This window comes from Lathyrus oleraceus, chromosome 7, assembly GCF_024323335.1.
Source record: "Lathyrus oleraceus cultivar Zhongwan6 chromosome 7, CAAS_Psat_ZW6_1.0, whole genome shotgun sequence".
Taxonomy (NCBI): domain Eukaryota; kingdom Viridiplantae; phylum Streptophyta; class Magnoliopsida; order Fabales; family Fabaceae; genus Lathyrus; species Lathyrus oleraceus.
In genome coordinates this window covers 99507403-99579491 of record NC_066585.1, presented here as the reverse complement: position 1 = coordinate 99579491, position 72089 = coordinate 99507403, and the positions used below count along the sequence as shown (strand labels likewise).

At 38.2% G+C, this 72089-nt stretch overlaps 2 protein-coding genes across 2 annotated transcripts; both read right to left on the bottom strand.

Annotated features, from left to right (window-relative positions):
• Positions 1–56713: 56713 nt before the first annotated feature.
• LOC127107576 (uncharacterized) lies at positions 56714–57326 on the bottom strand. Its single transcript, XM_051044869.1, has one exon. It carries the CDS (start codon positions 57324–57326, stop codon positions 56763–56765), a length of 564 nt encoding a protein of 187 aa, XP_050900826.1. The 3' UTR covers positions 56714–56762.
• A 3464-nt stretch (positions 57327–60790) lies between these two features.
• On the bottom strand, positions 60791–61354 carry LOC127107573 (uncharacterized). The gene has a single exon (XM_051044867.1). It carries the CDS (start codon positions 61352–61354, stop codon positions 60791–60793), a length of 564 nt encoding a protein of 187 aa, XP_050900824.1.
• Positions 61355–72089: the final 10735 nt, after the last annotated feature.

Sequence of the window (72089 nt, the reverse complement as noted above, 5' to 3'; positions counted from 1 at the left end):
GGTAATGAATAATATATCTCATGCACTCTTCAGTCGAAGCCTTCTGTGTTTCCCCAGTCGAGTAAGATTCGTTATTTCCCTTTGTGGAGTCGAATATTCCTGTTGTTGGATAATTGCCAGATGCTTGCAATTTATCCTTTGAGTTGTCTTTCGTTTACCCGTATGCTTGGTATCGATTGTCTCTCTCTTTTTGGTTGGTCACCTATTATATACCCAGTAACCGGTATCTCTGGTGTCTTTTCCGTTCGAGTGTATTATTCACGGTCTGCCGGTAATGAATAATATATCTCATGCGCTCTTTAGTTGGAATCCTTTGTTGATTTTCCCCAACTGAGCAAGATTCGTATTCTTTGTAGAATCGAATAGCCATCCTTTAACCAGTTGGTGTTTTGGATGATGAGTGTTTTGGAAGTGAAATCCAATTCACGTTTTCGGTAGATCACCTATTATATACCCAGTAACCGGTATCTCTGGTGTTTCTTACCATGCGAGTTTATTATCTACGTTCTGACGGTAATAGATAATATATCTCATGCGAGTATCTTATCCACGGTCTGCCGGTAATGGATATTATATCTCATGCACTCTTTGGGTTTGTGTCCCCATTTGAGTAAGATTCGTTTTCCCGTTGTGGATTCGAATGCCCATCCTTTAAGTTGTTTTGCTTTTTCAAGCCCTCCTTTTGGATGATGAGTGTTTTGGAAGTGAAAACCAATTCACGTCTTCGGATTTTATCCTATAAACAACCCAGTAACCGGTTCAGGATAATTTTCCTTTCGAGTATATTATTCACGGTCTGCCGGTAATGAATAATATGTCTCATCTGAGTATTCTATCCACGTTCTGACGGTAATGGATATTATATCTCGTTCGCTCTTGAGTCAATCTTTTGATTGTTTTCCCCTCAGAGTAAGATTCATTGTCCTTGTGGAATTGAATGTCCATCCTATAAACAAGTTTGCTTTTCTAGCTCTCTTCAGGATGATGAGTGTTTTGGAAGTGAAATCCAATTCACGCTTTGGTCGGTCACCTTTTATATACCCAGTAACCGGTATCCTTGGTGTTCCCTCCTTTCTGCTCCCTATTATGACCTCGGTCCCCCTGTGGAGTCAGATTTTCTTGAGTTTGTTACCCGTATGCCTGGTAACCTCTCATTTCTTTGTTACTTCCCCAGTGAAGTTTTCTGTTGTTTCTCCTCCAGGAGTCAGCTTGTGTCTCTCCAATAGATTTATTTTCCATTTGGAATTCTCTTCCCAGTGAGTTCTCCAGTCTGTTCTCTGTATTTCCTAATCAGAGTCGTGTTTTGTTCACGTTATGTCAGTTTTGTTTTCCCCAGTTTGGAGTCGTGTATTGTTCACACGTTTCTTTTTCTTTTATTATCCCCATAGAGTCTTATTAGAGTCTCTGTTCCTGGTGAGTGTACTACTCCGATGGATCGTCTTTTCTTCTGTGTGAAGTATATTCCCCACAGAATTTGTGTCTTTTGCATACATACATCTGCATCATGAGGTCTCTTAGGGACCAAAATTTGTCTCATTACTGTTATTTAAGCCCATTCTACCGCGTCGAGATGAAGATTTCTAAACTTCACTTCTCCGGCTAGAATGACCTTAAATAGGGGCATCTGTAAGACCCCAATTTTGGGCCCTAAGATCCCTCATGGCCCATATCATTCATACCATAACCTCAAGGATCAATGCATGCCTTTGCTTTCCTCCTAGTGGGTTGGTTTGCCTTGTGGGTTTGTTTCTTGATCACCAAGCATACTTTGCATTTGTATATCTTTGCTTTCATATGTTTATCATTCAAAAAGTACAAAAATATTGTCAGTCTAACCTTATTGCTTGCAGTTGAAGCAACCATCAGAAATTAGGTCAAAGATGGTCAACAGTCAGTCAAAGCAATGGATGATGGCCATTCTTGTGGAATTTGGACATCATGATCAATAATCAAAAGTTCATACAACTTGAGACATCATTTGAAGTCAAGTTCTCAAGGAATTAGGGTTTGGAATTCATCAGAAGAGGTTCAATCAGTCCAAAACCCTAGAAAAGTCAACAGACAGTCAAACTTGGTCAACGATTGATTTAATCAAGATTTGATGGATAGAATTGATTTGAAGGAGTTCATTCATGCTTGTATAAGTCTCATCTATCATGTTCAACCTCATCATGGAAGAAAATCAAGTCAATCAGAAAATTTTCCAGAAATAGAAAGTGGACCTGTAATTTCAACTGCCAAAAATGGAAACTTCTTGATCTTAAACTTACATCATGATACAAGCTCCAAATGAATTTTTGCCCAACATGAAAGTTGAAGATCTTGTCTTCCCATTTTCAAAAAGTCCAAGAACATCAAAATCCCATGTGTGGTTGTCAAGATATGATCAAATCATTTTCACCAAATTTTGAACTTCAACAAGCCATAACTCTCAAACCATAAGGCCAAATTTGGTGGGGTTTTTTCCTACACACCACATTTTTCATCCTCTTTCCAAAAATATAAATTTCATGACCTAAAACCTTGCCAATCAAAATGGCATTTTTGGACCTTTTGCATTTAAATTCAAAGTTTGACCAAACTTTGACTTTTTGAGTTTTTGACTTTTTCTTGATTTGGTCAATTGGGAAATGCTTTAAACCATATTTGAAACTTGCCTCAAGCCATAAACCATGATCATATCACCATTTTCCCATCATTTTGAATCAAAATGCAAAGTTGGCATTTTTATGCATATTGGTTCAAAAAAGCAAAACCAGTACAGTTTTCATATGTACAATCAAGCAGCAGCAGCAATGTTGGTCTGTCTACAGCCTGGTTATAAGCCCACTCGACCATGAACACACCCTCCATTCCACTTTGTTACAAAATTAGCAAAATTGCAAATCATATCATTTAGCATAAACCAGCTTAACACATCATAAAGGACCAAAAGCAGACCATATTTAAACTTCATTTTCTGCATTTCCAACCCTAGACAGCAGCCACCACACAGAAAATACTCCTACTCTCTCATCTTGCATTTTGCTCGGCTGAGATTTTTCACCCAAAACCATCAAAGCATACGAGTAATCCTTGGTTATTTCTTCACTTGGACAACATATTTAGCTCACCTTCACCATAAAATCACTGCTGTAAAGTCTTCATCATCTTCTGTTTTCCAAAGACCTCTCACATGGCAGCTTGAAGCTAGAATTGATTTAAGCAAAGTTGAGCACAATTCCTTCTGAGATACATCATTTGGGACCATCATCTTCATCTGTTCGAGCTTCAAACCTTCAAATAATCACTGCTCTACACTTTTCTTCAAATCCAAGTAAATTTTCGAAACTCTAATTTCTTAAATCAATGCTATGCCATGTGTAGAGTATGTTCTTATGGTTACATTAAGCTTGAAATTACTAAAAATGATTAAGTATCATGCTAGTTATGTTGAAATGAAATCTGGAATTGGTTTATGTTCTTGCTCGATTTGTGATAATCAGTGAGTTCTAGTGGAAATGGCAGGTAGATTCGTGTTAGTTAGAGCTTGCTGTTTAGTTGCGTGCATTTGATTTTCATGTCTGGAAAATATTGTTGTTAAGCTCGATTGAACATGATGATGATAACACCCTGCAGCTGAAATTCTGTCTTGCCCAAATTTTGCATGAATTTAGTTTTGTTTGTGGCTGTTTGTTGTTTGCACGATTGTTCAGGGCCATGCTTGTTTATGTGGTACTGTTGGAATTCATTTTCCCTTTGTTGATGAGCTTTGATGCTATGCTGTTGTTTTTTTTTGATGAACATTGTTGAATGATGGAGCATGCCATGCTGTTTTGAACCACATGAACATGCCATTCTGCTGCTATGCTAAAACCATGTTGTTGTTGTGTTTTTGCTTGTTTGATGATTTTTTTTTAAACATGATGAGCACATGATAATGATGGTTGTTGCTGTTGATTTAAAACCAATACCCTGCTGTTGTTTCCAAGCTAGGCTGCTAGAACCATGTTGCTGTCCTGAACCTGCTTGCTAAATCCATGTTGTTGTGTGCTGTTGTTCATTTTGGTTGAATGTTGATAGACACCATGAACCATGCTGCTTTTGAATGATACCTTGTTTCGATTTCTGTTTACATGAAGATGATATTGCTTGCTATTATGATGAACTGCCTGTTGTGTTTGGTTTTTGTTGTTACATGATGATGATGAGTATGCCATGCTATTGTTTTGGGTTTGTTCGATCTGTTGATGAAGAATGATGAATGTTGTTGATGCTGTTATGCTATGCTGTTGCTTAATGCTTGTTTATATTGCTAACATGATGATGGTTGTTGCTGTTGTTTTTGAAACCAATACCCTGACAGTTATTTCCATGCCATGTGGTATGCTATTGTTTGTTTGATGTGTAAACATTGCCAATGCCATGTCAGTTGCATGCTGTTGTTTGTTTGATGATGTTTTGACCAATTGCTCGAAAATGGATGCTGAACTTGGATGCTAAAACCTTACTGCAGTTTAGAAAACCATATGAACTGCATTTGAATGCTGTTGTTTGGTTTGTTATTTGGATGATGATGATGAATACCAATGCTGTCAATGCCCTGCTGTTTTGGAAACCTTAAAATCTTGCCAGAATTCTGCATGAATGTGTATGGTTTGTACTGTTTAAGTGTGCATGAGTGTGGTTGCATCATTACCATGTTTGTTCGTGAGCTATGATTTTTGATTGCTGTGATTTTGATTGGAAATGTTGAATGCTCTTGCTTACTTGCTGTTATGATGATTACATGACAGTGATGAATATGCTGCTGCTGTTTTGATTTAGCTCATAAAATCTACATGTTTTTGTGTTAGCTGTATTTGGCCGTGAGTGTTTGATTGTTGCATAGTGATGATGACTGTTTGATTGCATGATGAACATAATACTTTGCTGTTGTTTGAACATAAGCTGTCTACATGATGAATGCTATGCTGTTGGAATTGTTGGTCGAAGTTTTGTGTTGCTGTTGAGATTAGAAATGCCAATGCCATGTTTAGTTGTTGTTGTGCATTTGAGGTGTTTTGAACGATTGTTTGAAGCAAAACCTGTTTTGCTGTTGGCCAAACCCTAGGGTTTATGTTTTAAACCCAGAAATTCATTCCATTGGGCAATTTACTGTTTCATTGGGCAACAGCCAATGAAAACATTTCATTTGCCTTGCCCAAAACGCAGCACTTCAATAAGTGACTGCATATTTACTCAAATGCCATTCTGTTGACTTGTGTTGACCATCTAGCTCATGCTTTTGTTCATGTTTCACCAATTATTTCACTCAACTTCACAAATTATTTTCTAATTCATTTTTCATCCAAAAATTATGATTCTTTTTCCATGATGTTCATGATTGAGTCTATTATTTAATGGTGAATTTTAATTATTTTTCCATTGGTTGGTTTTTTATTGGTAATTATTTTCCCAACATGTATGCCAAAATGATACATTGTGCCATTCCTTTTGTGAAATTGTCATGTTATATCCAATGCCTTTGAAATTTTTTGTGGTGAAACTAGACACATTGATCTTCATTTCCATATAAAGTTTGTGGATTCCTCATTCGTGGTTTGATAGATATGAATTTTTGAATTAGGGTGTGACAATTTGTGTCACACCAATGATATGCAAATGTATGATTTTTGTTCACATGCTTCCCCTTATCCAAATCACTTGAAATTTTGCATGAATGATCCTTTGTATGTCTACTTCATGTATGAATTTTCTTGGAATTAATCTTGCTGTTTTCCATTTGATGGAGAATTTTCTTCCATATGTGGTCATTTGTTGACTTTTTGTGCTATGCCTTGCCAAATCTTTTGTGAAATTCTCAAATCTTATTGTATGACTTTGAAATTTCATATGTGATAACTAGACACCTCAAGCTTTGCATTGGTGTTAATCTCATTCATTTCTTTTCTGTTTTCAAATTGATATGATTTTTTGAAGTTGACCCATGCTTGTTGACTTTCACCATGCTTAATTGAATTTGATTTGAATTCATGAATTTCATTGACTGCCTTCCTCTCATCCAAATGCCATGAAATTTTACATGCTTACCATGTTAGATGTTAGGATTGAGTGTGATTTATTTCATAATTTTTGAGAATGTTTGAGTTGACTTTTGAATGAAGTCTTTGCTGTTGACTTTTGCATGCTTCCTTTGCTATGCTTTGCATTCTTTTGCATATGAAATGACCTTGATGCATGATGTAAGTTTGAATCCAATTGTGTTTGCTTCCTACATGATTGCATTTGACTTTGATTGAATATTGCTTGCTGCCTTGACTTTCTTCTTTCATCTTTGACCCTAGGCTAGTCCTAGTGGTCTTCTAAGCTTATGTTGAGTTCATCTGTTTCAGGTTAAGCACCAATGCTTTGAGGATCATTCTAATGTGCTTGAGTTGAATTGTTTATATTGTGCTAACACTTTGTTTTGTAGGTGACTCATATGCTTGAGTCTTTGTGCCTTGCACAATTGGTCCCTCTGTGTGACCATTGGTTCATTTCCTTTTGATTTTAACTGTTGAGCTGTTTACTAATTAGTTTGACTTTTGCAGGTGCTTTAGTTGCTTAAGTTCTTTGAACTTGCTTGCTTGCTTTGCTTTTTAGCATTTGCTTTGAGGTATAATATTTCTTTTTCATGTAGTCTGGAGACCCGGTCTGTTATTTGACCGGGCAAACTGTCTGAAGTCCTCCTTAAGAGGCAATGCCTGTGTTTGTTTATATTTGTCCTAAGCAGGAAAAGTCCTTCAAGTAAGGCAATTGGTGGAAGGTAGGGATAAGTAATCTATCCCCCACTATTCAGTGTGTCATCTCTTTGCTCCCATTACATGGTTGAAGCAATGAGATAAAAACCCAAGATCTATCGAGTCAATAATGTGGAGAGAGTTCCTACTTTCTGAACTCCCACACTTTCTTTGATGCTCTCTCTGATATGAGATTGAAGCAATGAGGCACACCCCTCATCTCCTTTGCATCTGCTTCACCTGAGCCCCTCAATGGCCAGGTTAAGAGCGATCTTTACCCATTACAGTGGACTTTTAAAGTCAAACCCTCTTGTGTGAGCCCCCATTGTTTGGCTATAGAGTGTGCTGTTTGATATTCATTACTTGATTGATTGCTTCATGTGCACTTGCTTGCCTGTATGCTATGCATTTATCATCATCATCAATTGCCATTAGTGCATGATCATCTCATTTGTTTTGTGATGCTATCATTGTTGTTTGCCCATTGAGGACAATTGTAAGTCCGTTGCTTTGGCATTTGCTCCTGTGATATGGAAGGATAGAGTGTAAGACCTCATTGGTCACTCATATCTTCTGTTTATCTATGTGTATGTGAGGATACAGTTATAAGTCCCTGTAAGTTGGCATCTGTCATCCTGTGATCATAATTTGATCTGTTTGATGTTGTATGTGAGGTTGCAGTTATAAGTCCCTGTAAGTTGGCATCTGCTTTCCTGTGATCATAAGTTTGTTTTCTTTGTTGATGTGAGGTTGCAATTATAAGTCCCTGTAAGTTGGCATTTGCATACCTGTGATCATATTGTTTCTTTTGTTCTTGTATGTGAGGATCCATTATAAGTCCCAGTGATGTGGCATTGGATTTCCTGTGAGCATACTGTGAGGTTAACCTAAGTCCAGATAGATTGGCAGTTGACTTCCATATTTTATCTCTGTTTTTCTTTTGAGGAGATTGGTGTAAGTCCATTGAGTGGCATCCGATATCCATTTCTGTTTTAGGAGACTGGTGTAAATCCATCTATTGGTATCCGGTATCCGCCTTTCATTTCTTTGCCTGTGGAGATTAGTGTAAGTCCATTGAGTGGCATCTGATATCCCTTTCTGTTTTAGGAGATTGGTATAAGACCATTGATTGGCATCCGATATCCGCTTTTGCTTGCTTTGATTGTTTGTTATTATTAATTGCATTCCAAAGGACACACTTGAATCATCTGCTATATGATTTCAAGAAGTGAACCTTCTAAGAAGTTTTACTTTCCATCCTTCATCCATTCATCATTCATTACGTCCTAGACTTTTCACACTTTATCTTTTAAACTTGACATAAGTGTTGTGCAAACATTTTCATGTTTTCTAACTAAAAACCTGGACTCAAGTCCTTGACTCTTTTTCAAAACTCCATTTTCATAATACTTATTTGAATTGATCTTAATCATACTTTGACTTCTATTTTCATAATCATAATCAGTAACTTCACTCATTCACTTGTTTTGGCTTTGTCCATTAATGTTTTCATACATGAGCTATAGGTTTGATTTATCTTAGTGGTTGATGTTAATCTCACCTTCTGTCTTTAGTGATTGAATTGTAAGCCTTCCTCGCCTATTATAGGGTTAACCCCTCCCTGGCCAGTTGAAGCTGTTCTCACATGGTGGACGTTGTTGTTTGTATAAGGTTGAGTTTTCTCCCGTGGATAACGTAAGACCTAGGGTTTGTGTTTAAAATTGAACCTAACCCACTTTTGGAAATCTTTTAGCCGAACTACGGCGTTCTGATCCTTACCTTTGATGGAAGGTACGTAGGCAACGGGTTCATCCGTTCGAACCCAATAACCCAATAATAATAAAAATGTATATTCTTTCCTCACCATCCCAATCATGTTTGCACAATACATATGTCATAACAAATAATAATTTTTGCATAACAAGTGTGAAAAGGGCTCCCTAGGAGTACCTAGGACGTAGTGGGTGCCTAACACCTTCCCATTGCGTAATTTACCCCTTACCCAGACTCTCTGATCTTTTTATTAGTTTTCTACGTGTAAAACTTCTTAGGCTTTTGTTCGCTTTTTAGCCAGTCCTTTGGATAAATAAAAGTGCGGTGGCGACTCGAAAATTTCAATGTATCTCATAGCTTATGATTTAATCGATAGATCATATAGCGACGAATACACCGCTACAGTAAGCAGGTGGTGAGTGAGGGTACTCCTATAGCGGCACCGGCGCCTATTGGGTTGGAAAAAGAACTTGATGATGAAGCCGAGGAGTTTCTAAGGATTATCAAGAAGTCGGAATATAAACTTGTTGATCACCTGCAGCAGACTCCGTCCAAGATTTCAATCTTATCGTTGCTGTTGAGCTCAGAAGGGCATAAAGAGGATTTGTTGAAAATATTGAAGAGAGTCTATGTCCCGCAAGAGATTACGATTAATCAGCTAGAGACAGTGGTGTCAAATGTCAATGCCAGCCATGGGTTGGGTTTCACTGATCTCGATCTTACTGTGGATGGACGTAATCACAATAGGGCATTGCACATTTCTATGGAGTGTAAAGGAGCAGTGCTCTCGCACGTCTTGGTGGATACCGGCTCATCACTCAATGTGTTGCCTAAGAAGGCCCTGGCAAAGTTGGATTGTGAAGGGGTGGTCTTGAGGCCTACAGATTTGGTGGTGAGAGCATTTGATGGCTCCAAAAGGGTTGTGTTTGGGGAAGTTGAGCTCCCTGTGAAGATTGGGCCCGAGGTGTTTAAGTCTGTGTTCCATGTTATGGATATTCAGCCGACCTACAGTTGCTTGTTGGGTCGACCATGGATACACGCTGTCGGGGCAGTGACTTCGACTTTGCACCAAAAATTGAAGTATATCTGTGACGGGCAGGTTGTAACCGTTTGTGGGGAAGAAAATATCTTTGTCAGGCAACTGTCATCGTTCAAGTATGTAGAAATGGACGGTGAAATATTTGAAACACCATGTCAGGCGTTTGAAACCGTCAAGGTGGATAATGCCATTTTTGCTGAGAAAGAGAAAAAGTTGTCCATTTCTTCTTACAAACAGGCCGCAGAGGTAGTGAAGATTGACTGCCCTGATGGAGTCTTTCATGGCCGCCCAAATCTAATCGTCTCCAACGCCTTCAACTCCTCCCCAGAGGACAATCATCTCTGAGATTGCCTCTTCAACAGTGCCTGCTGCCAGCGCCCACTTCGCGCCAACTGCTATGCCAGGTGGGTTTCCCTGGGGGATGCCCGCAAACTTTGTTCTTGAGGGTCTCGCCCCAACGTTTGCTTCTCTGCCGGCATCTAACCCTGTCCTCGCCGTTCCACCTCCGGTCGTGCATACTATGCCAAGAGTAGACGACACCATTTACCATTCTGAACCGTCTGAGGGCCCATATGTGTATGAAAAGATGGATGAAATGAAGGATCAGTTTATTGAGCTCCGTAAGGAGCTGAAAACTCTTAGAGGGAAGGACATGTCGCACCTCAAAAAAATGCGATCCCTCGCGATGGAACGGGGAAAAATATTGTTCGAAACAGAGTCGCCACCGAAATTTATTCATTCCAATGAAGGAATAGGAAAATATCGAGAAAACCTTTAAGAAAATAGAATAATGGTCGTCGCAACCATATTCGGGTTCGGGAGTCGATTACGCAAGGGGAAGGTATTAGCACCCCTCACGTCCGTTGTACTCAACGGGAACCTTTTAGTCTGATTTGCTATTTGACTGTTAGTTGAATGTTATTTGCTTGCTTCGAGTGATTGGAATTGATGATAGATATGGATGAAGACCTCAAGAGGGGGAAATGGGAGGTTTTTTATTAGTGTGCTCGCGAAGATACAGCAATCTCCTGCCTATGTATCCTTATAGTGCAATAAGGAAATCATAGCATTCGTAGTTCGGGCTACTACGAATAATTGGTGTGTTTTGTTTTATGAACGACTGTGTAGGTCGGCGTTCTAACGGCTAAACACTGGCTTGTCTACTCTCGGTGGAGGCTCTAGCACTGGTTTGTTGGGCGCATTAGAAAGGATTGACAGTGTTCTTTTGAAGAGGTTTTGGTCACGCGGGGGTGACAAGTTGAATTGATGTGTTTGGGTGTTTGGTTTCGATCGCTCGGTGGCGAGAAGTTAGTTTGATTTGTTTTGAGATGTTTTTGAAGAACGACGAAAGATTGAGCAATGTGGTGCACACCAATCGTCCAATTCTTTCGAGGAATAATAAGGCGAACGCCTTCTACTCCCTTTTTCGTTCGAATTATTTTGAAAGTTTGTTTGTGGATGTTGAATATGCACGGTAGTGAGGCGTACGCCTCCTACTTGCTTATTCAAAGAATAATGAGGCGAGCGCCACCTATTCCCTTATCCAAGTTTATTTAAAGTATTTTAATCGGAAGTCGATGATTTGTGAAATATGGTGAGTGCCAATTATTAAAATAATCGAGAGATGGCGAGGCGAACGCCTCCCATCTTTTATCATCCGAGGTTTAAATTGTAAAAAGAAATTACCTTAGATGTTGTATTCGATTTGCGAAGGTAGTTTGAATTTTGAATTGGTAGGTTTTGAAAAGTCGATGATTTGAGCAATGTGGCGTACGCCAATTATTCAAATAATCAAGGAATGGTGAGGCGAACGCCTCCCATTCTCAATTGAAGTTTAAGTTAAAGTTTATTTTGAAATTGGGTGTGATATGAAAAGGTGATTTGAATTTATTCGATTGCGTTTTAAATTTGACGACGAGAATTCGATCAATATGGCGTACGCCAATTATTCGAATAATCGTAAGATAGTGAGGCAAACGCCTCCTATCCTTTTATTATCGGAAATTTAGAATTAAATGGTTGTAGAATTTGTATTAATTTTGAAGAAATGATTTGAATATTGTGGTTTAAGTTTTAATTAGACGACGAGAATTCGATCAATATGGCGTACGCCAATTATTCGAATAATCGAAAGATAGTGAGGCGAGCGCCTCCTACCCTCTTTTCCATCTAAGATTTATTTTAAAGTGTCGTAAGGAGTACATTAAAACGATTTGGATTTGAATTCATGGTCTTAAAATAATTTGAATTTAGAACTTATATTTGATTTGGAAAAGTGATTTAAATTAGTATTTGGTTAAAGTTTTAATTAGGTGACAAGAACTCGAGCAATATGGCGTGCGCCAATTATTCAAGTGCTTGAGAAATAGTGAAGCGAACGCTTCCTATATCTTTTTCATCCCAAAATTTATGTTAAGAGAAAATTCCTTTGAAGTTAAATGGTTTGAAAAATGGTTTAAATTTATGCGTTTAAGGTTTTTAAGAAAAAGGTAACATGTTTCGTGTACAAGAAGAGAAGAAACTTGATATTAATCAATAATATTCACATTTAATGAAAAATGGTTTGTAGGACTTGATTTTGATGAAAAGAATTTGAGATTGAAATTGTCTGTACAATTAGTAAATATGTTTGCTTATATGTGAAATAGTGTGGACATAGATTAAATTGATTTAGCACATTGTAAATTGGACCTACGACACATTGTAAATTGGCCCATTAATATTTTGGCATATGGGTGGTGTAGCGACATTGAATCGTCGGTCCACTATTTAAAATTCGATCGTGCAATGTAACAGATTTTATTTACAAAGCTCATTAATACATCTCTGGTAATCAGCACCTATAATGGCCAAGTAAAAATATAATAATAAAAAACAAAAGCAAATGAGTTGCAAGCCTACGAAGCCATGGTTAAGAGGTATTCTAATATGTATTAAACTCATGAAGCAGCAACATGAAAACGGTTGAGCCGCAAGCCAACATGGTTAAACATTACCAGTTCCAATCCAATGAACTGAAACGATATGGAATAGTCAATGAAAAGGAACAAATCTTGCACTTAAATAATTATGAAATCAATATGCAATATACAACCAGTTGGAGTAAATCAAGAGTTTCCTAACCAAATTTAACCAGAAACATTTCAAAACAGCCTTAGCATATTAAATAGCAGCGGTTTCGACAATGTTATGAAACAAATATATACGAGCTTGCTACTTGAAACGATCACATTCAACAATGAAAAGTAAGAAACAAATGCGTAACGACGTAACGACATATGAACGAAAATGAACCTAATTAACATAAGTAAAAATGGAAGTGGAAACCACAGTATATACCCTATACAATCCAATCAACATATGCAATTGACAATGAGTTCTACTACAGGATGGTAATAGCTTAGCAGATGGTTAAACCAGATGGAAACACCATTATTATACAATCGAAAAGACTCGAAATTGTTACCCTAAATGAGGATCTCCACCGCTACACCTTGTCGATGGCGTCTGCCTGCGTTTGCGGTGCTTCTGTTTTGCTGTCAAAGGAATTATCGCAATGTAGACGGGAACGTTATGTGGTTGTTGAACCTTTTTTGTGCTTTGTCTTTCGTCTTCGCGACGAACACTTCAGTAACATATGAACATCGTGGGGGAATTTCTCAAGCTCGCGACCTGCACGGAAAAGAGTCAATAACCCGACGAACTTCTCGATTTCGATTTCATCGAAGTGAAGTTTGAATTGAAGAATGGGTCCACTTGTTATTAGGTGTACAGATCGAGAAAGCTTTAAGTTTATGGAGGTTTAGTGGTTTTTTTGGAAAATTGTGGAGCAGTGGTGTTTGTTGGTTGTGAGGGGGCTCGTCGGAGGGTTTTGATGGGGATGAGTGGAAGAAGGGTTTCACGGACGGCGGAGGTGGAACGGCGGTCAGTGATAATCTAACAGAGATGGGAGAAAAGCAAATGAGTGGGTGAAGGTTTCAACTGTGCTGGTGGAAATGATGATGAGTGTTGGAAGGTGGTTGACGAAGGTGAATCGTGGCGGAGAGGAAGAGAGTTCGTGGTGGTCGTTTATCGGAGTGAAGGAGGATTTGATGGAAGAAGGGTTTGTGCGATTCGCGGCGTTGGTGTTTGGACGGAGGCGCTGTTTTTCGTTTGGGGTGGTGGAGACGGATTAAGTGGTTTTATGGAGTGTGATGGAGAAGGTGGCGGTGAAGCTTTGTCGGTGGAGGTGAAATGGAGATTTGGGGACAGGGTTTGTTGTGAGGAGGAGACGAGTGATGCGCGGTTTCTTCTCTTTCTTTTTCGGTTTTCTTTTTGAATTTGTGAGAAAGGGTGAGAGAGAGTGTGAGGGGTGGTTGTCAATGAGTGAGGGAGACGGATGTAGTGAGGGGAAGAGAGAGTGAATAGTGGAGGTGAGAGAGAAATAGGCAATAGGTTGTTATTAAATGACGAGAGAGCGAGGTGGTGTCCTTATTTATTTCTTTTTCTTTTCTTTTGTTGCCACGCGTTAGAACCAGAGGGAGAGAGTGGTATGTGGTTGTGATATTTTTGAGTGAGTGAGTGAGAGAGAAATGTGAGCGAGGGTAGTAGGTGGTAGAGAGACGTTAGGGAATCTTGAGAGAGATTATGAGTGTGTGAGTTTGTTATGTGAGTGACACGTGTGTAATGAGAGGGTACTTGTTGGGATAAGATTGATGAGCTGTCCATAGAATCCAATGTAAAAATATATTTTCATACAATTAATATTCATTTAAGAAATAAACTCATAAAATTTCTAATTAATATTTAATTTAAATAAATTCTAATTGTTTAAATTAAATAACAAAAAAAACAAAATAGTGACCGATTATAAATAGAAACAGGATAAAAATTTGATCGAAAAAAATAAATCGGGTACACTAAAATGATCAACACAAAATATAATTATTGAAAAAATACAACGTTTCTTTGAATTTTGAAATAAATTTGCACCGATTAAAAGGACCAGGCGGGTCAAAATGCAGTCGAAACAGCCGCTGAAAAATACAACGAGCACACCAGGTTAAACTACATGAACCATAGATTAATAATACTGGCATCTGTGATTTTAATTTTGAAACTTTTTCCCCGCTAATTTTGCACGTTCTTGAGAAACGATGTAACCAATTTGTCTCTATTCTCAATAAATTTATCCTGACTGATATTCTAGGTATTATTCATGATGGAATGTATGTCATGCTATGCATATGATGCAAAAATAAAAATGAAATCAATGCTATGAAAATTTAAATATGCCCGGACAAAATTGGGGTATGATAGCTGCCCCTATTTAATTAACTTGAACCAGAAGGTAAGAATGACAACAGTTTTCATACATTCATGGTGGAAGGTAATTAAATATGAAAAGATCCAAATTTTGTCCTTTGAAATGCAATGGAGAAATGCAAAAAGAAAATGCAATGGATTCTAACAGCACCAAGGTGATGGGGGTAGAATGTCAGATCAATGCCAACCCTCGAGTCGACACTCAAATCTTGCATAGGTTGTTATTGTTGTAAAGACAAATGTGGGACTGGTTTTCTGACACCAAAAGGATGACAGTGGAGTTAGTTGCTATCACCAAAAGGATGATAGAAATTCACCATGATTTCCAGGATCGTCATCACCAAAAGGATGATGGATAATCCGAGCTTCAAAAGTAGTCATCACCAAAAGGATAATGGTTACAGTGGATACAACAAAGATCACCATCACCAAAAGGATGATGGTAAGATCAATCAACAAATCTCGCTATCACCAAAAGGATGAAAGTTAGACACAATCCAAAGATCTCTATCACCAAAAGGATGATTTCCGTCACCAAAAGGATGATGGTTATTTTGATAAATTTTCCCACTACAGAGAGTATAATATCAAGGCTATCACCAAAAGGATGATAGTTGACTCATCAACTTCAAAGATCACCGTCACCAAAAGGATGAAGGTAAGATCCAACAACAAAACTTGTTATCACCAAAAGGATGATAATAAGTCAAATAACTTCAATGATCACCATCACCAAAAGGATGAAGGTGTAGTCACACAACAAACTTGTTATCACCAAAAGGATGATAATAAGTCGAAACTCAATGATCATCATCACCAAAAGGATGAAGGTAAGTTACAAGACAAAACTTGTTACCACCAAAAGGATGATAATAAGTCAAAACAATCACCATCACCAAAAGGATGAAGGTAAGATCAACAACAGAACTTGTTACCACCAAAAGGATGATAATAAGTCAATAATAACCTTAAATGATAACCATCACCAAAAGGATGAAGGTAAGAACAAAACTTTAAAACTTGTTATCACCAAAAGGATGACAATAAGCACACAACTCAAACTATCACCATCACCAAAAGGATGAAGGTCGGATAAAAGACGAAACTTGTTACCACCAAAAGGATGATAATAAGTCAACAACTCAAATGATCACCATCACCAAAAGGACGAAGGTAAGATCAAAACAAAACTTGTTACCACAAAAAGGATGATAATAAGTCAACAACTCAAATGATCACCATCACCAAAAGGATGAAGGTAAGATCAAAAACAAAACTTGTTACCACCAAAAGGATGATAATAAATCAACAATCACCATCACCAAAAGGATGAAGGTATAATTAAAAGACAAAACTTGTTATCACCAAAAGGACGATAATAAGTCAAAATAGACTCAAACGATCACCATCACCAAAAGGATGAAGGTAAGATCAACAATAGAACTTGTTACCACCAAAAGGATGATAATAAGTTAATAACCGTAAATATCACTGACACCAAAAGGATGACAGTAAGATCAAACAAACGGAACTTGTTATCACCAAAAGGATGATAATAAGGACAAAACTTCAAAACTTGTTATCACCAAAAGGATGATAATAAGCCGAAACAAACTTAATGATCGCCATCACCAAAAGGATGAGGGTAAGATCAAACAAAACCCGTTATCACCAAAAGGATGATAATGAGTCCATAACTCAAATGGTCACCGTCACCAAAAGGATGAAGGTAGGATTAAACAACAAAACTCGTTACCACCAAAAGGATGATAATAAGTCGATAACTCTTACAGATCACCGTCACAAAAAGGATGAAGGTAGGATCTAACAACAAAGCTTGTTATCACCAAAAGGATGATAATAAGTCGACAGTCACCATCACCAAAAGGATGAAGGTACTACAAACAAACAAGACTCGTTATCACCAAAAGGATGATAATGAATCAACAATCACCATCACCAAAAGGGATGAAGGTGAAATCATAACTTCGAAACTTGTTACCACCAAAAGGATGATAATAAGTTATAATGACTTCAAATATTGTTGACACCAAAAGGATGACAGTGGATTAAACAACAAAACCGGTTATCACCAAAAGGATGATAATCAAGTCGAACTAGACGTCACCACCAAAAGGATGATGATTGAACCAAAATGACAAGGATCCTTATCACCACAAGGATCGCCGACACCAAAAGGATGACGGTAAGCTGTAATAATTGCAGGGGTCACCATTCACCAAAAGGATGAAGGTTGGACCAAAACTTCAAGGATCTTCAACACCAAAAGGATGATGGTAAGATCACAAATGTCAAGGATTTACCATTACCAAAAGGATAACGGTTACCATAAACAGGACAATGATCAATATTATTCCTCAATGGACTTTCACCAAAAGGATGATAGTGAGAAAAATATTGGAAAAATAAGGTTACTGTCAAAGTTCAGTAAACCTGATTTGCTGGGTAGTGTTGGAACATTACTGGGTAAGACTTGCTTGGGGTATCGACAACAAAAGGTTGCAGAATAAATATTCTCTGGGGAGATGTAGTTTCTATCAACAAAAGGTTACAGGAAACGACTCATTGAGGGATGCTCAATGTGAAACAAGGTAAGTGTTTGGAGAAACATTGTTTGACTAAGCTGAGGATAACATCTTATCAACAAACGGTTGAAAGATGTAACTCAATGGGGAACGCCCGATAGCAGGGTAGGAACTTACTCAGAGAAAAACAATGACTCAACTGAGGGTTGGCCTGGGTGCCTACGACTAAACCTTGGATTTTGATTCGTGCTATATGCATAAATGTCATGTATGCGTTATGTATGAGGTGATGCATGTGATGCATGTTTGAATGCAAAGACTGATTGGCTTGTTTGGGATTGGCCCCCCTTTCAAAGGCGATGTATTTTGTGGAAACCAATGCTGGTTGTATTTGGTTTTTGTGTGTGTGCCAGCAAGGTGGACTTTGGATTTTCTGGTAATTGTCAATGTGGGTTTAACTATTGGTCGATGGAGGGATCTGACTTCCCGACACTCGGTAGTTGATGATGTGATGAACACGCAATATGTATGGGTGCTCTTGGTGCCCCAAGCTTGACTTATTGCTAATATGTTGTGTATTCGTCTTTGAGAAGATCTCGATTTCTTCTTCTGATGCATTTGGCCAGCCTGTAACTGAGCATAGAGACGTAATAAACGCATGATGGTTACGCCTTTGATGTGCCCCTAGGATTCTTGTCAAGATATGACATTGTACTGGTATGAACTCTTAACATTTTGGTTGTGGATTCTGTTGGTGTAAGCCCTAGAGGCCAATACTTTTTGGTACTTGTATCGAATTATTTACTAATAATAAAAGGCATTTTCTTTATTATGGTTGATTAATAAAGTCCCTGGAATAGATAGTCCGTTTAATGTATTAAGTGCGACTTAATCATGAGAGCACATTAAACATAAGGACACTATTCTTAAAGTATCCGTAGTCGAGCTTTAGTGTGAAATGGGATAACATTAAAGCATTAAGACTATTATGTTTGTAGACTGATGATCACATCTCATGGATCATGGATAAAGAGTTATCAAGTCTTAAACATAGGTATGAATATTAAGAGTAATATTTATACCGGATTGACCCGCTATGAGAATACTATATAGAAAGTTATGCAAAGTGTCATAAGTTATTCTCATGGTGATAATAGTGTATTCCACTCTTCGACCTGAAACCACTATGGATCCTAGATGTGGAGTCGAGTGCTTTATTGCTGATCCAACGTTGTCCGTAACTGGATAACCATAAAGACAGTTGATGGATACTCCACGAAGCATGCTGAGGGACATAAGTGACCTAGATGGAATTTGCCCATCCTGCATAACAGGATAAATGTCTATGGGCCCAATATTGAACTGGACAAGGATGACACGGTCTATGCCTTGTGTTCAATATAGACATAAGGGCAAAAGGGTAATTATACACATAAGTATTATCACAGAAGGAATTGTCAGATCACATGACATTTTCGTGTCTTGGGTAGCAGTGATGTGTTGCTAGATACCGCTCACTATTTATTATGTTAAATGCGTGATTTAATATAATTGCCAACGTCACGAAAACCTACAGGGTCACACACAAAGGACGGATTGATGAGAGATAGAGTAACTAAGGAATACCGTAAGGTACGGTGCCCTTAAGTGAATTATAGAACATCGTAAGGTACGGTGTACTTGAGTAGAATACGAAATATGGTAAGGTACCATGGGCTTAAGTGATTTTGGGCATATTATAAGATATGGGCCAAAATACACTTAAGTGGGCTTTTTAGCTTGAAGCTCACACAAGTGGTTCTATAAATAGAACCCTTGTGCAGAAGCATTTATAGCGGTTGCATTATTTCGTTTTCTCTCTCTCTCTCTCACACTCAAAGCCTTCATTCGTACTAGCTAGCACTGAGATTGAAGGAATCCGTTCGTGTGGACTGAGTAGAGACGTTGTCATCGTTCAACGTTCGTGATCGTTCCGTGGATCTGCATCAAAGGTTTTTATCATCACAAGAGATCTGCACCAAAGGTTTCAATCGTCACAAGAGGTAAATATTCTATCACTGATCATGACCATTCGTAAGGATCTCTAAAGGAGAAAATTTTAATTTCCGCTGCGTTTTGGACCGCAATTCTCCTCCAGTGGTATCAGAGCCACTTACGAAACCATGAATCGGATAGCTGTTTAATTTCTGTATTAATATGATTAAAAGACAGAATGAATCAATTAATTAAACGGGTAATTAAATTTGGCATCATGAGTGTACGAGTTGGATGATTGATGTTGACTATGCTTCGGTACCGACATTAGTATGGTGAAGCAGCGATACATCGATCGTCCATAGGTTACGCAATTGAGACCGATCAACTTATATATGATATAAGTAATCCTAATGCAAAGTACGGTATATGTGATATACTGTTTCTGTTTCGTTCATTCAAACACTAAATGGTTGTTTTCCTTTGAGCGATCAATGGTCATTTGCTTCGGAATCCGACATTAGTATGGTGAAGCAATGACCTGTTGATCAATCATACTGAATCAACAATCGAGGTGTGTTTGACGGTCTGAAATTGGTGCATTAGGGTTGGTGACGGCGCAAGGGTTGTGCCGTCAAGGAGTTGTGAATTTAGGGCTTTTGGAAGAGGTCTGTAGACTGTTTCAAAGTTCCGTTATTTTGGCCGCGTGACGTTCTTCACGAGCTTGTGACGAGCGTAAAAAACTGGTTGTGACGGTCGTAACGTGCCCTGTGACGGTCGTCACACTCAAATTGCCTGTGACGGTCGTCACATGCTTTGTGACGGTCGTCACACTCACAGATCCAAAATTGCCTATGACGGTCGTCACACGCCTGTGACGGTCTGCGTAGTGTGATCGGTCGCCGAAATTTAATTTGGTTTTCATTAATTAAAGGAATTAAAATTAATAATAATAATAATAATGTGTTTGTTATTATTGCCTTGTGGTGATCAGTTATGGCCTTAGTCTTCCTTTATTTTGTTTTGAGTTTTAAAATACGACCTGCGTGTCGTGCCTCTCCTTGTAATCTCTTAATGTAATTTCTTTTCTCATCTCAATCCCTCGTATGTAAAACGAGTTTCTTCTATAATGTAATGTTATGAAGAAAGAGAAGAATTCAATGTCAAAGAAGGACAATGTTATGAAGAAAGAGAAGAAGACAATGTTATAAAGAACGAGAAGATTTCAATATCAAAGGAGGACAACCTTGAAGATCAAAGGAGGGCAACCTTGAAGATCTTGCTTGGAGAAGCTTAGATCGTTGTAGGTTAGCTTAGGTTCTCTCATTGGCTTGGGAGAACAATTGCGCTAGGGGCCATAACTGTTTCATTTTGTTTGAATGTATGTTGATGCATGTGAATGTATGTTGATGCATGTGAGAGACGATTTATATGATAAATAAGCCGGTGAGATCATAACAATTACAATTCCCTCAAACTAAATATTAAGTTTATGCTTTCCAAGTTTTAACACTCATCAAGACTAGTATCGGATAATGTAGGTTTCGCCTACGCGAGGTGCATGTTCTATATTAGTAAGGTGCGATGGGATAATTGTAATATCCAACTGCTAAAACAATGGGTCAAACTTAACTAAACAAATTATGATAATATTATATATGTTTACTTTCCAAGTTTTAGCACTCATCAAGACTGGTATCGAATATGTAGGTTTCGCCTACGCGAGGTGCATGTTTTGTATTAGTTAAGGTGCGATAGGATAATTGTAATATCCAACTGCTAAAACGATGAGTCAAACTTAATTATAATTTTATTATATATGTTTAGAAGCAAGAGTTGGGAATAATCCATATGATGGATTGGAATAAGGAGTTATTCACCCAACTGAAATTTTCGAGAGTTGTATGAGATACAATTGGAAGGAGTTCCCACCTAAATAACCTAGTTTTGTGTAATCCGCCTACGCGGACTTAGAACAAAGTGAAATATGGATCTCGACCCACTAGAAAATCTTCCAACGGGATTTTCCGAATCAAATGATGAGGGTCATTTGTTTTGAGTAAAATAGTGGGAGCATATTTGATTAAAGGCCTAATTAAATATGTCAATGATACTTATATTTTCTTAATCCTTATGTAGATAACCATGACAGCAAACACCTCTAACAACATCTTGCGATCAATCCTTGACAAGGAAAAATTGTCTGGGACAAATTTTCTGGATTGACACCGAAACCTGAGGATTGTCCTCAAACATGATAAAATGCTGTATGTCTTGGAGACACCTGTTCCTGAAGAGGAACCTCCTAGTTCTGCACCTAAGGCAGAAAGAGATGCTTGTAAGAAGCATGTCGATGATGCCAATGAAACTGCTTGTCTCATGCTGGCTACCATGAACTCAGAATTGCAAAAGCAACATGAGAACATGTCAGCGTTCGATATGATCGAACACTTGAAGATGCTCTATCAAGAGCAAGCAAGGCATGAGAGGTTTGAAGTTTCAAAAGCCCTTTTTCAAAGCAAGTTAGCTGAGGGAGCCCCTGTAAGTCCCTATGTGCTCAAGATGATTGGGTATGTGGAAAACCTTGAAAGGTTGGGTTTTCCCCTCGGAAACGAACTTGCGACTGATGTGATCTTGCAATCGTTGCCAGATGGATTCAGTCAATTTGTCCTAAATTTCAATATGGATAATATGGACAAATCTCTTCCTGAACTGCTAGCCATGTTAAGAACAGCTGAGCAGAATCTGAAGATAAAAGGGAAGTCCATTCTGATGATCGGAAATGGAAAGAGACAGAACAAAAGGCCCACTAAGCAGGGTGATAAAGGGAAAGGCAGGGAAGTTTCCAAACCCAAACCCACCGTTGCTGCTTTAAAGCCTAGTGGAGACATAGCAAAAGAAGGCACCTGCTTCCATTGCGGTAAGACCGGACACTGGAAGAGGAACTGCCCAAAGTACGTGGAAGATAAGAAGAATGGAGTAGAGACTTCAACTTCAGGTATTTTTGTTATTAACTTATCTACTTCTGCATCATGGGTATTAGATACTGGATGCGGTTCTCACATTTGTACAAATGTGCAGGGGCTGAAAAGGAGTAGAGATTTGGCAAAAGGTGAAGTTAACCTACGAGTTGGCAATGGAGCAAAGGTTGCTACTTTAGCCGTAGGATCTTATGTATTGACTTTACCTAGTGGTTTAATAATTCAGTTAGAGAACTGTTATTATGTACCTGCAATTAGCAGGAATATTAATTCCATTTCTTGTTTGGACAAGTTTGGTTTTACATTTATAATAAAGAACAAATGTTGCTCAATTTATTTGAATGATATATTTATGTTACTGCACAAATGAGCAATGGACTATATGTCCTTGATCTCATAATGCCAACTTATAACATTAATACTAAAAGGATGAAACCTAATGAGTTAAATCCATGATGAGTCACGCCGATCTTCCAAACTCCTTTTGGGGACATGCACTATTAACAGCAGCTTACACACTAAACCGTGTTCCATCCAAAAAGGTTGAGAAGACACCATATGAGATATGGAGTGGTAAGAAACCACATATGTCTTACATAAAGATTTGGGGTTGCGAGGTTTATGTGAAACGACAAATTTCAACTAAGCTTGAGCCCAAATCTGACAAATGCTTATTTGTGGGGTATCCTAAAGAAACAAGAGGGTATTACTTCTACAATCCTTCTGAGGGCAAAGTGTTTGTCGCTCGAACTGGAGTTTTCCTAGAAAAGGATTTTATTTCCAAAGGAACCAGTGGGAGGAAAGTAGAGCTTGAAGAAATTCAAGAATCACAAAGCATTGACACACCTATGGAGGAATTGGAGCAGGAAACACAAGTAGTTGTGTATGAGCAACCTGCTCAAGTAGAACAAGACCAGCGTAGGTCAGGCAGGATACGTCACCTACCTGAGAGATATGGATATCTCATAACCGATCAAGGTGATGTATCACTCATGGATCAAGAACGAAGATGAGCCTTGTGTCTACAAGAAGGTTAGTGGGAGCATGATCGTATTCCTGGTATTATATGTAGATGACATATTACTCATTGGAAACGATATCCCTACCCTGCAACAAGCAAAGTCTTGGGTGGGGAAATGTTTTTCTATGAAGGACCTAGGTGAAGCAGCCTATATATTAGGAATCAGATTCTATGGAGATAGATCATAAAATGCTTGGCCTAAGTCAGAGGACATAAACAAGGTGCTGAGACGCTTTAATATGAATGATTCCAATGGTTATGTGTTTTGCTGAAATGATGGCGTTGTGAGCTTGAAAAGTTCAAAGCAAGATACAGTCGCTGATTCTACAATCGAGACCGAGTATATTGCTGCCTCAAGTGCAGCAAAGGGAGTTATTTGGATCAAAAGTTCATTAGTGAACTTGGCATAGTCCCTAGCATTGTGGATCCCATTGGTCTCTATTATGATAACAATGGTGCTATCGCACAAGCTAAGAAGCCTAGATCTCACCGACGATCCAAACACATACTTAGGCGTTATCATCTCATTCGAGAGATAATAGATAGAGGAGACGTGAAAATATGTAAAGTACCTACACTTGACAATATAGATGACCCACTGACAAAGCCTCTTGCGCAGCAGAAGCATGATGGCCATACTAGATCAATGGGCATAAGGGGTATGCCTGATTGGCTCTAGTGCTAGTGGGAGATTGTTGGTGTAAGCCCTAGAGGCCAATACTTTTTGGTACTTGTATCGAATTATTTATTAATAATAAAAGGCATTTTCTTTATTATGGTTGATTAATAAAGTCCATGGAATAGATAGTCCGTTTAATGTATTAAGTGCGACTTAATCATGAGAGCACATTAAACATAAGGACACTATTCTTAAAGTATCCGTAGTCGAGCTTTAGTGTGAAATGGGATAACATTAAAGCATTAAGACTATTATGTTTGTAGACTGATGATCACATCTCATGGATCATGGATAAAGAGTTATCAAGTCTTAAACATAGGTATGAATATTAAGAGTAATATTTATACCGGATTGACCCGCTATGAGAATACTATATAGAAAGTTATGCAAAGTGTCATAAGTTATTCTCATGGTGATAATAGTGTATTCCACTCTTCGACCTGAAACCACTATGGATCCTAGATATGGAGTCGAGTGCTTTATTGCTGATCCAACGTTGTCCGTAACTGGATAACCATAAAGACAGTTGATGGATACTCCACGAAGCATGCTGAGGGACATAAGTGACCTAGATGGAATTTGCCCATCCTGCATAACAGGATAAATGTCTATGGGCCCAATATTGAACTGGACAAGGATGACACGGTCTATGCCTTGTGTTCAATATAGACATAAGGGCAAAAGGGTAATTATACACATAAGTATTATCACAGAGGAATTGTCAGATCACATGACATTTTCGTGTCTTGGGTAGCAGTGATGTGTTGCTAGATACCGCTCACTGTTTATTATGTTAAATGCGTGATTTAATATAATTGCCAACGTCACGAAAACCTACAGGGTCACACACAAAGGACGGATTGATGAGAGATAGAGTAACTAAGGAATACCGTAAGGTACGGTGCCCTTAAGTGAATTATAGAACATCGTAAGGTACGATGTACTTGAGTAGAATACGAAATATGGTAAGGTACCATGGGCTTAAGTGATTTTGGGCATATTATAAGATATGGGCCAAAATACACTTAAGTGGGCTTTTTAGCTTGAAGCCCACACAAGTGGTTCTATAAATAGAACCCTTGTGCAGAAGCATTTATAGCGGTTGCATTATTTCATTTTCTCTCTCTCTCTCTCTCTCTCTCTCTCTCTCTCTCTCTCTCTCAAAGCCTTCATTCGTACCAGCTAGCACTGAGATTGAAGGAATCTGTTCGTGTGGACTGAGTAGAGACGTTGTCATCGTTCAACGTTCGTGATCGTTCCGTGGATCTGCATCAAAGGTTTTGATCGTCACAAGAGATCTGCACCAAAGGTTTCAATCGTCACAAGAGGTAAATATTCTATCACTGATCATGACCATTCGTAAGGATCTCTAAAGGAGAAAATTTTAATTTCTGCTGCGTTTTGGACCGCAATTCTCCTACAGATTCCAACAATCACTAATGTCTTGACGCAATCTGCTTGACTGACTTGAAGATATGGAGGGAATTTGCCCCTTGCAACTTATCTTGCCTCAGACTGTAGGGTACCAAAAGAATTCTCCTTGAAAGGAAACCTTGGGAGTGGTTATCCCATGACGTGGTCTGAGTCTGTTTTTTTAGCTCCTAAATCTTTGTAATGGTCTGCCCCTGATTAGCCTTTGGGGACTTTCCCTAGACGAACTGAGTGTTGAAGTGTTTTTCCTCCCTGATCAACCGATGCTTGGAGATTTTCCTTATACTGACTACCGCTTCAGTCAACATAATCAAACGGATGCCATGCCCATGATCCATGGGATTATGAAATGGTTTTGATTCGTGTCAGCACCAAAGATCAAGTACCTCTTGAATTGCCCCTTGTTGGAATTTTCTCGATGTCAAGTATTGACTGACAATTAAGAATTATTATCCCAGAAATGGTGATGTTAATGCAACAGTTATGCAAGTTTTGAAAAACAATCATTCATTTGGAATGTCGTGGTAGTGTATGACGAGTGGACCATGTGTCCAAACGCAGTGCTAATTTTAGCTAGTGTGTGATTGATATAGTGAGAAGAGAATATTAGCAAATCTCTAGGAGTCAGTTTACTCAACCTTGCTGTAGTATGCTTTCAGAATAAACCCTACTTCAATTAGGTCTTTTGAGGGTTGTAACGTGGCTTGGTTCATGGTTATTGAAACAAAAGGATATATGGCTCAAAGTTTATTTTAACCCATCCCTTCTTCATGATGATCTCCAATCTTACGATCAGTTAATTCGACACACACTTTGCTTTTGTGATAGTTCAACAGTGTAGGATCCCTTGAAACGACAGTCATCTTATTTTCCTCTTTATGAATATTGGTGACCTTTTGACTTTGGTACGGTGGTCATCGATTCTTGTTTCATTTTGTTTGAGACTTTCATTGTCTTTTTTGATTTTTGTCTTGATCCCTAACTTTTGTATGGACCGCTTATTGAAGCTCTGATCCATCGGGATTGCCCCAGTTTTGCCTAAGTCTCCTTATCGGGTGTTCGACTTAGCGGGCTCTTTTTTTGATTTTTTTTAAAATTGTGACTAACAAGTCATTTGAAGAAACAACCGACATAAAATTTGGATTTGTATGGTTCCTTCGACGCTTCAGGATGTGTGCGAAGAATATCATGTGGTCGATCCGTATATGGGATATTTCACCTTTGTAATTTGAATGTGTAGTCAGATTAACTGAACACTACCCTGCCCCAGGTTAAGCGTAAGGGTTTGTAGATCCGAAAGAAACTCCTACTTCTAGGCTCGAAGTGGTTGACTAGGGATTAACTTCTTATCTCTCCAGTGTTTGGGGATTTGAAACAATGCCTATACATCATTAGCAGGATTTTATCCGAAAGCATACAATCAACAATTATGAGTATTTTGTTATCGTCATCCTCCTTCCAACATTTACTAATAGCAGTGTGAGAAAGAAGGTGAAGTGGAAGAATATGTGTTTTTCATTTGCAAACGTGATAGATGAGTGAATATGAAAGATTGATTCAAAGCATGCATAATTATCTCATTAATAAGACCAAATACAAACAACCATATTTAAAGCATACAATACTTAAACAATCAAGAGCAAATTACAAAAGTGCAAAATAGTAAAAATGGCATAATGATTACTTTCATTCAAAGAAACGGACTTCATATCTTGATTCTTTGTCGGAATTTGTTTGCTTGTTCAGGCCGATGGGAAGCTTTATCTTCGAGCTTCACTATGCTCTGCATGCACCGGCATGGGATTGGTTGCAACATTTGGCCTAACTGGCATGAATGTAACTGCCTTACTGTCAATCAGGTCTTGGACCTTATGTTTGAAGGTCTTGCAATTCTCTATTGTGTGCCCTGGGGCACCCATATGATACTCGCAGTGAGCATTGGCGTCATATCCTGGAGGATATGGTGGAGTTGCAGGTGTTATCTCCTTTAGAACAACTGATCCATCCTTTAGCAGGTAGGGGAGGATCTTGCTGTATGGCACTGGCAAATGATCGAAATGTCTTTCTGGTCTCCTTGCCCTCTACTAGTTAGGTTGACGTTGCTGTTGATTTTGATGTGGCTGCTGGTAAGCCGACTGTTGATAAGGCTGTTGATATAGTTGCTAATAGGGTTGTTGATATGGAGGCTGATATGGCGTTGGGACGACAGCGGCAACCTGATGATACGACATAGGAGCATATGGAGGTGCCCTATATCCCCCTCCTCTCATTACGTCATTGGTCTGCCCTTCTGGATTCTTTGGGAGATTGGGATAGGGTTTCTTCATCCCACCTGAAGTGTTGGCAGCGCAAGGTAGCTTTCCTTTCCTGATCTGGCTCTCAATCCATTCTCCCACGGAGACGACCTCAGCAAAAGTTGGGAAACTGAATCCTACCATTTTCTCCATGTATTGGGTATGAAGAGTTCCCATAAACATATCAATTAGCTCTTTGTCAAGGAGAGGAGGTTGGACACGAGCTGCAAGCTGTCTCCACCGCTGTGCATATTCCTTGAATTACTCGTTGTTGCATTGAGTCATGTCTTGTAGTTGTGTGCGATTGGGTGCTAGATTAGTGTTGTATTGATAATGCCTAAGGAAGGCTTTAGCAAGGTCTCTCCATGACTAGACCTGACCTCTCTCTAGTTGCATGTACCACTCCAAGGATGCCCCACTGAGGCTATCTTGGAAGTAATGAATCAAGAGTTGATCATTACTGATGTGGGCAACCATCTTACGACAGTAAGCTCTGAGGTGAGTTCTCGGGCAACTGATCCCTTTATATTTGTCAAAGTCTGGGACTTTGAACTTTTGGGGAATCAAGAGGCCTGGCACCAAGCACATATCAACGACGTCCAAACCGGGAGTAGCGTGAACCTCCAAGGACTTAAAATTCTCTTCCAGAGCAGGGAGTCTCTCAACAGTTGGGTTTGGGATACCTCCAACATCAATTTTGGCAGGTTGTGGCATGAAGAAGGCGTCATATGGATCCTCATCACCCATCATGGATCCATGTCGAGCAGATATAGCATAATGCTCATGGGGATTCATGTTGACCATGGGAACAGGAATAGGGATCGGTCCTCCTCTAGGCTGGACGGGGTTACCATCAAGTTCAGTTACTCCAAGGATGCTAAGTGATGGCGATCCAAACTAGGCAGCAAGTTTCCTGGCTTCGGCGCTAGTCTCAACATCTTTTTCCTTCTGGGCCAAGAGCAACATGGTCTCAAGCAAACGATCCATCTTTTCCCGCATGGAGTCAATATCTGTCCTCATCGAAACTTGATTGGCTTCAAGTTGTTCAAGTGTCATCTTGTAGTTGCGACGTGTCTCGTACCGGTGTCGAGTAGTCCGTGTTACTGGACAAAGGGTAGAATAGGGTATAAGTTTTTGCTTCTGGAAAATGATATGCAATGCATGTTTATGATATGCAAATGCGTGAAGTTTTGCCATGTTTTTTTTGCAAAGGAATACCAACACTGAAGATCATTCATACGTCAGGTACATCAAGATGATAGGAAGAAGCACGGGTTTCTCTGATCATAAGAAATTCCCCAAAGGTAGGTTCTAAAGTTATGTTTTCGAAGAAGGAACTTAGACTCACGGATCAAGTTCAAAGCTTCCTCGCAATGGTGGGCTAGCCACATCGGGATGGGAGTTCTGAACTGATCTAATCTAAGTGGGATTCTCGTATTGTTCGAACAGGGTGTAGACCCTTCGGTTCAATACTACATAATCGCCAATCATGAAAACAAAACTTGGGTTTAAGGCGAGGTCCCTAGAGTCACGGATCGTATCTAGAACCTCCCCCCAATAATGGGCTAGCCATATTGTGATGGAAACTCCAAACAGATCTACTCTAGGTGGGGTCTTCGTATTGTCCCAGTGAGGTGTACACCCCTCGGTTCAATACTACACAACTTCGGGTTCTAAGTTCTTCTCGAAGCTCGGGTATGGAGCTTATCTCACAGCATACACCAAGTGCCATATCAAAGTATCAAGGAAAATTGCATACAACACAATCAATCAGAATAAAATACAGAGAAATAAACATGGAAAGAAAGAATATCTTCCAACAGTCATAGCAAATTCAGACTAAGTTAGGCTAGACTCTCTCTTGCTTGGAGCAGGGTCCCCAGCAGAGTCGCCAGTCTGTCGCACCTTGAAAAAATGTGATCCCTCGCGATGGAACGCGGAAAAATATTGTTCAAAACAGAGTCGCCACCGAACTTTATTCATTCCAATGAAGGAATAGGAAAATATCGAGAAAACCTTTAAGAAAATAGAATAATGGTCGTCGCAACCATATTCGGGTTCGGGAGTCGATTACGCAAGGGGAAGGTATTAGCACCCCTCACGTCCGTTGTACTCAACGGGAACCTTTTAGTCTGATTTTCTATTTGACTGTTAGTTGAATGTTATTTGCTTGCTTCGAGTGATTGGAATTGATGATAGAAATGGATGAAGACCTCAGGAGGGGGAAATGGGAGGTTTTTTTATTAGTGTGCTCGCGAAGATACATCAATCTCCTGCCTACGTATCCTTATAGTGCAATAAGGAAATCAGAGCATTCGTAGTTCGGGCTACTACGAATAATTTGTGTGTTTTGTTTTGTGAACGACTGTGTAGGTCGGCGTTCTAACGGCTAAACGCTGGCTTGTCTACTATCGGTGGAGGCTCTAGCACTGGTTTATTGGGCGCATTAGAAAGGATTGATAGTGTTCTTTTGAAGAGGTTTTGGTCACGCGGGGGTGACAAGTTGAATGGATGTGTTTGGGTGTTTGGTTTCGATCGCTCGGAGGCGAGAAGTTAGTTTGATTTGTTTTGAGATGTTTTTGAAGAAAGACGAAAGATTGAGCAATGTGGTGCACACCAATCGTCCAATTCTTTCGAGGAATAATAAGGCGAACGCCTTCTACTCCCTTTTTTGTTCGAATTATTTTGAAAGTTTGTTTGTGGATGTTGAATATGCACGGTAGTGAGGCGTACGCCTCCTACTTTCTTATTCAAAGAATAATGAGGCGAGCGCCACCTATTCCCTTATCCAAGTTTATTTAAAGTATATTAATCGAAAGTCGATAATTTGTGCAATATGGCGAGCGCCAATTATTCAAATAATCGAGAGATGGCGAGGCGAACGCCTCCCATCTTTTATCATCCGAGGTTTAAATTGTAAAAAGAAATGACCTTAGATGTTGTATTTGATTTGCGAAGGTAGTTTGAATTTTGAATTGGTAGGTTTTGAAAAGTCGATGATTTGAGCAATGTGGCGTACGCCAATTATTCAAATAATCAAGGAATGGTGAGGCGAACGGCTCCCATTCTCAATTGAAGTTTAATTTAAACTTTATTTTGAAATTGGGTGTGATATGAAAAGGTGATTTGAATTTATTCGATTGCGTTTTAAATTTGACGACGAGAATTCGATCAATATGGCGTACGCCAATTATTCGAATAATCGTAAGATAGTGAGGCGAACGCCTCCTATCCTTTTATTATCGGAAATTTAGAATTAAATGGTTGTAGAATTTGTATTAATTTTGAAGAAATGATTTGAATATTGTGGTTTAAGTTTTAATTAGACGACGAGAATTCGATCAATATGGCGTACGCCAATTATTCGAATAATCGAAAGATAGTGAGGCGAGCGCCTCCTACCCTCTTTTCCATCTAAGATTTATTTTAAAGTGTCGTAAGGAGTACATTAAAACGATTTGGATTTGAATTCATGGTCTTAAAATAATTTGAATTTAGAACTTATATTTGATTTGGAAAAGTGATTTAAATTAGTATTTGGTTAAAGTTTTAATTAGGTGACAAGAACTCGAGCAATATGGCGTGCGCCAATTATTCAAGTGCTTGAGAAATAGTGAAGCGAACGCTTCCTATATCATTTTCATCTCAAAATTTATGTTAAGAGAAAATTCCTTTGAAGTTAAATGGTTTGAAAAATGGTTTAAATTTATGCGTTTAAGGTTTTTGAGAAAAAGGTAACATGTTTCGTGTACAAGAAGAGAAGAAACTTGATATTAATCAATAATATTCACATTTAATGAAAAATGGTTTGAAGGACTTTATTTTGATGAAAAGAATTTGAGATTGAAATTGTCTGTACAATTAGTAAATATGGTTGCTTATATGTGAAATAGTGTCGACATAGATTAAATTGATTTAGCACATTGTAAATTGAACCTACGACACATTGTAAATTAGCCCATTAATGTTTTGGCATATGGGTGGTGTAGAGACATTGAATCGTCGGTCCACTATTCAAAATTCGATCGTGCAATGTAACAGATTTTATTTACAAAGCTCATTAATACATCTCTGGTAATCAGCACCTATAATGGCCAAATGAAAATATAATAATAAAAAACAAAAGCAAATGAGTTGCAAGCCTACAAAGCCATGGTTAAGAGGTATTCTAATATGTATTAAACTCATGAAGCAGCAACATGAAAACGGTTGAGCCGCGAGCCAACATGGTTAAACATTACTAATTCCAATCCAATGAATTGAAACAATATGGAATAGTCAATGAAAAGGAACAAATCTTGCACTTAAATAATTATGAAATCAATATGCAATATACAACCAGTTGGAGTAAATCAAGAGTTTCCTAACCAAATTTAACCAGAAACATTTCAAAACAGCCTTAGCATATTAAATAGCAACGGTTTCGACAATGTTATGAAACAAATATGTACGAGCTTGCTGCTTGAAACGATCACATTCAACAATGAAAAGTAAGAAACAAATGCGTAACGACGTAACGGCATATGAACGAAAATGAACCTAATTAACATAAGTAAAAATGGAAGTGGAAACCGCAGTATATACCCTATACAATCCAATCAACATATGCAATTGACAATGAGTTCTACTACAGGATGGTAATAGCTTAGCAGATGGAAACACCATTATTATACAATCGAAAAGACTCGAAATCGTTACCCTAAATAAGGATCTCCACCGCTACACCTTGCCGATGGCGTCTGCCTGCGTTTGCGGTGCTTCTATTTTGCTGTCAAAGGAATTATCGCAATGTAGACGGGAACGTTATGTGGTTGTTGAACCTTTTTTGTGCTTTGTCTTTCGTCTTCGCGACGAACACTTCAGTAACATATGAACATCGTGGGGGAATTTCTCAAGCTCACGACCTGCACGGAAAATAGTCAATAACCCGACGAACTTCTCGATTTCGATTTCATCGAAGTGAAGTTTGAATTGAAGAATGGGTCCACTTGTTATTAGGTGTACAGATCGAGAAAGCTTTAAGTTTATAGAGGTTTAGTGGTTTTTTTGGAAAATTGTGGAGCAGTGGTGTTTGTTGGTTGTGAGTGTGCTCGTCGGAGGGTTTTGATGGGGATGAGTGGAAGAAGGGTTTCGCGGACGGTGGAGGTGGAACGGCGGTCAATGATGATCTAACAGATATGGGAGAAAAGCAGATGAGTGGGTGAAGGTTTCATCTGTGCTGGTGGAAATGATGATGAGTGTTGGAAGGTGGTTGACGAAGGTGAATCGTGGCGGAGAGGAAGAGAGTTCGTGGTGGTCGTTTGTTGGAGTGAAGGAGGATTTGATGGAAGAAGGGTTTGTGCGATTCACGGCGTTGGTGTTTGGACGGAGGCGCCGTTTGTTGTTTGGGGTGGTGGAGACGGATTAAGTGGTTTTGTGGAGTGTGATGGAGAAGGTGGCGGTGAAGCTTTGTCGGTGGAGGTGAAATGGAGATTTGGGGACAGGGTTTGTTATGAGGAGGAGACGAGTGATGCGCGGTTTCTTCTCTTTCTTTTTCGGTTTTCTTTTTGAGTTTGTGAGAAAGGGTGAGAGAGAGTGTGAGGGGTGGCTGTCAATGAGTGAGGGAGACGGATGTAGTGAGGGGAAGAGAGAGTGAACAGTGGAGGTGAGAAAGAAATATGTAGTAGGTTGTTATTAAATGACAAGAGAGTGAGGTGGTGTCCTTATTTATTTATTTTTCTTTTCTTTTGTTGCCACGCGTTAGAACTAGAGGAAGAGAGTGGTGGATGTGATATTTTTGAGTGAGTGAGTGAGAGAGAAATGTGAGCGAGGGTAGTAGGTGGTAGAGAGACGTTAGGGGATCTTGAGAGAGATTATGAGTGTGTGAGTTTGTTATGTGAGTGACACGTGTGTAATGAGAGGGTAATTGTTGGGATAAGATTGATGAGTTGTCCATAGAATCCAATGTAAAAATATATTTTCATACAATTAATATTCATTTAAGAAATAAACTCATAAAATTTCTAATTAATATTTAATTTAAATAAATTCTAATTGTTTTAATTAAATAACAAAAAAAACAAAATAGTGATCGATTATAAATAGAAACAGGACAAAAATTTGATCGAAAAAAATAAATCGGGTACACTAAAATGATCAGCACAAAATATACTTATTGAAAAAATACAGCGTTTCTTCGAATTTTGAAATAAATTTGCACCGATTAAAAGGACCAGGCGGGTCAAAATGTAGCCGAAACAACCGCTGAAAAATACAACGAGCACACCAGGTTAAACTACATGAACCATAGATTAATAATATTGGCATCTGTGATTTTAATTTTGAAACTTTTTCCCCGCTAATTTTGCACGTTCTTGAGAAACGATGTAACCAATTTGTCTGCATTCTCAATAAATTTATCCTGACTGATATTCTAGGTATTATTCATGATGGAATGTATGTCATGCTATGCATATGATGCAAAAATAAAAATCAAATCAATGCTATGAAAATTTAAATATGCCCGGACAAAATTGGGGTATGACAGGACCTCTTTGGCAAGTCTACTGCTGAACTCTGCCTGGTTCCTAATGTCAAGATCCCTGTAAAGTTCAAAGTACCTGACTTTGAAAAGTACAAGGGGAATACTTGCCCTCTCAGCCACTTGGTTATGTATGTGAGGAAAATGTCGACTCAGACCGACAATGCTCAACTCCTCATTCATTATTTCCAAGACAGCTTGTCCGGTGCCGCCCTGAGATGGTACATGGGTTTGGACAACACGAACATTCGATCCTTCAATGACCTTGGCGAAGCTTTCGTCAAGCAATACAAATATAATGTGGATATGGCTCCCGGTAGCGATCAATTGAGAGCCATGTCCCAGAAGGACAAGGAAACTTTCAAAGAGTACGCCCAGAGGTGGCGAGAACTAGCCGCACAGATTGTGCCTCCGCTGGAAGAAAAAGAGATGACCATGATCTTCCTGAAGACCTTGAGCTCATTTTATTATGAGCGGATGATTGCCAGCGCTCCCTCTGATTTCACCGAGATGATGAATATGGGGATGCGTCTGGAGGAAGGAGTCAGGGAATGGCGCCTGACTAGAGAAGAAGGCTCTTTTGTCAAACAATATGGGACGTTTGGAAAGAAGAAAGATGGTGAGGCACATGATGTGACCTCCCATGTTAAATCTAGAAGACCCTTTGTGAAGAGGAAGACCGTGCATCCCGCCGGTAATCAGCATCAGGTGGCTCACATAGCACTTGTTTTCAGAGAAAACCAGCACTATCAGCATAATAACCAGCAACATTAACATCAATAATATCAACAACAACATCAACGTCCTCAACAGCAGGCCTACCAGCCTCGAAACAATAATCAGACCAGTACAAGCTATGATAGGAAGAGGGTCAGTTTTGATCCTATTCCCATGACCTATGCAGAGCTCTATCCCTCTTTGATAGAGAGAAAACTGATCACTCCACGTGACCCACCGACTATACCTACCAACCCTCAGTGGTGGTATAAGCCAGAGCTTCATTGTGTTTATCATTTCGGCGCCCCCGGACATGATGTGGAGAACTGCTACCCGCTGAAGACCAAGGTTCAAGACCTTGTTAGGAGCGGTGTATTGTGTTTCGAGGACGTAGGTCCTAACGTCAAGAAGAACCCATTGCCCGAGCATGGGAAATCTGCTGTCAACATGGTCCAGGGCTGCCCTGGTAAATATAAGGTCCGATATGTCAGCCATATCCGACAATCCTTGGTCGAGATTCACAGACTGTTGTGTGAATACAGTCATTATGAGCATGACCATGATAGATGTTGTGTTTGCACTATCAATCAGAGAGGGTGTCGTCAAGTCCGAAAAGACATCCAAGAAATGCTGGATGAAGGTGTAACTGAAATACTTCAGAATCACGATGGGGATGATGAAGTTAATGTGATATCACCAGTGTTCAGGATCCCAGAGCCTGTTGTCATCCGATATGATGGCATCAAACAGAACGTTTCTCCCTCTCTCATAATTAAACCAGCTGGCCCTGTACCATATTCTTCTGATAAAGCTGTCCCTTATCGTCACAATGCTGTGGCATTGGAAGATGGGAAGGAGGTGCCCCTACCCTCTACCTCTGTTGTTAACATCGCTGATGTCAGCGGCCTGACCCGTAGCGGTCGCATTTTCTCGGCTCCACCGAAACCCTAGGCTGATACCAGAAGGGCTGATATTGTTGATTGCGTTGTTCGTCCGATTGGAAACTCTACTGTTTCTCTGAATCCGACACTTGTTGCTAATAAACTTGCCACCGCTGTCAAAACTCCTGTCCCTGCTGGCCAGAGTGGCATGATAAAAGAGGATTATGATGAGATGATGAGGCTCATCAAAAGGAGTGAATACAACGTTGTAGATCAGCTTCTACAAACGCCATCAAAAATCTATGTTGAATCATACGACTTGGTTGATATCCAAAATGGATCCAATCAAGTATATCTTTGAGAGGCCTGCTTTAACTAGGAGGATTTCCCATTGGAAGATGCTGTTGTCTGAGTATGATATCGAGTATCGAGCTCGGGAGGCTATTAAAGGTAGTATCTTGGCTGACCATTTGGCACATCAACCAATTGAGGATTATCAGTCAGTTCAGTATGACTTCCCAGATGAGAAGATTTTGTATTTGAAAATGAAAGATTGCGATGAGCCTACGCTCGATGAAGGACCAGAGCCTGGTTCCCGATGGAGCATGGTGTTTAATGGCGTTGTAAATCAATATGGAAATGGTATTGGGGCAGTGATTATTACTCCTCAGGGCACACATTTTCCTTTTACAGCAAAGTTAACTTTAAAATGCATGAATAATATGGCGGAGTATGAGGCATGTATTATGGGATTGGAAGAATGTATTGATCTTAGGATCAAACATCTTGATGTTTATGGTAATTCGGCCCTTGTTGTTAATCAGATTAAGGGTGAATGGGAGACGAATATGCATGGCCTCATCCCATACAGAGATTATGGGAGGAGGATCTCAACGTTCTTTACTTAGGTTGACTTCCATCATATTCCTCGAGATGAGAATCGAATGGCAGATGCATTTGCTACGCTTGCTTCTATGATTATGGTGAGACTCTAGAATGAGGTTCCCAATATTACTGTGACGCGCTTGGATAGACCAGCTCATGTATTTGCAGTTGAAGAAGTGAAGGATGATAAGCCATGGTATTATGATATCAAATGCTTTCTTCAGAGTCAGATTTACCCGCCCGGGACATCTGTTAAAGATAAGAAGACTTTGAGGAGATTATCTGGCAGTTTCTACCTCAATGGCGATGTGCTTTATAAAAGGAATTTCGATATGGTTTTGCTCAGATGCGTGGATAGACACGAAGCAAACCTACCGATGACTGAAGTCTATGAGGGTTCATTTGGTACTCATTCTAATGGACATGCCATGGCAAAGAAGATGTTGAGAGTAGGCTATTATTGGCTGACAATGGAGTCTGACTGCTGCAAGTATGTGAAGAAATGCCACAAGTGTCAGATTTATGCGGATAAGATTCATATTCCCCCAACACTTCTGAATGTGATTTCATCACCATGGCCATTCTCCATGTGGGGAATTGACATGATTGGCATGATAGAGCCAAAAGCGTCCAACGGTCACAGGTTTATTCTCGTAGCAATTGATTACTTCACCAAATGGGTTGAAGTGGCGTCGTATACTAACGTGATCAGGCAGGTGGTTGTGAAGTTTATCAAGAACCAACTTATATGTCGTTATGGTGTGCCAGACAAGATCATTATTGATAATGGATCTAACTTGAACAACAAGATGATGAAAGAGCTGTGTAGCAAGTTCAAGATTGCACATCATAATTCTTCTCCTTATAGATGAATAGGACTATTGAAGCTGCTAATAAGAATATCAAGAAGATTGTCCAGAAGATGGTTGTTACATACAAAGATTGGCATGAGATGTTGCCATTTGCTTTGCATGGATATCACATATGTCCTCACTTCAGCAGGGGCAACCCCTTTCTCTCTTGTTTATGGCATGGAGGTTGTGCTCCCAGTAAAGGTGGAGATCCCATCAATGAGAATCCTGATGGAAGCCAAGTTGACTGATGTTGAATGGATTCAGAGTCATTATGACCAGCTGAATCTGATTGAAGAGAAGAGATTGACTGACATGTGCCATGGTCAATTATATCAGCAAAGGATGAAGAAAGCCTTTGATAAGAAGGTTAAGCCTCGTGTGTTCTGAGAAGGTGACCTTGTGCTCAAGAAAGTCTTGTCTTTCGCGCCCGATTCCAGGGGCAAGTGGACTCCAAACTATGAAGGTTCATATGTTGTTAAGAGAGCCTTTTCAGGCGGTGCTTTGGTACTCACAACTATGGATGGGGAGGACTTCACTCGTCCTGTGAATTCAGATGCAGTCAAGAAATACTTCGCCTAAAATAAAAACAGAATAGCTCGCTAAGTTGAAAACCCGAAAGGGCGGCTTAGGCAAAAATGAGTGTCTCGATGGATTGAAAACCCGAAAGGGCGATCCAGGCAAAAATTAGAGACATGAAAAAAATATATATCCCACTAGATTGAGTACCTCACCTTGGGGCAATCTAGGCAAAAATTAGGGATTTGGCAAGTAACTGCATCCTGACAAGACTTTGTTCTACAACTGTTATCTGTCAAGGAATTTCGCTCAGTCATTGTCAACTGAAGCTTCAAATACATTGGATTCAGAGTTGGTGGAGAAATGGTCATTATGTTCAATGTAGCCATTTTCCAATATATATCACAAATTTCAAATTTGTAAAGATCCATGGAGTCTTGCCATTTGGAGACTACCATTCCATCAAATAAATTTGAGCCTTTATCCAATTCTTTGCACTCTTATTTGTTTCTGTTCAACAAATATTTGCATGTTTTAATTGATAAATATCATTGTTTTAAATAAATAAATTTTTCATAATTTGTTTTTTAAACAAAGTGAACATTCACAATGACAAAAAAGGATAATTGGGACATCTTCAGTGCTCTCCCGAAGATAGTATGATCTCCAAAAGGGTAAGACATTTGTTCATATTCCCAGCATATTTGTGTCCTCTTCATTATCTTTTAGGTTGTCTCCTCCGCGAGCGCAGAAGAAAGTTAAGCATCGCCAAGTTCCCCAGAGAGTCTGGAGCCTTGGTCCCATTCTGTTGGGAGGAGTATATCTCTAACATCCCACCAAATCCCCAGAGAGTTTGGAGTTTGGCCTTAAACTTTTAACTCCTCAGTAAGGCTGGATTTAGCATTTGTGTTATCAATTATATGGTTGTCATCCCTTGGGTGGATAGACCTAAAATCCCTTATAAATTGATAAGTTGATATACTATCTTTTCGAGGAAGTTGGTATTCCCTCATTCATATTGGAATTCTCCCGCAGAGTGAGCAGGAAATCCCCAACATGATTGGAATTCTCAACAACTTGGTCTGTAGCTCCCCCCCCCCCCCCCCCCCCCCGCGGATTCGCCTACATGAATATCCAGCAGGTTTGACTTTGTTCATCCTCAACAGTGCTTCCCTAGAACCTATATGTTATTTCCTCCTGAGTAGAGCGGGTGACGAAAATGTTTATCTTTCCATTCCCAGTGGAGTAGTGTGCTCTTCTCCTCGGCAGAGATGATTTATCCAGCAGTGCAAGGAAATGTGTTGGGTTCGAAACTTTTTGATCGGTGGTTATTCCCCACAGAGTTTCATCCTTCCCCCGGATAATTTCCCCAGTAAAGTTGCTTCTATGACGGATTGTACCCCTGTTCGGTTCCCCAGCCAAGACTTTGCCTGATTTCAGAATGGCGTTGGAACTTCTGAGGAAGATGGGTCGATTCCTTCCTAGCGGAGTGACTGGTTCTCCTTTTCTTGCAGAGATCATCTGTTTCCTGGTATCTGTTGCCCCCATCAGATTGGGAGTTTCCCCAGTGGACCTGGCTTTCTCTTTTGAGATGTAGTACCAGGTGTTTGTGCATTCCTGGACCTGTTTGTGTTAGATATGAGTGTTTTTCAGCATTCATCATACATAGACCACACATATACATGCATATTTTTAACATTCAGATATTCATGTTGCATTCTTTGCCATATATCTTTGTTTTTTTATCTCCTGCTATTTGGTGATATATATTTCCCCAAGCAGATGTTGGTGTCTGATCTCTCCATATAGAGTCATCCCATAGGCAGAAAGTGTCTACCCTTTCTTCCACATTCCCCACTGAGTTATGTCCTCGTGGATGATTGTTATTTCAGTTTCCTCCCAAAAATATGTACTGGAATGGAATTTCTCCCCTGAGTTATATCCTCATAGGGTTGAGTTTTGTTTCATTGTGTCTCTCTAGCTCGTTCCTAGATTGACTCCTCTTGTTATTTCCTTTGCATTTTCCCGTGACTTAGATGAATGATTGTTCAGTAACCAGTAATTATCCATCTTTTTCCCAACGGAATCTGCTGTGGCCTTCTACCCAGTAATCGGTAGTCGTAAGTTCTACCTTTGCGGTTTTTTACCCTCTTACCGGTAGTTGTAAACCCCATTTTTATCCCCTTGCAGAGTTAACCCTTGATTTTGTTCATCCTAACCGATGGTGTAACACCCCGATAATAATATAATAATTATTTAAATTAAGTTAATAATATATTTATTAATTTAATTAGATAATTGGATTACTATTATTATTATTTTTGGAATTATTGAATTATTATTATTATTGGGATAATAATATAAATTGGAAAATATATAAGTGTGAAATAAGGAAGAAGAGTTCCATTTTGGTGAAAAGAGTTTTCACGTGAAACAGAGAAACGATTGAGAAAGTGGAGAAAGGGCAAAGAGGAAGAGCAAGGGCAAAGGTTGGAGGAGAGAAAAGCTTGAAGCTCAAAGATTTGCCGGATTGATCAGGTAAGGGGGGTTTATCGTCGTTTAATGGGTATTATGGGTTAGCATGTAATGGGTAGTGATAAACCGTTGAATTGACCCTAATTGGGATTGTTGAATGCTGAAAATTGTGATGGATATGTTGTGTAAAAATTGGAATTTGAACCTGTAATTGAGTGTGTCGTAATTTCCCGAACGTATAGCTTTTTACGGAATTGGAATCGGAGGTCCGAAGGTCCTCCAACGGCGGAAAATGCGGAGAATTCTGCATTCTGCTTTGTGTTAGCGCAGGAACAGCTTTCTGTCTTGCGTTAACCGGTTAACCCAGGGTGTTAACCGGTTAACACTGTGTTGTATTGTGAAAATATTGCTGTTTTGCCTGCGTTAACCGGTTAACCCAGGGCGTTAACCGGTTAACACTGTTGTGAATTGCCAAGAAGCGTGTTCTGCCTGCGTTAACCGGTTAACCCAGGGCGTTAACCGGTTAACACTGTTGAAAAGTGAGAAAATTGACATTTTAATGTTGTGTACATAATTGATGTTTGGCCTATAGTGGCGTATGATGTAATAGGGATTAATTCCCGCTATTTTGAGCAGTATAGGTATTAGTAGAGTGTGCTAATACTGTGGTTAATTATTTGACATGATATGATGTTTTGATACATGTGTTGATGATGTTTGATGGTATGCATAATGTTGTGAATGTACATGTTATGTATGCAATTGTGAATGGACTGTTGTATGGCTTAGAGTGTGAGCATATGTCCATTGTGGATGTTGTTGTTGATGTTGCATTGCTAGATGATTAGCATGCATATTGTGGCCTTTATGGTGGTAGCTAATTCCCATGGTGAGGAATTAGTGAGTTAGTCATTTTGGACTGTTGTTGATGTTTGCATGCTAGGTGATTAGCGTGCATAGCATGGCCCATTTGGGGTGGTAGCTAATTCCCATGGTGAGGAATTAGTGAGTGAGTCACTAGGTCTCAAATGAGTGGGACTAGTGGGCTTGGTAGCCGTGCCTGGATTTGGACGGTGAGGTGAACTATATGTTCACAAATAGTCGGTACCGCATGCATGGAGTCTCATTGCATAATTGATGTATGGCGTATAATATGAATGGATGTATTCCAGTATTATACGTGTGTTGTGTGTTATGTTGATGTTGAGTATGATTGAGTTGATGTTGCCGTTACTGAATGTGTAATCTGATTTGGGTGATGAAATGTGTTAAATTACTTAACATTGCATGATATTTTATAATGCTTATTATATCGATTGAGGAACTCACCCTTACAACTATTTTTCAGGTAACGAGCAATGAGTTGAGTAGAAGCTAGTGCTTGGAGTCTAGTGTAGTCTCCGTAGTGGGTCGTGCTCTGATAGATGTAACATCGGGATGGGATGTTTTAACTTGTTTTAATTGTTTTATTGGTGGTTGTGAACCATTTTACATGTAATGTGTTACATGTTTTGAATGATCGATTTGATCTCTATCAGCTGCGTATTGTGCAATACTTTATGTTTTGAGTTAAATAATGAGCATGACTAAAGATTATGATGAATGGTGTGAAATAATTGTGTGACACCCTTGATTGCATATTACTCTGATTGATATGTTGTTATTTTAATTAAATATTTGGGGTATTTTAGAAGGGTGTTACAGATGGCGGTTACTCTCTTCCGTGGTTTTCTACCCAGTAACTGGTACATGTAATCCCCTCTTTGACGGTTATCGTTATCCAATATTCGGTATTGATATTCCTCCACCTTTCGAGTATATCTCCCAGTAACTGGTGATATATCTCTTGGATAATTGCTCTGATAAAGCAATGTATCCCCGGCGAGTCATCTTTCGTTCACCCCTTTTGTTGGTAATGATCGTTTCTCCCCTTTGATTGGTCATCATTCGGTACCTCGATGTCCTTTCTCTCTTCGGTCGATTTATCCTTTATTAACCCAGTAACCGGTTATGGATAATCTTTCATGCGAGTATGTTATCTACGTTCTGACGGTAATAGATAATGTATCTCATGCGCTCTTTGGTCGAAGTCTTTTTCTTCCCCAGTCGAGTAAGATTCGTATTTCCTTATGGAATCGAATGTCCATCCTGTAATCGAGTTTGCTTTTTCAGCCCTCCCTTCGGATGATGAGTGTTTTGGGAATATTCCCCAATTCACGCTTGGTTGGTCACCTATTATATGCCCAGTAACCGGTATCCCTGGTGTTCTTTCCCTTCTGCTCCCTATTACGACTTTGGTCCCATGTGGAGTCAGATTTTCCTGAGTTGAAATATACCTTTCCGGATCTTCCTCAAATGTTTTGGATGATTGATATCTCTCACCCTTATACCGGTCTTAGATATTCATTCTCCCCGAGCATGTTTATTTTCTCACCCTTATACCGGTGTTTTGATCACATGTCTCTTTGAGTTTATTACCCAGTAACCGGTAATACCTTGTTGTTTTCCTCAGCTGGGTCCTCTTTGGACATTCCCCATCGGAGTCCCTTAGTGGATTTTCCCCACCTGAGTCTGATTTTTTATCCGAGGTATCCTTTATGGATAGTTCTGCTATATTGGCATATTCCCCAATACGTGCATCTTTGCGTCGGCTTGAGTCTTTCCATTGATTTATTTTCATGGAATCTATCCGTGTCTCTCAGCAAGTTTTAAGTCGTGACATGCTCAGGCATTGTTATTCCTTTTCTTCTCCCCGCCAACTCCCTAGAGTCTCTGTCCCATTTATGAGTGTATTACTCATATGGACTTTCAGTTTCTCCTGACTTCTTTTATTCATTGTGGACATATATCCCCACAAAGTATTACCTTTTGCGTACATACATTTGCATCATGAGGTATCTTAGGGACCAAAATTCGTCTCTTTGTTACTATTTAAGCCTATTCTACCTCGTCGAGACGAATATTTTAACCTTCACTTCTCTGTCTAGAATGACCTTAAATAAGGGCATCTGTAAGACCCTAATTTTGACCCTAAGATCCCTCATGGCATCATATCATTGCATTTGCATTTTTGCCTCAAGGATCATAGCATCTTGGCTCCTAACCTTTGGGTGGGAACACTTGTGAGTTAGTTTGAGATCACCAAGCATGCTTGAATTGCATATTATTGTTTTTCTTACTTTGTTTACTAACCAAAAGCACAAAAATATGTCACTAACATCTTTTATTTTGTAGCTTGAGCAATCATAAGATCCAAGGCTCCTAGGAGACCCTATGCTCATTGATATGGCCAGGTGAAGATGAAAGCAAGAATGACAATGGTTCCCAAAGCTCTCATTCATCATATATTCCTCCCAAGTATCTCAATTTGTCATTTTGATCAAAGCAAACCAAAGGGCTTGAGGCTTGTTTCCCAAGGAAACCCTAATTCATTTGTTCATCAACTGTGCCTTGCTCGAGAAACAACCTCAACCCATGATCAAATACAATCAAGGGAAGTTCTTTCATTCATCATTTCATGCATATATGAGCTTATTTGAGTGTCCTAAATCATCAATTCCTCAAGATTTGAGGCTTGGACTTGAGAAGTTGATCAGTCAATTCATCTGACTATTTTGAAGTACACTGAGACCTGACGTTTGATGTGTTTGTCAAATGGAGATGACCCCAAGAGAAACAATGTTCTTAATAACCATATGAACAACTTTCATGTTCATAAATAATTTATTTGAAGCTTTTAAAGTCATCATACATTTTAAAACATTATAGGTCATTTTGACTGAAACCCTAATTTTAGGTCACCTTCCCAAGGACATAACTCATTCATTTTTTATGATTTTGAGGTGGGATCAAGTGAATTGGAAAGTTTAAGATGTATACTTAATTTTTTATGTTGAACAATTTTTCATAATCCCAAAATAAATACATGTGATAATGCAAAACATTATAGGTCACTTTGGACTAAATGCATTGAAATGTGAAAAAATCCAACTTCAAGTGTCCATAACTTTCTCATCAAAACTCCAAATGATGCAAACTATGAGTCCAAATTGATTTTCTTGAAACGATCTACAACTTTGAGGTTAAGGTTTTTGTCATTTAGGGCTTTCATCAATGAAACAGAAGGGCTTGAAGTTGGCCCATTTTGGAATTTTTCACATACACACATTTTGCACCTTGAACTTTATGGCCAATTTTCACTAATTTCCCAATTCCAAATGAAGTTTTGCTCAACATAACAATTGATCCTCATGTCAAGATATTTCCAACCATTACCCATAAGGCCATGTTTTATTTTTGGAAAAGGCATTTTCGAAGAGGAGAACATTTTGGTGCATTTTTGGAAACTACTTGAAAACTCATTGCATAAGCCAATTACACCTCATCTGCACGTCCAAAACTTCTTTGCTGATGTTAAGCTTGCCAAACCAATAGGATTTGGGCCCTCCATGCGCCTGTACAGGCCCATGCATGGAGGCCCTCTTCATTCATGCACATGAAACTTTCATGCATTGCCTTGCCAATTGCTATAAATAAGAGTGCTTGGCTTCATTATTCAACAACCCGAAGGCGCCTGTTATGCTGCAAAACTCACTCCATAGCCATACCTAAAGGAATTCACTCTTTCATTTCAAAATTTCAGATCTGATTTTCAACTTCATTGGTTGATTATCAGACTCAAAATTCCTTGGCCTTGCTTCATCTTCATCTCTAGATCACACTGCAATCAATAGCTAAGAGGAATTATGCTCCATAGATCCACTTTTCAGAGGTTGCTACACAAAATTATGCATTTATTGGTTTGGCTGAAGTCCTCTCATCAGAGGCAATTAAATTGTGCATTTATTGGTTAGGATGATCCATTTGGACTTTTCAAAGTTGATTTGAGATGGATTGAAGTTTGACATTTAATTGTTTATTTTAATTCAAGTATTATTCTAATTTTGAAAAATACCAAAAATATTTTATTTGTTTCTTGACTTCTAAGTTTCATTTAGCTTCTGTTTACTAGTGTTTGACCTTGATTCCATTTGTCTTTGGTCAATGCAATTTGCTTATTTCATTTTAAGATCAACTAATGTACATTCTTATTCATCTTCTTCTTCATCTTTTTTTCTTTTTTTGATCAATGAGTTAAAGATTGGTGGTTAGCCTTGATGTATGGGAGGTTTAACCTTCCTTGATTCAAATCTAATTCATCTTGGTCATAGATCAAGTGAATGGCTTTGCATTAAGGATAGGTTGCTTCTTAATCAAGCATGAAAACCTAAATCAATACTAGATCATTTCTCACTTTATTTTGGCATGGCAAGTTGTAGGAGCTTGATTTACTAATCAAGATCTCTAACTTATGTTTGTTGCCTATATTTTATTGACCGGCCTCAGATAGGTGTGACTACTACATTAGTCCACTTACGATTGCTTAACATAGCGCTAAATTGCCTTATGGCACACTAACACCAACTATTGACCATTAACATTTAATTCTTGCACTTTACATTAATGCAATTTAATATTCTTGTACATATTATTCATTTGCTTTTGCCCTTTGCTCACTTGAGCACATTTTATGTTAATGCAATTTGCCTTTTGCTCACTTGAGCACATAATTGTGTATATACTATTGTGCTTGTGTTTTGTTTTGATTGTTGTGAACCAAATGCAAAATGGACAAAAAGGACTTAGACTTTAGGACATTCCCTATGCAAAAATGGAGTAAAAAGGCCTTAATGTTGAAGATGAATTGGAAGGACCTAATCTCTAAACTCACTTTTGTCCATTCATTGTTTGCCTTATGGAACTTTTTGATGTGTGTGTTCTTGTGCTAGGGATCCCAAACTTGAGCCAAATTGAAAAACCATTGTCATGTGCATCTAAAGTGAGAGATACAAGAGTCATTGGAAGATTCCTAAGAGCTTGCTTGATTGATTGATTGCTTGAGTATTTGCTTATTTGCAAGCTTATTCCAAGGGACGGGGGCTACTTGGATCATCACTATGATCTCAAGAAGGGAACTCCATTTCTGGTCTTATTTCTTTTCCTTCACCTTTGTATGTTTAGGACTTAGCCATTCTTCTTCTTCCCTCCACTCTAACCCAAGCCAAAACTCTGGTGCAAACATTAACATTTGTTTTCAAACATTAGAAACCTAAGCATTATGCTTTTGATTTTCAAACTTTCTTTTCATAACACTTATTTTGAATTGAATCCTTAAGTCAACTTTGACCATATTTTGTAAATACTTTTCATTGGTAAACATAACTCATTCAAATGCTTTTGTGGTTTCAATGGGCACTTCTTACCAAAAGTTTTTTTCATAACCTTTAGCTATTAGGTTTGAGTTATCCTTAGGGTTGATATAATACTCACCTATATCCTTAGTGATGGACAATGAGTCTTCCATGCTTATTATAGGGTTAACCCCTCACTAGCATGTTGAAGCTATCCTCACATGGTGGATTTGTGGTTTTTAGGTTGAGTTTTCTCCCTTGGATAACAAAAGACCTTAAGGCTTTTGGACCAATCAATTCACCAACTTATTTTGAGATTTTTACCCCGAACTACGAGGTTTTGATCCTAATCTTTTTTAAGATGGTACGTAGGCAGTGGGTTTATCCATTCAAACACAAAATTGTAAATAATTTGTACATTCTTCTCTCATCCCCCCAATCATGTTTGCACAAATAATTTTCACAAATACCAACCTACCTTACAACAAATTGTGAAAAGGGCTCCCTAGGAGTACCTAGGATGTTTTGGGTGCTTAAAACTTTCCCATTGCATAACCAACCCCCTTACCCCGATCTCTGACATTTTTATTAGTTTTTTATTTGATAAAACTTCTCGGTTTTTGTTCTCTTTCTAACCTTTCCTTTGGATAAATAGAAGTGCGATGGCGACTCAATTTGTATGATTTACTTTTGATTTAGTCAATAAATCTAAAGGTAACGAATACCCCGCTACAGTTCATGACTTTGCAAAATAGATGCATACATTTTAACAAACAGGTGTTAGCCAATAGTTGAGAAGCCAATCTTACTAGAGTTGTTTGATTTGCTTATACCATAATTGCAAAATTCAACAATCTTAAGCTTCAAATGATGTTATTCATGGTAAAAATCAAAATGGTAGTTAGTGTCAGATTTACAAAGTTTGAAATAAGCTTCTTGAGCTCAAACCTTATAAGAAATGACATATTCACCATATTCGAAGGAATTTATAGATGTTTGTAACCCCCGCAATCTAAGACATTTTTTGTAGTCAAGTAGGATGTTGACTTTAAGTGACATGGAGTGCCACATCAGCTTCCGTTAAAGGAAGTAGATGATAGAGACCAAAAGTTTTGACAAATAACTTTAGAAAGACCATTATTCGTAAACAAAAATTATAGGGACTAAAATTAAATGATGGGATATTTCTGAGGACCCCTGACATATTTAACTCATTCTTCAAATAGACATATGTTAGAAACTAAAATATATGAAAATAACATTAAAAAAATGAGTAAATAAAACAAACAAAAAAGGATGGGTGAGACAAACTCACTAATTCACATAAAACATAGTAATTATGTCAAACTCGTGGTCTAATAACAACAAGTTGATCTATGTAACCCATTTGTATACTGGGGATTTATTTTCCCACCTTTATAGTGTGACTAAAATCTTTTAAAACATAAAAATGCCCCCAGGTTTTTTCTGGATATGCATCTCTGACGCGCCTTAAATCTCATCATCCTTCGTAAATCAAGCAGTCACCCCATTTTTGCAAAAAAATGGTCCAGAGATGCATCTGCGAATATTTCTGAAGTGAATTCGAAGATGCATCTCCAAAAATTCCTATTTCGGATATACATATCTAAAAACTTACCTGCATGCTTATTGGGCAGAAACAGTGTTCTAAGTTTTTATTTTTTTAATGCAAAGTCATTTTATTCTTATTAACAGTGTTATAATTTGATTTAAACATTAAATAACATGAACATCATAGAATAAGGTAACCCATAATATTACAAACATTATTTTCAAAGTATTGAAAATAATACTAAAACATCCCAAATTATAAATAAAAACATAACATGTTGCATATGCCCAATGCTAACTCCCTGACTTCTCCTCTGTCGCCGGTAACCCAAGGCATTATGTGCCTCGGTAAGAATGAAACATGTTAGGGCAACCGCATCAGCTCCACCCCTCTCAAACAACCCAGACTATATGCCATTATATGTAATCCACATAATGTTTTGACAGATCAGAAACACATCAATGGCATGGTCATTCTTTAGCCTTCTCATTCTCCAGGATCTCCTCATAAGCAGGCCTAGGTGAATGTCCAGGAGTGTCTGGTGTCATGATAGGGTGTGACATATTATAGAACCAAGTCATGTAATCTTTCATATAAGACCACTGACTTGTGGCTGACATACTCTAATACTCCTCTAGTACTAGATGACTCTTAGAATCCACCAATATATCATCAAGATGTATGGTGATGATGTTGTTAGAAGCAGACTAAAAGGGGGATCTCTGAATGATCTGCACATATCCAAATTAACGCATGCATCACTTTGGCAGATACATGCACATCGTATTTGTCCCACATGACAGCCATACGGAGTAAAATGAAATAGGGTCGAAGGCAAGAGTGTCCCGGTGAGTGGTGTATGGTGTCCAGTCGATGTTATCATGTTGAGTCTGGTTAATATACACATATAACGGTCGTATAACATCATTCCCTCTATGCGGACAATATAGGCAAGCACATGGCCAATCCTCAGTATACTTTAGCACATGATCAAATTCGTGTATATGGTGAAAGTGGGATATGATCCATCCCTAAAAATGAATAAGAAATATGCACTGAAAAAATATTAGTAACAACTGTAAAAAAATAAGTGCTTTTAAAATTATTAGTGACTATAGAAATTACCTCCAGCAAAGTGCAAGAGCTTGTCATTTGCTTTGTCATCCAAAGAGAACATTCGCTTCACTTGGAGTACATGTATACCAAATAGACGGCCCCCAGTTCCACTCGTGAATGGTCAACAGGTCGATGAAGTACTTAAGGTATGCCACATCGATGTAGGTTGCAATTTTGTCCATAAACATGGATGTGCCAACCAAGAATATGAGGTAACACATTAAAGCACACTCTCGATGGTAGGTAAGATGTAGATCATCAATGTAGGCATCATTGGCCAACTCCAAGTTATCTTCATATAGCTTCTGCAAGGATGAAAATTTTGCATGATCACATATGATGCTCTCACATTGTATCAAGTCCATTTAGTCAGCTCCCAAATAAATTACCATAATCTTCTGGGCTTCATCACGTTTGATCCTGGAATGATTAAGCAACTCCCCACTAATGGTAAGGTGTAGAAGCAAGCAACGCTATCTAGTGTAATCTTCATCTTGCCAATGGGGAAGTGGAAAGAGGATGTTTCCTTATGCCACCTCTCAGCAAAAGCCCTATGCATGCCATGGCTAATGATCTTGTACCCAGAAGAACACAGGCCGACAAGACTGGAGTATCATATGACATTTTGGAACCAATCATCCTTAGGCTGATAAAGCTTCAAAATCTTTCTGTTATGGTTAACAGACTTCAAACAATCACGCTACTGTAAAAAAAATCAATCGCATGGAATTTTTTTTAACATATAAATAACAACTGTTAAAAAATATACCTCTTTGGCCTAAACATGCCCAACAACATGATCTATATAGTATATCAATAAGGAGGTGTCAGAGGGGCCTCCTAGATAATGGTCGGTAAGTGGGGGGGGGGGGACACCATCATGTGTAGCAAGAGCTTCCTCTCAATCAAAGTGATCAAGGAAGACGTACCCTTGGGATGAATACCCTTGTGACAAGTGGCTCCTATAAGTTGATACTTTTCTTTCAAGAGGCATAGGGATGGTTCCCCGCCTAGCTATGACCTTCTCATTCTGAAGTCTCTCCCTCTCATGCCGAACGGACGCGTGCTGGGTTTCACGATCGAGTCTCATTCTATCATCGTTATCTGTAGCTTTTTTTCTTGAAAAATATGACAAAAGTACATCAGTTTGCATCCAAGACATTTTCGGATATGCATCTCCGAAAACCAATAAGAATATAATTCGGAGATGCATCTTCAAAAACACTTGTGTTTATAACAATGGCAGAAAAACCAGTCTTGCCCTAACAACCCAGTATGCAACCAAATCATAGTGCATTTCTATAATAGCTACCTATTTCAAATGTGACTACTACCTAATGCATTTAAAACTAACTATTTTACATAATACATTAATTATAAAAAGGTTAAATAAAAAACTTACTCAAAAAAGTGTTGATGAGGATGAAAATGTTGAACGTAGTAAGTGGATGGAGTTGGGATTGGTACTACTGAAGTAGAGCACCGTTGTTCCTTGAAAAATTGACTATAAGAAAGTTGCTCACGAGCTCCAATAGGGGTTTATAAAAGTTTCAAAAAACGAAGAAGGAGAAGAGGTATGTCCACACACATTATATATAAATTAAACGCTTTTGGAGATGCATCTTCGAAAAAATACCTAAATTTGAAAATAAGGGTTAATCCAAAGATGCATTTGCAGACAAACCCTAAAACACATACAAAGATGCTTCTCTGAATTAAATTTTGGCAAAGTGAGGAAAGCCCAACTATTTGTACTTATTTTGTGTGGTAACGGTGCGTTCGAAGATGCATCTCTAAAAATAATGGGTATTTTTTTGCCAAAAATTTGAAAGAATCAATAAAGGTAGGAAAGAAATTTCCTTATATAACGTGTCTATAAAGAACTTTGATCTGCTTGGAAATCGCCTACAGTAAAATTAGTCTCTTTAATTAGTTAGTTTCTAAGTCAAATACCGAGTTAAAAAAATAGATGATATGACACGATCGCTCAATGTGGGAAGTGGGTAGAAAAATCGCTTTGGTTGTTGTTATATGAAATTTTTTATTTACATAAAATGAACTAATTGTACAATTAACATGTTGAAAAATCAAATGTCCCTTTCATTATTGAGATATTATTTTATTATTATTTTGTATATTATTTTTATGAATAATATCAATTAGGATATTATTTAAAACATTATTGTATTAAATTTTTCCTTAATTATAGAGTTGATTAGAAGGCTTAGACCTATATATATATATATATATATATTATATATATAATTATATATATATATATATATATATATATATTATTATATATATATATTATATTATATATATATATATATATATATATATATATAAAATATATGTGTGGTGTGTGTGTGTGTGTGTGTATTTTTCTCCACATAATAATTCAAGAAATTCATATTCAAGATGGAATCTAGAGCTTGATTCAAAACCCTATTTTTTCTTGGTTCAAAATCCTATTTTTTTCTTGGTTCAAAATCCTATTTTTTTTCTTGGTTCAATACCCTAGTTTTTTCTTATGTGTTGCTACTACGATCTAGAGTTATTAAGTTGGTGGTGTTGAAATCATGACTGAAATTCCAAGCCTAAAGAATGGTGTTGTTGAGAAGAATCCTCCCAAAAAGAGTCTTATGTCGTTTGTGTTTCAAGGAACACCCGTTATTACCATGACTAAATTAAATGGTAATAAGAACTATTTGGATTTGTATGCTTCGATTGAGTTATGGTTTTTAGGACAAAGTCTGTCAGACCATTTTACTAAAAAGGTTTATGAAATTGATAAAGAGATAAAAGATGATTGGGAAGCCGCTAATTATCAATTTGTATTATTGTTGTGGAATTTATTGAACCAAATATGATGGCACACTTTCATGCGTATAGATCATGTTATGAGGTTTGACAGAAGGCTAAAAACCTTTATGTTAATGATATTCAAAGAATGTATGCATCGGTCTGTAATTTGGCTACTCTTCAAATGAATGATCAAGACTTATCAGAATATCTCATTCGTGCTCAATCTACTATTGATGACCTCAAACTTATGCTGGTTAGTGATGATATTACGAAGATATTGGGCAAACTTGATAATATGTTCATGGTGTTTGTCCTTCATGGCCTTTCTAACGAATATAGTTCGATTAAAGACCATGCAATAACAAATATTACCATACATACAGTAGAAGAACTAATTGATCGTCTCGTTCGGGTATCTCTACCAAGTGATGACATTCATACTATTTTTGAGTCCTCTGCTTTTGTTTCTAACTTTAGTAATGGAGGACGTGATGGATGTGGTCGTGGTAGAGGACATGGTAGATGAGGTAGAAGTAACTTCTATTGCACTCATTATAGGAAAGATGGGCACACTCAAGATCGATGCTTTGACTTACATGGCTACCCGAACAAAACTACTAATGTTGCTCAAACCACTGAAAACCGTGAATCAAAGGGTGAACTCAAAATGACTTTCTCTGCTGATGAGTATCAGGAGCATTTGCGATTGAAGGCGACACAACAAGCCACCTCCCTGACTGCTATTGCTCGTACTAGTAATTCTATGGTTTGTCTTTCTCATGCTACTCCTATTGGATGGGTTATAGACTCTGGTGCTTCAGACCATGTGACCGGTAATGCCTCATTGCTCTCTGAATTATCACCATCTAAATATCCATATTATATTACGGTTATGGGTGGATATAAAGTTGAGGCAACTGGTGTTGGACGAGTATCACCTATTCCTTCACTCTCTTTGACTTTTGTTTTATTGATTCCTAATTTCCCTTTCAATTTGATTTCTATAAGCAAATTAACCAACTTTATAAACAATGTCATAACATTTACTTATGATTCTTTTTTGATATAGGACCGGAGTACGGGACAAACGATTGAAGTCAGAACTGAATCTAGTGGTCTTTATTATCTACAACCACCCACTTACTCTATATGTGTTACTACTGAATCTCCTGATCTTTTGCATCATCGCATAGGTAATCTGAGTTTATCAAAATTGAAGAAAATGGTGTCAGGTCTTCCTCATTTAGAGTCCTTATAATGTGAGTCATGCCAGTTAGGAAAATACGTTAGAGATTCTTTTCCCCATCGCATTAATAACAGAGTTTTGTCTATTTTTGATGTCGTTCATTCCAATGTGTGGGGTCTTAGTCAGATTCCTTCTATCCTAGGGTATATGTATTATGTTACTTTTATTGATGATTTCTCAAGATGTACTTGGATGTTTTTAATGAAAGATCATTCTGAATTGTTTAATATTTATAAGAATTTCTGTTCTGAAATCTCGACACAATTTGGAAAATAATTTGCATTTTATGCAGTGATAATGCAAAAGAATATTTTTCTGATCGTTTCAACTCTTTCATGCACTCCAAAGATATTGTACATCAATCGATTTATCCCCATACGCCTAAAAAAATGGTGTTGTTGAAAGGAAACATAGACACATTATTAACAATGTTTGTACCCTTTTGTTAAATGTCAATTTACCACTAAAATTTTGAGGTGATGTTGTTCTTACTACCGAGTATTTAATTAATCGAATGTCATCCTCTGTGTTGAATGACCAAGTTCCTCATTCTATGGTGTATCATACAGAACCCTTATATGTTATTTCCCCTCGTGTCTTTGGATGTACTTATTTTGTTCATGATTTATCCCCAGATCATGATAAAACTGTTTACTCGTGCCATCAAATGTATTTTTCTGGGCTACTCCCGTGTCCAAAAGGGATATCAGTGTTACTCTCCTTCTACACATCGTTCCTACATGTCTGCAGATGTTACATTCTTTGAGGACGTACCATACTTTCCCAACTCAGGTGTCATGAAATAATGACCTCTATCAATTAGATGTCAATAATGCATTCTTTCATGGTGACTTGGAATAGGAGATTTACATGGAGCAACCTCCTGAATTTGTTGCTAAGGGGGGTGTAATCGGGTATGTAAATTACACAAGTCTTTATATGGCTTAAAACAATCATCTCAGGCATGGTTTGGAAGATTTGGTAAAGTGTTGCAACAATTTGGGATGAACCAATGTGAATCAGATCACTATGTTTTCACCAAATGTTGCTCCAATAAATATATTTATCTAGTGGTTTATGTTGACGACATTGTAACTACAGCTGATAATTTTGAGGGTATCAAGGCTTTAAAACAACACTTATTTCATAATTTTTAGACCAAGGATTTGGGTCCTCTTTGTTAGTTTCTAGGAATTGAGGTAGCTCAATCAAATTTAGGTATTTTTATCTCTTAAAGGAAGTATGCTCTTGATATTTTGGAAGAAACGGGTCTTATACACTGCAAACCAGTTGACACTCCTATGGATCCTAATGTAAAACTTCTCCCTAATCAGGGGGAGCCATATACTGGTATATCTTTTTTGTTTAGTGTAGTAAGTCAATTCTTAAATTCTCCTTGTGACAACCGTTAGGAAGCAATTATTCGAATCCTTAAGTATACCAAAGGATCAGCTGGAAAAGGACTTGTTTTTTGTGATAGAGGAAACACTAATATCATTGGATATTCAGATGTTGATTGGGCAAGAGATGCAAGTGATAAACGGTTTACATTGAGTTATTGTGTTTTTATTAGGGGAAATTTGATCTCACGGAAAAGTAAAAAGCAAACGGCCGTTGTTCAATCAAGTACAGAAGTTGAGTATCCAGTCATGGCCATGCCATATCTGAGCTCTTGTGATTAAAGCATTTACTACAGGAACTTCACTTTTGTGAAGTCGGCCTTATGGAACTTGTATGTGACAATCAATCAGCTTTGCACCTTTCCTCCAATCCAGTTTTTCATGAAAGAACAAAACATATAGAAGTCAATTGCCACTTCCTTAGAGAGAAGATTACTATTGGGACCATCAAAACCTCCTTTGTTATTTCAAATAATCAACTTGCTGGCCTATTTACAAAATCTCTTCGAAGACTTCGAGTTACATACATATGTGATAAAATGGATGTTTATGATGTATTTGCACCACCCCGCGGGAGTGTTGAGATATTATTTTATTATTATTTTGTATTTTATTATTTTTATGAGTAATATCTATTAGGATATTATTATATTAAATCTTTCCTTAATTAATAAAATTGATTAGGATGCTTATATATATATATATATATATATATATATATATATATATATATATATATATATATATATATATATATATATAGATATATTATATATATATATATATATATATATATATATATATATATATATATATATATATATAATATATATATATATATATATATAAAGCATCCTAATCAATTTTATTAATTAAGGAAAGATTTAATATAATAATATCCTAATAGATATTACCCATAAAAATAATACTTTTTTTTAATTTTTAATTTTTTTATTTACATGGATTCCTTATTGGATTTTTTTTCATTTTTCTTTTCTTAAGTGACATGGATTGCTTATTGGATTTTTTATTTATTTTTCTTTTTTCTTTTCTTAAGGATCCGCATCAGCTTATTTTTAAAGGCTTAGACATTTAAAAAGCCAATAAGACAAAAATTGTCCCAAGGGGGATGTGAACATGATTACTTTCATCGTCTTTATTGATGGAAAGGTATGGAGCGAGCTAATTATATAACCCAACCCGTAAACATTTCACCAATTCTTAGTCATAAAATGAAATTAAGAGTCTTGGTTTATTAAAGACAACGTAGAGAAACTTAATCATCAAACCAATAGATACAAAATACAGAGACACTATTTGGATAAACAACTTAATCAAGTGTTTATGAATAAGCTATTTCTATAACAGAAGATTAAATAAAGTCAATAGTTCTTATATAAGCTATAAGTTGCTTGCTTTCACTTTTTTAAGTTATTCCAAAGAGTTTACGAAAATAATTTGAAACCACCTTATATATAGACGTATCATAATTGCTTCCACAAGCTATCTCCCATAAGACAAACTCAAATAATTCAATCCAAACAAGCACAAATAATCCAATCCAAACAAACCTAAAGAACAAAGTAACTTGAATCATACTCACTATAATAATAGTTAAACAAAATTTCAGTAGATTCCAAGATAACTAAGAATCAATTTTACAGTGATTGACCCAGTTACACAAAGAGAAAGATAACCCATGACTAAAATTTCATAAAAACCCACACTTTAAAACGTTTCAAAGCTCATCCTCCATCCTCAAATACTCCCCTATATCACCCTGATGAAGCACCACAATCCCATTAGGATCCAACTTCCTACAATCCTGTGTAGACTTAGCAGCAACCCCAAACCCCAAAGGCACATCCGCCATATTAAAAACAACAACCCCATCACCCGCAACAATATTCTCAGTAATCCTACCCAACGCACTCTCCAACACATGGTTCCCATACAAAAACGACATCTCAGACTGAGGTTTAAGCCATACCTTATGCTTAGCATTAGCAGCTAGCAAATTCAGCGCTTGAACTGTGAGATGGAAGTTTCCGCCGTGAGTGCATTTTCCGATACATGTTCCGAGTGAAACGAGATTAGGTCTAGCGATATTGGTGGCTCGCTTGACGAGCGACTCGCTGCAGTAGTAGATCTTGTTCTTGTTGAGACGGAAATAGTAGCGACCAGGGGTGGAATCTGGACCTTCATGGGAGGGATTCTCGACGAGGTTTTTGAGGTTATTGCCGATGAATTTGAAGAGCTTTTCGAAGACGATGCTGGTTTCGGTCTCGTCCAAAGGTCTCATTTTTGCAATTTAGGGTTTAAGGAATTGGGATTTAGGGGTTTGTTGAAACAAAAACAAAATAGAATTCGGTAGAATGAAAACATCTTGAAAATTTGGACTAGGTTTAACACTTAGTTTGGGCTCAAGTTTTTCAAGCCCAATGATATTGATTTCTTAGTATTTTATTTTATATCACATGTTTTCTCTAGATATTAAATAATTATGAATAATTTTGACAAAATTATAATTAATATTATTTTGAATTTTTAAAAATAATTATATATATAAAAAATTAAAAATATATGATAGAGTAAAAATTATGAATGAGATAAAATAATGGCAATCCGTATTAAAGAGTCTAAGGGTCTGATTGATTTAATGGAAAGGGATGGAATAGAGTGGAGTGGAGTTATATTCCATAGTTGATTTTGCAAAAAATAAACGGAATTGAATGAAGTGTGATGGAAACAATTTCATTCAATATCACTTTTTTAACCCATTTTACATTCCCCAAATTGGAGTGTATCCAATGGAATTAAATCAATTAATAACACAATTACAATTTTATCCTCAAAAATTTCAATTTTATTAACCTTTCATATTCTTCATTTCACGTGATATTTTTCATTCCCCAATTATTTAATATTTATAAGAATATCTGTTCTGAAATCTCGACACAGTTTGGAAAATAATTTGCATTTTATGCAGTGATAATGCAAAAGAATATTTTTCTGATCGTTTCAACTCTTTCATGCACTCCAAAGATATTGTACATCAATCGATTTATCCCCATACGCCTAAAAAAATGGTGTTGTTGAAAGGAAACATAGACACATTATTAACAATGTTCGTACCCTTTTGTTAAATGTCAATTTACCACTAAAATTTTGAGGTGATGTTGTTCTTACTACCGAGTATTTAATTAATCGAATGTCATCCTCCGTGTTGAATGATCAAGTTCCTCATTTTATGGTGTATCATACAGATCCCTTATATGTTATTTCCCCTCGTGTCTTTGGATGTACTTATTTTGTTCATGATTTATCCCCAGATCATGATAAAAATGTTTACTCGTGCCATCAAATGTATTTTTCTGGGCTACTCCCGTGTCCAAAAGGGATATCAGTGTTACTCTCCTTCTACACATCGTTCCTACATGTCTGCAGATGTTACATTCTTTGAGGACATACCATACTTTCCCAACTCAGGTGTCATGAAACAATGACCTCTATCAATTAGATGTCAATAATGCATTATTTCATGGTGACTTGGAATAGGAGATTTACATGGAGCAACCTCCTGAATTTGTTGCTAAGGGGGGTGTAATCGGGTATGTAAATTACACAAGTCTTTATATGGCTTAAAACAATCATCTCAGACATGGTTTGGAAAAATTGGTAAAGTGTTGCAACAATTTGGGATGAACCAATGTGAATCAGATCACTATGTTTTCACCAAATGTTGCTCCAATAAATATATTTATCTAGTGGTTTATGTTGACGACATTGTAACTACAGCTGATAATTTTGAGGGTATCAAGGCTTTAAAACAACACTTATTTCATAATTTTTAGACCAAGGATTTGGGTCCTCTTTGATATTTTCTAGGAATTGAGGTAGCTCAATCAAAGTTAGGTATTGTTATCTCTTAAAGGAAGTATGCTCTTGATATTTTGGAAGAAACCGGTCTTATAGACTGCAAACCAGTTGACACTCCTATGGATCCTAATGTAAAGCTTCTCCCTAATCAGGGGGAGCCATATACTGGTATATCTTTTTTGTTTAGTGTAGTAAGTCAATTCTTAAATTCTCCTTGTGACAACCGTTAGGAAGCAATTACTCGAATCCTTAAGTATACCAAAGGATCACCTGGAAAAGGACTTGTCTTTTGTGATAGAGGAAACACTAATATCATTGGATATTCAGATGTTGATTGGGCAAGATATGCAAGTGATAAACGGTTTACATTGAGTTATTATGTTTTTATTAGGGGAAATTTGATCTCACGGAAAAGTAAAAAGCAAACGGCCGTTGTTCAATCAAGTACAGAAGTTGAGTATCCAGTCATGGCCATGCCATATGTGAGCTCTTGTGATTAAAGCATGTACTACAGGAACTTCACTTTTGTGAAGTCGGCCTTATGGAACTTGTATGTGACAATCAATCAGCTTTGCACCTCTCCTCCAATCCAGTTTTTCATGAAAGAACAAAACATATAGAAGTCAATTGCCACTTCCTTAGAGTGAAGATTACTACTGGGACCATCAAAACCTCCTTTGTTAATTCAAAGAATTAACTTGCTGGCCTATTTACAAAATCTCTTCGAAGACCTTGAATTACATACATATGTGATAAAATGGGTGTTTATGATGCATATGCACCACCCCGCGGGAGTGTTGAGATATTATTTTATTATTATTTTGTATTTTATTATTTTTATGAGTAATATCTATTAGGATATTATTATATTAAATCTTTCCTTAATTAATAAAATTGATTAGGATGCTTATATATATATATATATATATATATATATATATATATTATATATATATATATATATATTATATATATATATATATATATATATATATATAATATATAAGCATCCTAATCAATTTTATTAATTAAGGAAAGATTTAATATAATAATATCCTAATAGATATTACTCATAAAAATCATACTTTTTTTTAATTTTTAATTTTTTTATTTACATGGATTCCTTTTTGGATATTTTTTCATTTTACTTTTCTTAAGTGACATGGATTGCTTATTGGATTTTTTATTTATTTTTCATTTTTCTTTTCTTAAGGATCCAGCTTAATTTTAAAGGCTTAGACATTTAAAAAGCCAATAAGACAAAAATTGTCCCAAGGGGGATGTGAACATGATTACTTATCGTCTTTATTGATGGAAAGGTATGGAGCGAGCTAATTATATAACCCAACCCGTAAACATTTCACCAATTCTTAGTCATAAAATGAAATTAAGAGTCTTGGTTTATTAAAGACAACGTAGAGAAACTTAATCATCAAACCAATAGATACAAAATACAGAGACACTATTTGGATAAACAACTTAATCAAGTGTTTATGAATAAGCTATTTCTATAACAGAATATTAAATAAAGTCAATAGTTCTTATATAAGCTATAAGTTGCTTGCTTTCACTTTTTTAAGTTATTCCAAAGAGTTTACGAAAATAATTTGAAACCATCTTATATATAGACGTATCATAATTGCTTCCACAAGCTATCTCCCATAAGACAAACTCAAATAATTCAATCCAAACAAGCACAAATAATCCAATCCAAACAAACCTAAAGAACAAAGTAACTTGAATCATACTCACTATAATAATAGTTAAACAAAATTTCAGTAGATTCCAAGATAACTAAGAATCAATTTTATAGTGATTGACCCAGTTACACAAAGAGAAAGATAACCCATGACTAAAATTTCATAAAAACCCACACTTTAAAATGTTTCAAAGCTCATCCTTCATCCTCAAATACTCCCTTATATCACCCTGATGAAGCACCACAATCCCATTAGGATCCAACTTCCTACAATCCTGTGTAGACTTAGCAGCAACCCCAAACCCCAAAGGCACATCCGCCATATTAACAACAACAACCTCATCACCCGCAACAATATTCTCAGTAATCCTACCCAACGCACTCTCCAACACATGGTTCCCATACAAAAACGACATCTCAGACTGAGGTTTAAGCCATACCTTATGCTTAGCATTAGCAGCTAGCAAATTCAGCGCTTGAACTGTGAGATGGAAGTTTCCGCCGTGAGTGCATTTCCCGATACATGTTCCGAGTGAAACGAGATTAGGTCTAGCGATATTGGTGGCTCGCTTGACGAGCGACTCGCTGCAGTAGTAGATCTTGTTCTTGTTGAGACGGAAACAGTAGCGACCAGGGGTGGAATCTGGACCTTCATGGGAGGGATTCTCGACGAGGTTTTTGAGGTTGTTGCCGATGAATTTGAAGAGCTTTTCGAAGACGATTCTGGTTTCGGTCTCGTCCAAAGGTCTCATTTTTGCAATTTAGGGTTTAAGGAATTGGGATTTAGGGGTTTGTTGAAACGAAAACAAAATAGAATTCGGTAGAATGAAAACATCTTGAAAATTTGGACTAGGTTTAACACTTAGTTTGGGCTCAAGTTTTTCAAGCCCAATGATATTGATTTCTTAGTATTTTATTTTATATCACATGTTTTCTCTAGATATTAAATAATTATGAATAATTTTGACAAAATTATAATTAATATTATTTTGAATTTTCAAAAATAATTATATATATAAAAAATTAAAAATATATGATAGAGTAAAAATTATGAATGAGATAAAATAATGGCAATCCGTATTAAAGAGTCTAAGGGTCTAATTGATTTAATGGAAAGGGATGGAATAGAGTGGAGTGGAGTTATATTTCATAGTTGATTTTGCAAAAAAATAAACGGAATTGAATGAAGTGTGATGGAAGCAATTTCATTCAATATCACTTTTTTAACCCATTTTACATTCCCCAAATTGGAGTGTATCTAATGGAATTAACTCAATTAATAACACAATTACAATTTTATCCTCAAAAATTTCAATTTTATTAACCTTTCATATTCTTCATTTCACGTGATATTTTTCATTCCCCAATTGTGTAATATTTATACGAATTTCTGTTCTGAAATCTCGACACAGTTAGGAAAATAATTTGCATTTTATGCAGTGATAATGCAAAAGAATATTTTTCTGATCGTTTCAACTCTTTCATGCACTCCAAAGATATTGTACATCAATCGATTTATCCCCATACGCCTAAAAAAATGGTGTTGTTGAAAGGAAACATATACACATTATTAACAATGTTCGTACCCTTTTGTTAAATGTCAATTTACCACTAAAATTTTGAGGTGATATTGTTCTTACTACCGAGTATTTAATTAATCGAATGTCATCCTCTGTGTTGAATGATCAAGTTCCTCATTCTATGATGTATCATACAGATCCCTTATATGTTATTTCCCCTCGTGTCTTTGGATGTACTTATTTTGTTCATGATTTATCCCCAGATCATGATAAAAATGTTTACTCGTGCCATCAAATGTATTTTTCTGGGCTACTCCCGTGTCCAAAAGGGATATCAGAGTTACTCTCCTTCTACACATCGTTCCTACATATCTGCAGATGTTACATTCTTTGAGGACGTACCATAATTTCCCAACTCAGGTGTCATGAAACAATGACCTTGTCATACCCCAAAATTTGCCCGTTAATGTTACAAGGCATTTTTTAAGGCACTCCAACTTATTTTCCAAGGCATTGACCTTAAAGGAACAAAGACCCAGCTCACAGATGGCCGAATCCAAAAAATGGCCCAGACTGGCATGCTCGCTAGGCGAGCAACTCCTTCGCCTAGCGAGCCCTTCGCTACGCCACTCGCCTAGCGAAGCTTGCGAATACCAGAATTTTTGGGCTTCATTCTGAGCCCATTAGGTCACAAAAACTATTATAAATACCAAGGACCACATTCAGAAGAAAAAAAACAAAAACGGGAGATAGAGAGAAGGCACAGCAAACCCTGGAGGCTAACCCAGAGAATTCAGAGCAACCCTAAAGGAAACCCTGAAGGAAACTCATCTGCACCAAGGTTATCTCCGCCCAACTTAATTCGGCGCCAACCCTAAGAGTGACTTGCCAATTCAAGGTTGCAATTCAATTGCAAACAGGTTTGCATTACCATTACCGCTTTATGTTCTTAATTTGCATGTGGCATTATGATTGAATTTATAAAAATATCTTAAGTCTTGCATGTGAATTTAAGTATGTATGGATGTCTTGAATGTTTAACCATGTAATTTCTATAATGGATGCCATAGGATTTGGAGCTTTCTGGAATTGTACTGTTATTAAAACCAGAACCCGCAGCCGCTCGCTAGCACATCGCTAAGCGAGCATGTAACGAGCATTCGCTAAGCCGTCGCTAGGCGAGGCAGGAGCGAACGTGACAGTCGCTGATTTTTTTTCGTTCTGATTTTCGCTTATCTGACATGTTTTATTGTAATCATATATTATTCACCTAACACTATTTCTGTTGTGATGCCTTTTGCTGGGTGCGACTCTTGACCGCACCTTGATTTGGTATTCTGACCTGTTTGCTGAATTTTGTAAGGGTTCACATACTCCCGAGAAGGTAGCTTGCTAGGTATTCCACTTTATTTGTGGGATACCCTTGTGGAGATTCACCCTAATTACCTAATTGATTATAACGTGGACCTAATTACCTAATTGATTACAACTAACTAATTGATTATAAAATATTGCCTTTGAATATGTGATCTTGGACCTCTCTTTGGTTGCCTCACGATATTACGGTATTATGGTCATGTCCCGCGAATGTGGGGATACATTTAGCAAAGACCCTCCGATTAAATCATCATGTCCCTATAAAATAAATCATTGTCCCTCGGATGTTGCCTGCGAATATATGATTTTGTCCCTCGATGACCCGTCGTTGTAGCCTACGGTTAAATGATGATCGTCCCTTCGAATGCTAAGGTATCCTTACAAATGTTGCCTTCAATGACCAAACGATGACCCTACGATGTCCCTTTACATCCAAAGGGATAAGACTACTTACTTCTCAATAGCAAGGACAGTTTTACCCTCATAAGGATAGGAAATGCCCATAAAGACCTTGGGTGGATATAACTCTTAATTGCTGGCTCACAACCTAAAACATTTTTCATACCTCACACTTTGCAAATACTAGAAAATCACCACTTGGTATACATTCGTACTAGAATCATTGCCAAGTTATATTTTTCTAAACCGCTTTCAAAATTAAACTAGATAAATACTTTGTATACATTCGTACAAGAATCATTACGAAGTTAAACTCTCTTTTCAAAACATTTTTTAAGCAATTCACAAACACTTTTTTCAGACAAACATAAGTGATCAAGCAATTAAGAGCCCATGGATAACCATGGATACAAAGGGTGCTAACACCTTCCTTTTGTATAATGTACCTCCCGAACCCAAAATCTAATTAAGGTCTTTCCTGTTCTTTTCCACCTTTCCTTATGGATGAAAGAAAAGTCGGTGGCGACTCTTGCTATCCGCGACATTTGCTTTCCAAAGCAAAAACACACAAAGTCAGTTCACCGTACGACAGAACTGGCGACTCTGCTGGGGAGGATAATTAAAGAGAGGTTACCTTAAAAACAAGATCATTTATTTAAATTGTCTGATTTACTTTTAAGGGATTGCTTGGGTATGTTATGCTTGAGTATAAGATCCTACACCTGGATCTAGTGTACCTTAGGTAAGTAGCAAGAGATCATCGCGATTATCCGGCGTATACTGGAATGGTCAAAATGATGGATACGGTTAATGTGACACTTTGGATGTCCTGATGTTCCTCATGTTTACTTGAGGAAAAATTTGGCTTCCGCGTGGTGTCATCAAAGCATTAACCAGACCTTTAGAACCCTAATTGACTCATCCTAGCCATTAGAAAGTAGTGAGATAACTGACTTCGGTTCCGACTGGGGTTGGTTAAGACTCGATACTACACTCTTTGAGATTGGACTTTAGGGAAGCTTCGGTCAACCACTTGGTGTTGCACTGAGGTGGACTTAAAGAAAGGTCAATGATTTGAGATCCTTCTAGAACCCGGTTACTATTCTAGGACAGGTTGAACCAACCAAACTTCAGTGGGGAGGGTACTTACCTATGGAACTCATGTAAGCCTTAAAACTTAGGGATGATTGTTGTGTGACTTGTTTGTGCTTACTACCTGCTTACCATCATAACATCATAACATCATAACATCATAACATCATGACATCATGACATCATGGCATTGTACTAACCATTTCAAGGACTTAGGGATTTAGCTTTGCTTTGTTAAACAGGGCTATGGCTTCCAGGAAGACTATCCGGATTAATTTCGTAGTGACCTCTCCTCAACTAAAGAATTTAGTGTCAGAACTTCCTGATCAGGCTCAGTTCATCAAGAAACATGGTTCTCTCCTCAATTTAGTTACCACCGGTTTCAAAGAAGATATGATGAGAGTTCTATTCCAGTTCTTCGATCCTAAACATCATTGCTTCACCTTCCCAGATTATCAGTTGGTACCCACATTAGAAGAATTTTCCAGGCTGCTTGGGATACCTATCCTTGATCGAACACCTTTCAGTGGTTTGGAAAAGATTACGAAGTCTGAAGAAATCGCCGCGGCTTTACACATGACAAAGTCAGACGTTGAAACCAATTGGGTAACAAGAAGTGGAGTTAAGGGTTTACTTGCCAAGTTTCTGATAAATAAGGCCCGAGAATTCTTAAAAGTTATGGATGTCCATGCTTTCGAAGATGTCCTAGCATTACTAATCTATGGTTTGGTATTATTCCCTAATCCAGACCAATTCATAGACATGAATGCTATTAAGATATTTCTCACTCATAACCCTGTGCCTACCTTGCTTGGAGACATTTTGCATTCCCTTCACACCCGTACTATGAAGAGGCAAGGGACTCTCATGTGCTGCGTACCTTTATTGTCTAGGTGGTTTATTTCGCACCTTCCTCAATCAGTCTTGAAGAATGAGCAAAACCTGAAATGGTCTCAAAGGATAATGTCGCTCTCTCATTCAGACATCCGTTGGTGTCCTCATCTCAAAGAAAATGTTATCATCATTGACCGTTGTGGAGAATTCTCTAACGTACCACTCCTGGGGATAAGAGGAGGTATTACTTATAACCCAACTTTAGCCCTACGCCAGTTTGGTTATGCTCGAAGAGATGGTCCACATGAAATAATTATTCAAGGTACTATGTTTGACTATGACAACGACTCTCAAGGTCTCCGTCAAAGGTTTGTACGAGCTTGGGGCATGGTGAAAAGAAGTACTTTAGGGAAGAAAAACTTTATTCCTATGGAACCTTATCTCAGATGGGTACGCGCAAGAGCTCGTGAACTTGTCATGCCATATCTGGCAGTCGAACCGCTGATTGTTGAACCAGGAGTTGAAGGAGGTACTCCTCGGATCATTCCTTATCCAGATATGCCTACCAATGTTGAAGAACTGAAGAGATCCTGGATCCAGTTGAGAGAGGAAAGGGATACTTTTGAGACTCAGTTCGTTGCAGAAAGGAAGAAAGTATTAGAGCTCACCAGCCAGCTTAATGAGGAACGAGGACTCAATGCATATCTTCGCCCAAAAAGAGGCCGTCCCTGGGAGACTTGAGCTTTCATTGTATTTTTATTATTTCCTTTTTGTAATGAGCATTGATTAAAGAAATTATTAATAAAAGTTTCCCTCTTTTTGGTGGTTTACGCAAAGTTAAATTCCAAAAGTCCTTGAAAACATTTCATACATTGCATAGCATAACATAACATTGCATAACAGGTATCCTAAAAGATCAATATTCTCACGGCCTTCCTTCTAAACAGAAAAATGGCCCTCGAACAAACTGTCAAGGATCTCCAGGCTCAGAATGCTCAATTCCAGGAGATGATCTTGAGCTTATCCAAGGGGCAGGAGGAACTGAAGGCTCTCTTGCTCGAGAAGAAGAAAGACAAGAAAGCTGTGAGTTACATCAACCCGGGAAGAAGGCTTAAAGGACAGGCCGCAGGAGTCAAGATTAGAATTCTGAAGGATCAAGAAGAGGAGACAGAGAATGATTCAGAAGAGGAGAATGTTGATCTCTTCAACCATGAGGACGACGATGAAGATTATGAGAATGAACAGTACTCTCCAAGAGATGGCAAGTACAAGTTGCTGGAAGAACGTATGCTAGCTATGGAGGGCCAGAAGGCGCCCGGTCTGGATTTCGAAAGCTTGGGTCTGGTTTCCGATGTGGCCATTCCTCGCAAATTCAAGATCCCCATTCTCACTAAGTACGATGGTGCGTCTTGTCCTCAGATGCATCTGAGAGCTTATGTGAGAAAGATTCAGCCGTATACCACTGATAGGAAGCTATGGATCCATTTCTTCCAAGAGAGTCTGTCTGGCACACAGTTAGAGTGGTATTATCAGCTCGAGAGCTCTAACATCCGCACCTGGACTGATTTAGCGATAGCTTTCAACAAGCAGTACCAGTATAATTCTGAACTAGCGCCTACTCGGCTACAGTTGCAGAATATGATTATGGGACCTAAAGAAGGCTTCAAAGAATATGCTCAAAAATGGAGAGATTTGGCTGGCAGAGTCAAACCCCCTATGACTGATCGAGAATTAGTAGACATGTTCATGAGTACACTGACGGGCCCATTCTACAGCCATCTACTGGGAAGTTCTTCATCGGGTTTCACTGAACTTATATTGACAGGTGAACGTATTGAAAGCGGCATTCGAAGTGGAAAGATACAAGCGACTACCTCTGCAAGCACCAAAAGGTCCTACCAGGGGAGGAACGAATCAAATGCTGTGTACGGTCAAAGGGGTCGTAACAAGAAAAATCGTGACCATACCATTGGAGCAGTTACGATTGTAGCACCGCCATCTCAAAACTTCCAGCACAGACAAGACAGGCCAAGAAGGCAGTTTACCAAGATCAATATGACTTTAGCACAGGCACTGCAGGGTATGCTAAAAGCAAAGTTGATTACCCTCAGAGATCCTCCTACGAATCCCAACACTACTTCTCCTCGTTATAATCCCAATGCCAGGTGTGCATATCACTCCGATAGCCCCGGGCATGATACAAACGATTGTTGGTCGTTGAAGAATAAGATTCAGGATATGATCGACGCTGGAGAAATTGAATTTGATCCTCCAGAGACTCCTAATGTCATCACTGCACCTATGCCTAATCATGACAAGACCGTTAATGCTATGGATGGCAATTCTCACATTTCTAATGTAGCTGATTTAACATCTCCTCTCCTGACCATCAAGAAGAACTTATTGCAAGCTGGTTTATTTCCAGGTTGTGCTGAAAATTGCGATCTCTGTATACTCCAACCCAATGATTGCTTGAAGTTGAGAAATGGTATTCAACGGCTGATGGATGATCGTACGATTCTCTTTGAAAAGATTCCTAAGGGGGAAAACCTTGTTGAAGAAATATCTGTGATTGCTAGGTCCAAAATTCCAGTGAAGATTACCGCTACTAGAGTGCCTGTGAAGATTACTGCTGAGCCCAAGGTAGCTCCCCTAATTATTACTGCACCTGGCCCAGTACCGTATTCCTCAAGCAAAGCCATTCCGTGGAATTATGGAGGTGATGTTTACATCCATGGCGTAAAGCAAGTTGATAATTCCACTAATCCTAATGACGTCGACATTGTTGGGACTAGTAAAGTTACTCGAAGCGGAAGGATCTTTTCTCCAGAAATCTCACCTCCCATCCCCAAAACTCGAGGAAAGGAACCAGTCAACCCTTCTCAGTCAGAGACACCGGTCGAAGTTACTACTGAAGATGTTGCCAAACAAGAAATTGAAGAAGTGCTGAAAATCATCCGCAAGAGTGATTTTGATGTGGTAGAACAGTTAGGGCATACTCCGTCTAAGATCTCGATGTTATCCTTGTTGTTATCTTCTGAATCTCATGCCAATGCATTGATAAAATTCTTGAAGACTGCTCATGTACCTCAGGAAACATCTGTCGATCAGTTCGAAAATTATGTCGCTCACTTGGCAGTTGACAATGGCCTAGGCTTTTCCGATGCTGACCTGACACCAGCAGGAAAGAATCACAATAAAGCTCTGCATATCTCCATTGAGTGTAAGGGGATCACCTTGTCTCATGTGTTGATCGATAATGGCTCTTCTTTAAACGTGCTACCGAAAGTTGTGCTCGATAAACTTGATTGTAAGAGCATCGAATTGAAACCTAGCGATACTGTGGTGCGCGCGTACGACGGTGCGAAAAGTGTTGTCTATGGTGAAGTAGTTCTCCCTATCAAGATAGGACCTCAAGTCTTCAGCACTACCTTCCACGTGATGAACATCCGTCCTGCCTATTCCTGCTTGCTGGGACGCCCTTGGATTCATGGGGAAAGTGCTGTAGCTTCATCTCTCCATCAAAAGCTGAAGTATCCAATAGAGGGTAAGATTGTCACTGTGTATGGAGAAGAAAAGTATATTGTCAGTAGTGTGCAGGCCTTCAGATACGTCGAGATGGATGGTGAATTCTTTGAGACTCCGTCTCAGTCATTTGAAGTAGTTCCTCCGACTAATCATGTCCTTAAGCCAACTTCCTGTGTGCCCAAGGTTATTCGTGCTCCTCCTGCTATGATTTCTCTGAAAGACGCTCAAGCCGTGGTTGAAGATGGTGGTCGTACTGGCTGGGGTCAACTGATCGATGTACCATACAAGTTTGATAGATTCGGCCCGGGATTTAGCTCTGAGAGGGTAGTCGAGGATCAGATTAATGCTGTAGAAGATGCTGACAGCGATTGCGACCTGGATAGATGGATTTTCCCAACAATTGGTGACGGACTCAATAATTGGAAGGCTGAAGACACGGTCCCGAGTTCCTTTAGTCAGGAGTAATTGTTTTTGTCTATTTTAGTGTTGCAATTTTTTTTAATTTTTACAATTGAACTTCTTAAAGCATTGTGTCTATGCCCGGGGCACAATAGCTAATTTGTTAAGGGTTTTGTCATTTTCATAAGCATATTCACATTCAATAAATCAATGGACTTTTTGCATTCAAATATTGCGCTCTTTATCTTTCCTGTCATCTTCCAAACAAGCTATGTTTTCTTACACACACTCACGTAACAAATTGCAGATCCATACCCACTCTGGATCCTGTTGATAATAGTTCTACTATTGTTCATTATGACTTTGAAAATCCGATCTACCAAGCCGAGGATGGAAGTGAGGAGGATTGTGAAGTACCTGGAGAACTTTCCAGACTGTTACTGCAAGAAGAAAGGACTATACAGCCGCATGAGGAATCAATTGAAACCGTAAATCTGGGTACCGAAGTAGACAAGAAAGAAGTCAAAATAGGAGCAGGCTTGGAAAACAGTGTCAAGGGAAGATTGATTCAGATGTTACATGACTATATAGAGATTTTTGCTTGGTCTTATGAAGACATGTCGGGACTGGATACTGATATAGTAGTGCATCGTTTGCCAATGAAGGAAGATTGTCGTCCTGTTAAGCAAAAGGTTCGTCGCATGCGTCCTGAAATGTCCGAGAAAATCAAAGCCGAAGTTAGGAAACAATTTAACGTCGGTTTCCTAGCCGTTACTTCTTATCCTCGATGGGTTGCTAATGTGGTACCGGTACCGAAGAAGGATGGTAAGGTGCGAATGTGCGTCGATTACAGAGGTCTGAATAAAGCGAGTCCCAAAGATGACTTTCCACTCCCGCACATCGATGTTCTGGTAGATAACACCGCTCAACACAAAGTATTCTCCTTCATGGATGGATTCTCGGGTTATAACCAGATTAAGATGGCACCTGAAGACATGGAGAAAACTACGTTTGTGACGCAATGGGGCACTTTCTGTTACAAAGTAATGCCATTCGGTTTAAAGAACGCCGGGGTAACGTACCAGCGTGCTATGGTGGTTTTGTTCCATGATATGATTCATCATGAAATAGAAGTATATGTGGATGACATGATAGCCAGATCTCATACTGAAGAAGAACATCTCGACCATTTGTACAAATTGTTTGAGAGGTTGAAGAAATACAAGCTGAGATTGAACCCGAACAAATGCACCTTTGGAGTAAGATCCGGTAAACTCTTGGGATTTATTGTCAGTGGTAAAGGAATTGAGGTTGACCCGGCTAAGGTGAGAGCTATTCAAGAAATGCTTGTTCCCCGTACGGATAAAGAAGTCAGAGGCTTCTTGGGACGCTTGAATTACATTGCCCGATTTATCTCCCATTTAACTGCTACCTGCAAACCCATCTTCAAACTACTGAGGAAAAATCAAGAGATGATATGGAATGACGAATGTCAAGAAGCTTTCGACAAAATCAAGAAGTATCTCCAGGAACCTCCGATCCTGATACCGCCAGTTGAAGGAAGACCTCTAATCATGTATTTGACCGTGTTAGAAAATTCAAAGGGGTGTGTGTTGGGGCAACATGACGAGTCTGGTCGAAAAGAGCATGCCATATACTACCTTAGCAAAAAGTTTACCGACTGTGAAACAAGATACTCACTGCTCGAGAGAACTTGCTGTGCTTTGGCCTGGGCTGCTCGCCGACTAAGACAGTATATGTTGAATCATACCACTTTGTTGATTTCTAAGATGGATCCCATCAAATACATATTTGAGAAACCTGCCCTCTCCGGAAGAATAGCAAGATGGCAGATGATTTTAACAGAGTATGATATCCAGTATACTACCCAAAAAGCAATCAAAGGAAGCGTGCTAGCTGTTCATTTGGCTCATCAAGCAGTGGATGATTACCAATCTATGAATTTTGAGTTCCCAGATGAGGATGTCATGCTTGTTTCTGATTACGAAGAACATGGGCCAGATGAAGGACCCGAACTGGGATCCCGGTGGACTATGGTTTTCGATGGATCTTCTAATGCGTTGGGGAATGGTGTTGGTGTTGTAATTATTTCTCCCAAGGGTTGCCATACGCCTTTCACTGCTAGACTATGTTTTGATTGTACCAACAATATGGCCGAATACGAAGCATGTATTTTGGGACTCAGAGCTGCTATAGACCTGAGAATCAAGTTTTTGAGTGTGTATGGAGACTCAGCCTTGGTAATCAGTCAGATCAAAGGAGCATGGGACATTAAACATCCGAATCTCATCCCTTATCGAGAGCGGGTGTTGACATT

Coding starts and splice junctions, on each gene's coding strand:
- LOC127107576 (XM_051044869.1), bottom strand. CDS start 57,326: ATGAGACCTTTGGACGAGACCGAAACCAGCATCGTCTTCGAAAAGCTC.
- LOC127107573 (XM_051044867.1), bottom strand. CDS start 61,354: ATGAGACCTTTGGACGAGACCGAAACCAGAATCGTCTTCGAAAAGCTC.